The 72,089-nt window shown below is 41.6% G+C and overlaps 2 protein-coding genes across 3 annotated transcripts; one reads left to right on the forward strand and one right to left on the reverse strand.

The window, feature by feature from the left end:
- Positions 1-10,803: 10,803 nt before the first annotated feature.
- On the reverse strand, positions 10,804-41,372 carry kcnk18 (potassium channel, subfamily K, member 18). Of its 2 annotated transcripts, XM_030441748.1 has the most exons (5): positions 41,224-41,372; positions 25,011-25,337; positions 24,637-24,783; positions 14,156-14,215; positions 10,804-11,989 (listed from the first exon to the last, which is right to left on the reverse strand). In XM_030441748.1, the coding sequence occupies exons 2-5, from the start codon at positions 25,234-25,236 to the stop codon at positions 11,154-11,156; spliced, it is 1,269 nt and encodes a 422-aa protein (XP_030297608.1). In that variant the 5' UTR covers positions 25,237-25,337; positions 41,224-41,372; the 3' UTR covers positions 10,804-11,153. The 2 variants fall into 2 exon arrangements, with proteins under 2 accessions (XP_030297608.1, XP_030297609.1); XM_030441749.1 differs by lacking the exons at positions 14,156-14,215; positions 41,224-41,372 and having other exon boundaries at positions 25,011-25,473.
- Positions 41,373-48,120: 6,748 nt separating this feature from the next.
- On the forward strand, positions 48,121-49,350 carry LOC115596777 (uncharacterized). Its single transcript, XM_030442185.1, has 3 exons — positions 48,121-48,413; positions 48,525-48,995; positions 49,330-49,350. The coding sequence occupies exons 1-3, from the start codon at positions 48,168-48,170 to the stop codon at positions 49,348-49,350; spliced, it is 738 nt and encodes a 245-aa protein (XP_030298045.1). The 5' UTR covers positions 48,121-48,167.
- Positions 49,351-72,089: the final 22,739 nt, after the last annotated feature.

Here is a 72,089-nt window from a genome sequence, read left to right on the forward strand (position 1 = left end):
AAACCACACACTACACCACATCAATCCACTGGGGAATCGCTGTTTTTCCTCATGTTTGGTCGTGAGGCAAGGCTCCCCATTGACTTCTCGCTGGGAAGTGTGCAGGATCTTGTTGACAGGACGGTGAATGACTGGCTCTGGGAGCATCAGACCTGGCTACATGTGGCTTTTGAAGGCGTCCGAGACAGGCTGAAGGAGGCAGCCCAACGCCGGAAGGAAAACCATGACCAGTCCGTCCGGTCAGAACTGCTGGTGGTGGGCCAGTCAGTGTTGGAAGGTTGGAAGGGTCATCATACGATCCAGGACAGGTGGAATCCTGTGGTGCATCAAGTGCGTCTGTGACACCCGTTGCCTCGAGAGTCCCATTGCTCCCTGCTCTTTCAGCTCCGTCGGCCTCTCCCTCTTTTGGGAGTAGTGACAACGCTGCACTCTATACAGTACCCTTACCATCAGCACTTCCTGCCCACTCAACGGCACGGCCACCTTCGGTCAGCGCCGCTCCCTTGGCAGTCCTTCCCCCAGGGAATGATAAAGCTCTCAGACAACACACAACCCGATCTACAGTTGGTCAACACTCAAACCTTCATCACTTACCCAGGCCTGCCAATGAAGTGGCTCTGGTGGGGCCTTCATCTGTTGAGTAAAGTGCTGTGTCTGCTGTGGGGGGTGAACTGTGGTGGTATGAGGCACCACTGCCATATTAAACTTAATTTCGCTGCACCACGGCCCCTCTGGCTTATTAGTCATTCATTGCTTCCGTGCTTGTTTTTAATTTTTCACAATTTATTATAGCACACGTAGAGTCACAGTCGTCGAGGGTTGGGACTGAAGATAGCTGGTACTTAGTCCATGAGGTGGAGGGTGAAGTTGAAGAAGCACCCAGAGACACAAGAGAGCTGAGTGGCATGTAGTTGCTCGGAGAAGCGCAGGGCTGGTGGTTGACTGCAGGGGTGTTGAGGCGCTGTGGCATGTGGGGTTGCTCGGAGGAGCGCAGGACAGGTGGTGGGCTGCAGAGGTGCCGGCACACTGGAGCGGAGTCACAGACAGGTCTTTACACAGGAGGTCACTGAAGACAAAGGAAGACGAAGTAAGAGTAAACACTAGAAAACACATAACACTAGAGTAAGTCTTAGCATTCGCTGTTGACTGAGCCATGTACCGCGTGGGGTAAACAAAATCATCCGACAGCAGATAGCGTGAGGAGCCGGGCTTTAAGGCGGCGCTGATAATCAGCTTGCTGCAGGTGGATGTGTGTGAACTCCCTCCTGAGGCTGTAAAACTCCGCCCAGCCCTCCGGTACACCTCTGCAAGTAAACAAAGCACAAGTACAAAAACACTGCCGCCATAGATCGTGACACTTTAAGCTCTGAACCTATATTTAATAAAGTCTTTGTCACTCATTGTTTTATGCAGGACCAAATTACTTCTAGATGTCATTGAACTACATTAATACTACACAGAACCAAAATTTGGTGAAAAGTGGCGACTTGTGGAGATTTGATTTTTTTCATTCTGGTGAAAAAATTACTTTCTGTTATCAATTTGATTACAATTCAGCAACAACTATTGAACTAACAGATGTTACCAAGTTTTTTTTAGGGTCTCTAGGATATTCAGGACAAATTTCAACTATATTCAGTGGAAAATTTCAAAGTTCAGAATACACTGAAATTTAGATCAGAGGGCCAAACTTTAAAATCATAAAAAATATCTAGAGTACAGCTGTAGGACTTTGCACGTTGACATGAACTTAATGGAAGTTCCAACATTTATTCAAGAAAATCCATGACATGCTCTGGGAAAAGTTGTAGATTTTGGGTTGAGGTATGACCCATAATTAAGTTATGGCTGAAAGTAAAATGGCACCCATTTTAAATTTTTTCATATATGAAAATGTTAATTTGAACTATTAATGATGTAGTATGTGGCATCATTGTAATCCTTGACCGTCAAAACACAAGGAGTAGATATCACTTTTTCTACCACGTGAGAAATTACATAGTTGTCCATTCAGCAATCAATGTGCTGTTAAGAGCAGGATCAGGATGTGAGAGGAGGAGGGGAGAATTCCTCTTGATAAGGTGTCAGAAAGTCACAGGCTGGGAAATTCTCTTTACATGAGGGGTTACAGGAAGGTAGAGATGAAATTTACTTTCCTAATAAAACATCAAAGGGTCACTGTCCTGAGAAAAGCATGGTCAACCCAAACCTAAGGGAGTCACTGTTTTGGGAAGAGATGATTTATGACTGTTGTAAATGAAGGTAACCTCCTCTCTGTTTGTATTGAAGTCAGTAACATTTGGAGAGCTGGAGGGAAGTCTCTGGACCTTCCTTCCACGCTGCATTTGTGTTATTAAAGAGACCTGATTCATAGGCTGAAGTCTAAAATTCTTCAGAGACTTAGCAACTCTTAACCTCACTAGGAGAATTTTCGACTACATACATGGCATTTTAAAAAAAGCTCCATCTCTGAAAATAGTCAGGGCCCCAAACTGTACAACTGTACCAAGTTTTCTGTTTCTCGGAAAAAGTGACCAATTCACCTCAAATGTGTAATATATCATCCGGATTAATTCCCTCATTAACGTTATCAGGTTTTCTGTTACAACTGAGATGAAAGCTGACATATTGACAAACAGGTGCTTTTGCTTTTTACTTTGACAACAAATCCTTCATCGTCTTTGTCAGTCAGCTCTCCTTACTCCCTCCACCATAAAAATAAAATGTGACTCCTGTGACTCTGTTGCTGGCCCCGATGCTGCATGTTGTAGAAGCCTCCGGCAGTATTTGTAACATCTATTGGACCATTGATTTTTTTCTAAGTAAAATATCGGTGGGATATGCATTTTTTTGTTACATATGAAGAAAATACAAGCATAAGTGCTGCGAGGTGTCACTTATAGGAAAAAAATATATATATATATATTATTTAACTAAATATATAACTATTAAAAACTACTAATAAAAATGTATACAAATGCCTGTTTGCATCTTTGTATAATTATGTTAATAATGGAAATACTTAACAACAAGAAGATGACGATACCAGCAGTGGCCCCTGTTATGGACCCTCTGACAAAGTGTTTGTGAAGAGGTTGCAACACATTTCAGAGGAGGCTCAGACATCAGATTGATGAACTAGATTTTATTTGGAACAACCAAATAGAGGTAAAACCATACATCAAAAGAAGAGGTTTGAGAACCAAGCAGAAAACAAACAAAAGGGGAATCGCTGGGCCAACCCGCAATGGGCCATCGCACCCAGTTCTTCCCCTCTAAACTAATCCAAAGAAAAGAAAACTAACCTAGTCCTAGACTAGGTGAATCTAAAAACGAAAACCTGATAGCTGCTGGTCTCAAACAGATTGCCCCAAAACAAAAAACAAAAAACCCCTAAAACCATGGATGGGGATGAGAGGTAGTAAGGTGACAAAAAGATGAATATCTCCTCCTCCTGGCATGAGGTTGGACAGTGGCTCCACCAGAGAGCGAGGCCTCAGCTCGATCCTTGTTAGGATTTACACATTTTTATTATGCCCTACCGACCACTTAGTATGTCCCCTATGACCCCGGCCTACTAAATACTGCCTATGACTGCCCGTGACTCCCCTTAACAAACACACTACTCATGAACCTACAAGCACATCATTCATTGCTCATTAAATTATGACGTCTGCCACACTGTGACACATATAGATTGTCTTTTTCCCATCTTTTCCTTTTATCTCACATTATTAAGAGTTGCACATATCCTGTTGACTAATGAGATGGTCAGAAGCGAACAGAACACATTCACTTATCCCTTTCACACATGAAGAGGCCTCCAAGGCCAGCGATATCACCTCCCAAATCCCTTGTGCGTATGCGACAGTGAAGGCGCCATAAACAAAGGCAGATAGCGGGGAACAGGCAGTTGAGGCCAGGAACAATTTGTTTTCTTCAACAGGGTGACGTCTTCAGGAATCATGGTTCGTGTGCCGAGAAACTGGGACCAGTTTGTGCACCATCGATGGGAGGGCTAAAGTCTAAACCACGGTTTCTCCCCACCTTTTTTACTTGATTGTCCAATAATAGTATTCATCCTATCTATATGATTGACCAATGACAATTCAACACATACGTTGTGACAGCAATATATAATGTATTATATGCTGAAATTCTGTCTCTTTTTCTGGGCGACTTGTTGCAGTTAACAGCGTTGCTGCTTAGGGCTCTGCTGCCTGCGATTTTTCAAACAGAGAAAGATCTTGATCAAGCTTTTTGCTTTTGCTTAATGATACAATTCTTCTTATTAAATAGATAACAGTACGTCATAGTCTGTCTTCTCTATTGGTCTGTCTACTTTCACCTCTCAAACAAATGAACACGCCTGACAGCCTCCTTTTATACATCCTCATGTAATTGCAGCACTGCCCAGGTGTGTCTTCCTGATGGAGACAGACAAACAGAAAGGGGGCGCCAGAGAGCCACAGGGAGAAAAAAACATAATCAGTCGGGCACAACAGGTATTCCTAAAGGTAAGCACATAACAGCCCCAAGCTCATTCAAGTTTGAGACTCCTAGTCTGCCATATCATACCAGAGGGAGTCAGCACAACCACAGCAGCTATGCCGTGTTGTCATTTGGAACAATGTCACTCTCCACAGGGCTGCTTTCGTTCATGACTGGTTCCCAGATTTAGCAGTGTCTTGTACAAAATGTTTTTCCCCCACTACCTGGCTAGAACTTATATGGCCAGCGATGTTGACGAGAATCGCTTCCTAGAGGCTAAGAGAGTATAATATGATTTGTCTGTCATTTAATTGTTTTGTCATTGCTTTATATTAGAGTAAATGCATGTAAAAGGTGACTGCATTCAAATTCTTCAACAATTGCATTGTCTTGATTGCTCATTTTCAGGTAGAGTACATTTTAGAATTACAATGTTTTTTTATGGTATGAACTGAATTGATCTCGCCACTAAGTTATGACCATTTTGTAATGTATGTGTCCTTGATTGCTTGTGTATTATGTCTGAAGGCAAAGTTTAGTTTATATGTAAGACTCAGTGTTGTGCCTGAACGCGTTCAATGAACGATCGTTCATGAACTCGTTCATATTTTGGGCGAACGTGAACTGAACGTACTGTATTTCTGCCTGATTAACGTTATTGTGAACACGTTCACTCTGGCATTTGTGAACGGCGCGTTCTTACAGTTTAACTTCGTTCAAGACAGTGCCAGATTTCCATTGAGCCTTCCAGGCGAAAACCGGCTAAAACACACCGTGAACAGTAATATGTTGCAGAAAAACACCCGATCTGGCTGTTGTGTATAAAAAGGACGCTGGACGAGAGGTTTGTGTAAAGCGTTTTACTTTCGATCAAAACAAAACATGCAGTGAGGCATTACCAAACGAACACAGATGAATTCGTCCTGAATGGACAGAACACTGGCTGCACCAGCCACCACAGAGTCGCACCGCGCATGCGTCATCAATGTGCTAAAGCAGGGGTTCTCAACCTTTTGCAAGCTGGGCCCCCCCCAAAGCTGGTTCGTTGCAGTTGCCCCCCCCCCCACCCCCCCCAGAGAACACCCACCCTGCCACAGTACATTCACCTTCCTGCCATCTGCCATAAGACACAGAAGTATGATATGCCAGCAGACTACGGAACAGCTTCATTCCCCAGGCCATGAGACTCCTCAGGACTCGGACCCACACACACACACACAGACGCCGTCAGGGGCCCATGAAGGAAGAAGAAGAAAAAAAAGAAAAAAACCAGCTGTCCAGAATTGCCACAGGCCCTGTTTTTGTGAATGAAATATCTGGGGGCGGGTCAGCAAGGTAACGCTGAGTGGCCTTGATGCCTGTCAGTCATGATGAGTCGCGTCTCGTCACCTCTCTGATGTGTCTGCAGCTGAGCACTGTGATGCGTCTCTCTCCCCGGCCGGGAGAGTTATTATACCGTAAAATGCCAAATAATAGTCGGGGCATTTATTTGTTTCAATCACTTAACAGACCAGGAATTTATTTGGGACAGGCGTTTAATTCATTCCTCACAAAAATACGGGATGAAAATGTCACAAACTTCTCCAGCTTCTCTGTGAATTCTCTGGCATCCTTCTGCAAGTGAAGTTGTTGCAGCGGAGGAAACGATTCAGCCAACCAGCACTCACAGATAACTCCTCATCTCTGCTGTCACTCACGGTGGCGTACATTTGTTTTGCCCTGATCTTTTTGCGGGACACTCTCTCGTGGCGTGCACGTTTGCTGATAACTAATTCCCGCATGTTTATCTCAAGCTCCTCGCTAGCCTTCTTCCTCCCTCCAGCAGGCAGCCTGGTCCTGTTGTTGTCCTCCTCGGACAGACGCTGAAGCTCAGTTTCTCTCACTCTCTTGGGGTCGACAGAGAAACTTCTAGCGGCTGCTTCTCCCGAGTTTTCCTCTGCATATTTTACGACAGAAAGTTTGAATTTCAAGTCGTACTTTTTATTTTTTTGATGCACCGGAGCCATGGTGATCATTAATGTGATGCTGACTGACAGGAAGCAAGCACAATATGTGAAGAAGGCGAAGAAGAAAAACGTGCAGTGTCAGTAGTCACGTCTTCTTCCTTGATTTAAAAAAAATAAATGAATTAGACCCTATTTGGTTATTTATCAAAATATACACCTACACTCTGCATTTAAAGGGACCCTGCGGTTAATTGAAACTCGGCTATTATTTGGTAATATAAGGTACATTTACACCCCGCTCTGTAAGCCTGGTCGGGGACGGCGGCGGCCATGTGCAGCCTGGACGCGGAGTGCTGTGTGTCTCCTCTTGGCTCCGACTGCAGGCTGGACTGCTGCGCGAGGTACTGAGAGACTGACCGCCTGTGAGTGCTTTTGGACGGGGGAGGGACTCACGGCAGCACCCGCTGCTCGTTGAGCACAGTAACTGCAGAGTGATACGTGCTTTCAAGTCAGAGTCTCCAAACACCACAAAAGTCTCCAATAACACCAGTAAAAGATAGATTTGTCGGTAGTCGCTTTTGACAAAAAAATGTGTTTCAATAGTCCAACCACTTGCATTTCTAAATGGGGGGAATTTTCATGATTTTTTTTTTTTTTTTTTCCCTGATTTTTTTTTTTCCTCCCATCCTGTAGCCTACTCGCGCCCCCCCGGGAGAGTGTCCGCGCCCCCCCAGGGGGGCGGGCCCCACCGGTTAAGAACCACTGTGCTAAAGCATGGAGGCAAAAACAAATGAAGGCTTCACATCTGTTTTTTTATTGTGATATATCTAAAAAGTTTTGGAGTGATGTTGAATCTCATTTTTTTAATGCTGCTCTCTGTCCATTCTCTTACCCTTAAACATGTTATTTGCTGTAAACCCAGAAGGTAATGCTCTTGAACACATGATGAACTTTGTTATCCTATGCAAAATGTTTTATTCACAAACAAAAATTTGCAAAATCACTAGCTAAATTGGCTCCTTTTTGTCCTGGAACTGAGCTCTTTGCTTAAATCTCTGATTAAAAAAAAAGTAATACCTTACTGAGTCATTATGAAAAGTTTTTCCCTGAAGCCACTGTCTGAACTATCTATTTATTTATTATTTTATTTTTCCCTTTCTTCTTCTTCTTTTTTAAAAAATATTTATTTATTTACTTATTTATGTATTTTATTTTTAATTTGAACTCTAAAGCACCCGACTAGCATTTCAAGGTATGTGCAAGTGATAAAAAAATCACATGGCAACGGCAAGCCAAAATAGATCCTCTACCACCCAAATTACATAAACGGCATACAGTAGCGTCTCCGCTGTCTTCATCTCCCAGCCACAGCTAGACAACCTGGTTTTGCAGAATATTGTCGAAGAGCTGCAGTTTCAGTGTTAAAACTGATAGAATAATAGCCGTCTGTGGTTCTATATGGGCTGTGGCAATCATTTTGAAAAATAATAGCTCGCATCAACATATTGAAAAAAAAAAAGAACTATGAACTAGTTCATTTTTGGAACAGTGAACTTAGTTCAAAATTTTGAATGATGAACTATGAACTGAACTAGTTCATTTTAAAATTTGTGAACTGAACTTTGAACTAGTTCACGTAGAAAGTGAACTTTCCCAACACTGGTAAGACTACATGGTTTTGAGTGGAGAGTACACACACACATATTTTAATTGGGCAGTCTGCCTAGGTATATTTGCTGACCCATTTCAAAATCCATTTTATCCTCCTGTGAGATCCCTCCCATCACTTCCTCCCCCGGTCTCCAGACTCACTACACACTGCAACCCAATGACTTTACACCTCCCCTCCCCTTCCTGTCACCTATACAATGTGTATCACAGCTGACCATGTTAAGAGTTCTGGCCCCTTTCCTATTAACCCTGTACACTGCAGACTTCTCCCACCAATCACCCCACCATCATCTACAGAAGTTCTCTGACGACTCTGCAAATGAGGCCTCATCAGGGACGGGGACGACATAGCCCACAATAAACTTATTGAGGACTTTGTAGACTGGTGCCAGCAGAACCACCTCCAGCTCAACGCTGGGAAGACCAAAGAGCTGGTGGTGGATTACTGCAGGCACAGACAACTCTGCACACAGGTGAACATTCAGGGAACGGACATTGAGATGGTGACATCCTACAAGTACCTGGGAGTTCACCTGAACAATAAACTGGACTGATCACACTGCAGCAACATACAAGAAAGGTCAGAGCAGACTCCATCTGCTGAGAAAGTTCAGGTCCTTTGGAGTGCAGGGGTACTCCTGACGTCTTTCTATGACTCTGTGGTAACATCAGCCATGTTCTATGGAGTAGTCTGCTGGAGCAGCAGCACCTCAACAACAGGGAGGAAGAGACTGGATAAAATTATCAAGAAGGCCAGCTCCATCCTGGGATGCCCTCTTGACCCAGTGCAGGTGGTGGGAGAGAGCAGGATGATGGACAAGTTGTTGGTGAAGGAGTCCCACCCCCTGCAGGTCACTACCTCAGCACTGGGCAGCCCCTTCAGCGACAGACTGATACACCTCAAGTGTGTGAAGGAGAGGTATCACAGGTCCAAGTGTGTGAAGGAGAGGTATCACAGGTCCAAGTGTGTGAAGGAGAGGTATCGCAGGTCCTTCCTTCCTTCTGTCAGACTGTACAACCAGTACTGCTCCCAGTAGACCTCACCATGAACTGTGCAATACAAACTCTATACATAACTAATTTCTCATTTTGAGGGTAGTGGACGCCGAAGGAGTGAACAGACTGATCTGCAAGGTCAGTGATGTTGTGGAAGCGGAGCTGGACTCTCTGACGGTGGTGTCAGAGAGGAGGATGCTGTCCAATTACATGGTGTCTTAGATAATGGCTCCCATCCACTCCATGCCGTGGTGGTCAGCCACAGGAGTACATTCAGCACTAGACTGATCCCACCAAGATGCACCACAGAGCGACACAGGAAATCATCCCTGCCTGTGGCCATCAAACGGTTCAAGTCCTCGCTCTGAGTGTCAGACACTTTGAGTCAGTAGGAGGACTCCAGATGCTTTGTTTCTCTCTAATGTGCAATAATTAAGACAAACAATATGCAATAATCCATATATTTTCAACTTTAGCATTATTTATTATTATTATATTATATTATATTATATATATTATTATTTATTATTTATTCTGTATATATGGATATATTTGAGTAGAATGTACATTGCTTGTAGTTTGGTTCTGTTTTTGTTGTTCTTGCTCATCATTATCATTATTTTTATTGTAATTATTATTTTCATGCATATTTCTGGAACTTGAATGGGAGCAGCTGTAATGCAAGCAATTTCCCCTCGGGGATCAATAAAGTATTTCTGATTCTGATTCTGATTTGAGCATTTTAATTTTTTTTTAATTCATCTGTGAGAACACCATCTGCTCGATGAACTAGTCAACATCAGCCCTTGCTTTTCCCCTCCCATCAACTCTCTCAAATGATTTGCAGAGAGAGACATGCTTTATCAGCATCACATCCCCCCTGCAAAGTGATTATGATGTAACCTTTTCTGTTTAATGTAGGCCTACTTATGACGTTGTTTTACATAAATTGTGCTCCTGGTTGTTGTTCCCTGCACATTTGTTTTGTTCTGTAACATAATTAATAAGCATCTTGGCTTCATAGTCATCTCTGGCTCTGTAAATGTAAAAGCAGAACTAAGGACTATGATAAGGCATGGACAAAGACCTGTGTCAACATCAGTGGGGCTTTTCAAAGGTGGAGAGACCTCAAAGGATTAAAGGTTATTGTGATTCTCCTTGACTGCTGGGTAGTTTTAGTGTTGCTATGATTCACAGAACCTATAGACCAGTATTGTGTTGTCTGTTGTGATGTTGGCTGCAGTAGCAGGGGTGTTGTGAGTAAAGGTAATGGGAAATAATCCTGTCCTTTTTGCATGTTTATTTTTTGGTCAGGCATTAGCACAGGTGTTGTTGTCATGGGAATGAGCATCCATGAATTTGGAGGACGGAGTTTCTGAATGAGCACTGCTCAGATGTTTGTTTGGCTGCAAATTCAAATATTTGACCGCTGTCAAAGAAAGTGGCCTTTTTGCCTCTGATTCACGTATTTCGTAGCACTCCGCACTCACAAATCTTTGCTCCGCAAGTAGTCATTCAGGACGAATCAGACCCCGACAGGAGGTTCGTCGGGACTTTCCGATAGTGACTGCCATTCTATAATTATCCCTTACATACTCAAGTCTGGAAAATGTAGTATTGTTTTTGCTGAATGTGAGGGTAACCATGTTTATTTAACATCATGCAATGAAGTGAAGTTTAAAACAAAAAAAAGTAAAACTTAATTTAAAAAGCATTTTATTTAATTTTCCTGTAAGGCAGTAAGAAATCCAGAGGTCAAATTAGATGCAACACTATTGTGATGACCCTTTATAGTGCGGTCATGCAGTACAATTGCGAAAGTACCACATAGTATTACAGTACAACTAATCATCATCATTTCTAATCCCACCCTCCTTCACTGGGCAAAAGCTTTTGGCACATGCACACTTCTTAATTTTGCTCATGCTTATAACAGAACAGCCAGTTCAAAGGTCGCACTGGATAAGTCCCAACAGACTCATGTTTTGGGCCTGTGTCAAAACCAGGGTTGTAAACTCTTGGACATGAGGCAGACATTCTCCTGGTGATTTAGTCATTCTCTTCATTTTTAAAATTCTTCACATTACCTTTGCTGATGAACTGAATGAACTGCCGGTATAAGGTTACGATTCTTGCTTGGCCCAGCTTGAAAGCCATGGACATGATGGCCATGCCAACAATGATGAAGAGTGAGGTTAACATGAAATACTTTGGGTGATTGGGTACAATGTCACCAAAACCAATGGTAGTGAGTGTAATAAAACAGAAGTAGTAGGGGTCAAAACCCTTAAATTCAGTTTCCCACAATGGGAGAATCAAACCGCCAAAGAAAATGTAGGCAAACACAATGAAAAGAATCAGTACGAACGGTACATCCAGCATTTCCATTCCATCTCCTATTCCTGTGAAGTCCCATATAACATATCCTTTGGGTGGTGGTGGCAGCTGATCTAGCTCTGGGCAGGAGAGGGTCCTGAGCAGCGGGCCCTTTCTCAGTAAGTTCTCCTTGGCGAGAATTTTCTCGAAGATCTCTTTGTTGTTTTGGAGCTGCACAGACTTGTGTCGTACATCCTCCTGGCTGTGCATCACCTGCCGAATGTCGAGGGGTTCACGGACCACAACATCATGGCTGAAAACAAAGAAACCATCCTCTAAGGCCTGATGGCTGGAGTCCCCTCCCCTCTTTCCAGCCTTCATTGGCGACCAATTGTGGGAGAGGAGTCTTTTGCAGAAGGTGTGAATTCGTACATAGGCTCTGGACATCAGCATAGCAAGGAAGTCTCCCACATCAAGGATGACCAAAAGCATAAGAGGGATGCCCACCATGGCATACAAGACACATATCACCTTACCAAGCAGGGTAACTGGGTAAATCTCCCCATATCCTGCAACAACAAAGGAGAAAATGGACACTTTAGTACTGTAAAGCAAGAGCTCCAGTAGGATTTAAAGACATCTGTGGCTTTGCTCATTATGTGTAGCGTAAAGACAGTCAAGGACAGAAACTCAAACTTGACTTCTAACCATAGCAATCACCCTACAAATAAAATTTAATGGACCTGGAAATACACTGGTTCCCCTGTACACATAACAGCCTCCACACCTCCGCTGCTGAAAAATGGCGACTGCTGCTGATATTCTTTTAATTTTTTCATCATTTTTTCCGTTAGAAGAGGAGAAAAGACAGAACAGGAGGAGAGGGGAAGAGAGAAGAGGAGTGGAGAGGGCTGCATTCTAAGTTATCTGAATGCGTTTCAGTTTACATACCTCTGAGTACAGCATGTAAACGGAGAAGAGGGGACTCCTTTAGAAACTGAAGTTATCTTATGTGGCTTATTAACACACCCGTGAGTAAAGCATCAAGCATGAACGAGTTACTTTGTGCTTACATGATTAAGTCAGCACATTAATTATAACAGCAAGCAGATAAATGTCCACACTGAAGCAGGCATCACACAGAAATGTTACAGCAAACAGTCATTTTATGAAAACACACAAGGAAACATATATAAGATCCTTGTTAATACAAAGATAGGTGATCCACACCAATAGCTTTTGTCATCCTGCAGGCCTTAGTGTGCACGAGGACACTGACAGAGTATGACCCCCAGTCCTGGGAAAAATTACGATTTTCCTCCCAAATGCATCACTGTAAAAATAACTATTAGTGTTTGCAGCAGCAATGCAGGCCTATGTTTGCCTGAGTTGGCAGGGTCCCTAAGGAGAATTATAGCACTACTGTTGGTGTTCCCCTCAGAAAATGCTTGTGAAAAGATTAATGTAATTTTCACCTCCAAAGTTGAAATCAGATTTTTGCCCCTGCAGGTTTGAATTTTCACAGGTTTTAAAGCCTGGCTCATCACACCTCATATACACTTTGAATACTTAGAGCCCCTCTGCTGCTGTCATTGATATTGAAGCTTTTAGATTGTATGCATTTTTTTTTGACACCTCTGTTGCTACAACTTCTTCATAGGGACAACAATGAAATAAAACATCTCGGCCTTAAAGTTTTTTTAATTGGTAAGACACATCTCATGAAATTAATTTTCCAAAACTCTAAACACAATTGCATAATGCACATTCTTCTTCAAAAAATTCAAACTTACATTACAAAACTTCATTCTCCACTCAAAACCATGTCATTTTACATTAAAACAAATTCCGCTTTAAACATCACACAAAAGCCATCAAATAGAAAAACACTACAAATTAACAAAAACAGTGTTGAGATCAACTCCAAACACAACCATAACAACCTGTTACTGCAATTAATGATGGCACTTGTAGTTTTCCCCAGAGCAAGTTGTTGTTCTGAGGGAAAGTGCCATCATTAACACCCATGAACACAAATATTCCTTTTCTTTTTTTATGTACCATTGTAAAATAAACTGACATTGAGTGAAAAGCGAAACGTACTCTAAAAATGGTGATCTGATGCTGATGAATGAAAATTAATTTCAAAGTATTGGCTACAATAGGGGTCTTAAACTCAAATTAGCTTGGGGCCACTATTAGTGTTGCCATCTCATAGGTCCGCTTTAGCATTCAAGTATCTCAAGAAAGCACAATATTTCTGAAGATTTTGATTTTTTTTATTGATTAACACCAAAATGCAGTAGTTTGAATAAATGTTATATATATAATTTTTTAGGTTTTTTTTCCTTTCTGTTAAATAACTTATTGAAACCTTGCACTGAAATAAAAATGATATAAATTTCTACTTGTCCCTTTTGCCAGACACCTGGCAGTACTTATGCTCACATTTAAAAATGCAAACAGAAGTAAAGATCTGTATGAAAATTAGTTTTTACCATTGCAAATCTTTGGGTAGAACTTGTAATGGTTTGGGATGTTTATTTAAATGTTCAGCTAAAGGTCATAAGCAATTGAGAAAAACAATTTGTGTCAACCACAACGAGATATTTGTATTTCATTCATCATGCACTTGCTGGATCAAGGGTCTAAATCAATGAGACATTGAGGGAGGAGGTGCTTATTTTAAAACCTGCTGAAGCCATCCAACACAGCTCCAGTTTAGAGGGAGGTACCTGAAGGAAGGAAAAGGAGAAAGTGATGCCACACACTCACAGAAGGCTCAGCTCGATTACCTGTAAAGATAAACAGTTTTGATAATCCATATCATATTTTGCATACATATATAATAGTCTTTTATAGCCTCAAATAGATACATGACCTCATTACTTTGCATTCTGCAAACAGCTGTGTTTAAAAACTAAAAACAGTATTAACAACAATTATAAAAGATCCGATCGACATGAGGAGATGCTCAACAATCCACAGGGGTCAGAATAAACAAAAGTAAAAGTTCTACACAATATGCATGCAGATATGATACAATCATAAAGTCTGCCCAAGGTTCTCAGATACAGTGTGTGACAGATTTGTCTTGACAGTAGTTTGTAGGGTGTAGCCTGATACCCACTGCAGAACCATAGATCAAACAACACTTAACATGAATACTAGGCTTCTATTGCTCATCCAACTTTTGCCACATTTAACTGTGTATAGATAACCGTCATTAAAATAAATTAAATACAAGCATTGCGCAAAGGCAACGCACGTATTGCAGGTCTTAAAGTAAATGCTGCTTTTTCAAGTAATGTGCAGTCTCAGAGTGATACAATGGCAGACAACAGTGGTTCACAACTTCACAACAAGACAACACAGACTGTGCTTTACTTTATGTGGTTAAGCAAAAAGCATTCTCCTCTGGGAGTGCCCTCTCTTGAGTGAGTGTTGGGCTTCCTGTTGCTGCTGAGCAATTAGCCATTAGCTGGCTTCCTTTAACCACTTATCTGTGTGTATCCGAGAGTAACAGACTTACTAATGGATCTTCACATGGTTCTTACACCACAAATCATGTCAAGAAAAAGAGCAAGCTCATACTACAATTAGAATACTTTGATTAATAAATTATATAAAAGATCAGGGTGAAAAAAACACTAATAAGTGAAAAGACAAGGTACTCGTCATCTTATGGCATATTTTTTGCAAGTGTCTTGCTAATATGCTGAATGGTGACATTTGTGTCTGTACAAAGCTTGATGACAAACCATCAAATAGTGAAGAGATTTCAGTATTAAACGTGACAGCCTGGCCAACCAACCAAAGCTTCCAGAACTTGGCCCTAGAGGAACACCATGGGGACATAGAGAATTCAAAGGGTTGTCCCATCTCATTCAAAATTAAGGACTCGAAATAAATGCATATGCAGTTTTGTATTTTAGACCGTCGTCATGGGAAACAGTGTAATGTAATGTGCTTAAGAACTGATTTGATCATTTTTGTGCAATTTGACATTTGAACATGATACAGTTGAACTACATCACAAACTGTAAACTACATTTCATGGCAATCTACCCTGGACTTGTTGATATGTTGGAGAACAGGTAGAATTTCCACTTCCAGGTGGGGTTATGATTTTACTTTAATCAACCAATGATTCATCGTCCTGCAGTGAAATATGCCCGGTCCTGCCTGAAAGAACTGCAAAGGCACACGTCACTTGACGTAGGTTTCGGTGTGAGGACGTTGTTACAAATAAACCCCCTCTAGCTCACCTGATGTGCCTCTCCTCTGTGACTGAGGGCTACATTGTCCGCTAACATAAAACACTATGGAGCAGAATAAAGGGCAAAATTGTTGGCTATATCCTTGCCCATGCAAGCTACTGATTTGGCCAATGATAAGCTAACTGAGAGGTCGGTGGTGGGAATGAGAAGACAACTATTCATTCGACTATGGTGTTTACTCGTGTGTTGATGATGTTGAAGATGGCGCTGCTGTCAAACGCTGTCGTGACTGCTCTGCTCTGCTCAATTAATTTATTAATTATCATCATATTGATTGTTTTAGCAATTTAATTCATTCATTGTAATTGTCATTGTCATTTAATTTAAGTCATTGGATTAGTATTTAGTTCATTAATAAATATTTTCAGTCCTTTGTATTCCTTTAGAGTGTAGAATGGAGATCAATTTAATCAAGAAGTCACATCTTTGGATGGAATATGGATGTAGGATAATTTAATAAATTATTGATTTGATTAATTTCCTCTTTGGAGGTTGTGTCCACAGAATGGGTGAAAATGAATTTGCAATCCAGTACAATGGCAAGCTTCTAGCTAAAGTAAATTATGTCACTGAACCTGTTACTCTCCTAGCAACCAATTCCCTTGTACTTAATAGATGCTCCTCAGGTTCACATTATCTATATTCATGCTAGTCAAACATAACAGCGTAATTCAATGAGTTAGTAACGCCATTTTGGGTAAGATCACTTTCTGTTTGTCTCAGTGTCTTCAACCTTGCTGCAGAGCCACTGGAGGAGTGTCGAGACCTGATAACTTTGGGTCCTCTTCAACGCAGTCCACCATGGTACACCATTATGTTACTACAGTGAAAGAGAACAGAGAAACCAAACACTGACTTTAGAGAGAGGGATAGATGAGTGGTATTCAGTTGGTTGCAATCTGCAAGCTCACCTCATTATGACACTAAATTCTAAAGAGTGGACATTTAAGACTCTAAATGGTCTCTCACTCCAATATTTCTCTGACATCACTGTGAGTTATAGACAGCAGGACCAGGGACGTGCACATGATTATAGAGGGGCAGTGGCTCAAAGTCAGAAAAGGGCAGTATGTGCACGCCACATTTTTTTTCAGGCCTTAATAACACAATATGTAGTTTAATTAATGTAAAAGTTATAAACAAAGTACTCATAGAAAGCTAACTACTTAGCTGTGTATCTTGTGTAGCTGTGAGTGATATGCAATTGCTATTTCTTTTGTGTCAACAAATTATTGTTAACATGAGTTTTTTTGGTTTGGAAGACATGCAATTCAGCTGCAATTCTTAAAAAGCAATAAAACACTGGTTTATTATTAGGCTATTTATTGGAGGGCAAGTGCAAACTAGAAATACATGCTACCCATCTAAAAATGTGACAAAACCAAGAAATGACTACTGTGACTGTTAGTAGGAACAGCAATGTTTACAACAGAAAAGTCGCAGTAAACTCAATATGTGGAAGAAGTTTAAGATTTGTGGCAGATAAACAGCCGACACAGACAGCTGTCAGATTATTCTTGAATCTCATTAACCAGCAGTTAGCTTAACAAACACAAATGGGCGCTCTTCTGAAATATGACTCATATTTTATGCACGTTGAATAAGTGGAAGGTGACTTGTTGCCCCCACAAGGAAATTATGTTAATGGATTTATAACTCACAAAGGTTCAAGTCGCTCCACTGTCACGTCTCATCTACGTGCGTGGTGGAGTTCTAGATGAGGCAGCAGCTTCTCAGCCTCCCTGTCTCTCTCTCTCTCTCTCACTCTCTCTCTCCTGTTATATGTTATATTATGTTAATATGTTAATATTGAACAACAGAGGAGGTCTATGACGGACCAGCAGCTCCCACTAGACGAGGACACAGCAGACATGACAGACATCTGCCTAACAACACACCCTCCATCCCAAATGTAATGCCAACGAGCTGGACCTGCTATACTTCACTAAAAATGGGTGTCACTTCAGTCAATCAGTCTTATGGCATTCAAGTGTGACATACATTTTATTTTAGCCCTTTCCTAAAGCAAACACTTCAGCATTAATGCTCCCCCCTCCACCCACATCATGAAAAAACCTTACCTTTATCCTGTGAGCATTTTTCTTCATCACCAGATGAATAGGTTTGTTTTGATGCCATGCCACGAATGACTGGTACTAGCAGCCCGTTGCAACTCGCCTCGCCTCCCCTCGCTTAGTAGTACTGGTCGTCAAAGCAACGCAGCACGGTAGAGACCAGATCTGACCAATCAGTGGGCGTACGTAGCACCTTGGCTCACTTGGAACCTCAGCGGAGGTGCTACGAAAAAACGTGCCGGGTACTTTTCACACCTTTTCCCTTGTGTCACTCCTCAGATATTGAGCCCGGACTTGCAACTTGAGGTCGCCCCCTAGTGGTGCAGGGGCCCTATGCACCCGCATAGTCTGCATCTAGCAAGAAACGGCTCTGGTGTGAGTGGTTGTAAAGCTGCCTGGGGATAGAACTCAGTACAGCATTGTTGGTGGGTGATAAGTAATGTCTGAGTCCACCTCCTCTGTTCAAAGAAGGTTGTTCCAGTTTAACATAGATGGATTAATTGACTCCTTTTAGAAACCATCTGTCTTCTTTGGCCAACATGTTTGAGGACAACAAAGTAAACACTGTGGCCCTAATGACTACATAAGGACACTAATGATAATTATATTTTTGGATGATTTCTAGCGATGCCAAGTATGAAAGCTTGCTACACTTTCCCCACTCTCCTCTAATTGTAAAGTAAAAACAAAAGTTCCAACAGTTGTCATGTGTAAATTATAGCATTGTTTTGAGCAAAAAACAGACCCCCTGACATGTATACACAAGGCTTATTTCTTGTTACAGAAGCCAAGCACTTTTACTGCCTGGCAACGTCCATACAAGTGAAGAACACAGTCATTAGCACCAAAGTGCACCAAACCAAAAGTGACACAGACCACAATAAAAAAGACATCTAACAGAGAAGAATGACGAGTCAATAATCACTCAGTGTTGCAGAGGCTTGTTTCAAAAGGCCAACAATATATGTCAGTGCAGTTTGGTCATCTGACCTCCAGGTGTTTCACAAAACGAGACTAGAAAGTTGGTTGAGTTTACTACATTTACACGTCTTTTGAAAAAAACAATATTGACCGGTGCAGCTCCTAGTACTTGCTGATACCATTTTACCTCCATATAGTTATATGTATCATCAGCTCTCCTCCCCTTTGACTAGGGTAACTTGACCAGGAAAGATTGATTATACAGTTTGATCATCTGACCTCAAGGTGTTTTACAAAGCAAGACTAGCAAGATGGCCAAGTTTCTAACATGCAAACAGATTTTTTTGAAAAGGAATCAACATGCATGACTGATTAGTCTATCTGATTCAACTCAGTGGGCCTATTTGCAAGATTGACAATCCCTAACATTTATCTCACTAAAGTCTGAATCCTCTTTTGAGATACACAATCTTCCAGCTTATAGGAGTATTTCTCTTCACCACAGTCTGTAAGATTAAGAGCAACTGACGTCAGTTAATACCAGTGTTGGGCACGTTACTTAAAAAAGTAATTAGTTATAGTTACTAGTTACTTTTTAGTTAGTAACGGAATTACTCCACTATAAAAGTAACTAGTTACCAGAAAAAAGTAACTATTGCATTACTTTTATTATTCCCCCTTTTGAGTTCGGCATTCATTTTAGCGTACTCGGCATCCATGTATTTAGAAAATGTCTTTCTGCATGGTGGACCGGCACCTGATCTCCCTGATATTTTTGCCAGTGAGTGTTCTGAAGGAGTCTGAGTCAGCTGTTGATAACAGGAGCATGTTCTCAACAACACCTGCCTATCATTGCATTCACTTCAGTCTGTGTCAAGTTTTTGTGAAGCTAGAGCTGAAAAATCCAGCTGTAGCTGCTCGGACAGCTCCGTGTCCTTCTTTGTTAGCGGAGCTCACGTTAGCCACACCTGGCCTGCTGTCATCATCAACAGTGTCAACTAGGTGTTTCTGGCCACTAGTTTTGTAGAAACATGTGCCTTTGAGAGATAATTCATTAGATTAGAGTTGCTTACAACGGATGTAGACAAAAGAGATTAAAGTAGTGTCTGTACTTCCACTTAGAAAACTCCAACTTTCCCTCCCGACTCTTGAATGCTGCAGCTCACCTCTGCTAGTTTTTGTGTGCGAGGCTGCTGTGTGCGTGTGTGGTTTGTGTGTAAACTGATTGGCTTACGAACTTTCACTCTACCTTAGAGAGCCAATCACCATCACATATGCGGTTGTCCCACCCCTCCCTCCTCCCTCGCCAAGCTAAAAAAAAAATTATAAAATTAAACAGCTTTGTAGCTCTGGTGGCTGAGAGCTAAGTCAGATGACAACAGCTTCAATGAGCAGCTTCAATTTGTAACGCGCCACATTTATTAGTCGGTAACGGTAACGGCGTTGTAACGATGGAAATAGTAATAAGTTAGATTCAAGGGAGTAGGTTTTATTTTGAGATTGGTGGGGACACAAAAGTGCTCCAAGGCAGCACTCCTGAAAGTTGACGTTTTTTTACATTAGCAATCATAATTTCACGTCATGCAGATGTTATAGGTTAAAGCAACTAATGAAAGACAAGGAGGTAACTTCGAGAGTTTTAAAGCCACATGGGTGAAGCATTGCTATTCAGATCATCATCACACTAACATTTGTCACAGTGCTGAATCTCATGACTAACATATCCATCATAAATTTTAACCTCACCTGTGAATTTCCAGCCTCTCTTTCAGCTTCTCCTCCTCTACCTCCTCCAACTTCTCCTCCTCTATCTCCTCCAGCCTCTCTTCCTCTACCTTCTCTGGCCTCTCCTCCATCTCCTCCAGCCTCTCTTCCTCTACCTTCTCTGGCCTCTCCTCCATCTCCTCCAGCCTCTCTTCCTTCATCTGATCCAGCCTCTCCTTCTCTACCTCCTCCTGCCTCTCTTCCTCTACCTTCTCTGGCCTCTCCTCCTCCATCTCCTCCAGCCTCTCTGCTGTCTGTCACCTTACAAAAATATGTTGATGCATGACATATGAACAGAGACATTAGGGATACAATGATCATAGAGCTTGATGGTACAGTTATTGCCTGAGCAAAAAGGCTTTTACTAAATATTAATATTACTTAATATTAATTAATTATATTTCATAATTATAAAATCACATGATCATCTAGAATGTGAGGTTTTATTGTATTTCCACCAAAAAGTTTCTTCATTTGTGTTTTTAAACCGTTGCTCACTTCTACACAAATATATGAAAATAAGAATTAAAAATCACTTTAAAAAAGTGTATCTCTTTGGCATTAAATATTCTCTTTTATTCAATATCTGTACTGTTGAGCCTCTACCTATACACCCTTGAAGTAACTTACACTTTGACTCCTAAAGAAGTCTCTTATATCCAGTTTTCTTTTCTTTGACATCCTTCAAATCCTATACAGCACACACGCACGCACACACGTACACGCACACAAACATACACAAACACAAATGTAAATGACACCACTGATATTAAAATCTGTCTAGCTGACGTGACCCAGGAAGAACAAATGCCAAACATGTTGACAACTTACACTCGCAGTTGCAGATAACATGCACTGCCTCTCGTCCGGTCCAACTAGCAGGTTGCATGTAGCTTTTACAAGCAGAAGGAGTGACATCGGGGACAGACAATCACATGTAAGTTAGCAAGAAACCGGCAGCCGATCAGGGAGCAATATTTAGGTTAGAGGCGGGAGCTCTAGCAGAGACCAACATGTAACCCTTTGTGTGCCATACTCGTTGACTAAACACTACGGACAGCGGTTGTATTGATAGTGACTACACAGTAGCGGCTGAATATTGGTAGGGACTTGTCCCTAGCGTCCCTACCCAATTCTACGCCCTTGGTTAGATGACCCGTTACTGAAAAAAAGTAACACCGTTAATAACGCCGTTTATTGTAAGGCCGTTATTCCCAACACTGGTTATGACCCTAACTCCACATTCTGAGTATAGTCATGGCTAGTTGGTTTACCCTTTGCATGCCAGTCCAGAACTGCAAAATCTATGCCCACCTGCAGTCTGGTCCCCACACTATCTCACTCACAGTCATGGTCAAAAGTTTGCATCCACTTGTAAAAAACATGTATATCATGGCAGTCTTTAGCTCCAATGATTTCTCCAGCTCTCATTTTTCTGTGACGAATGAGAGGAACACAAACTACTTTGTCACAGAAAACATTCGTGAAGTTTGGTTGAATAATTAATTTATTATTGGTCTTCTGAAAATGTGACCACATCTGCTGGATCAAAAATATACATACAGTAACTTCAATGATTTTGGTGAATATAGAACGTTTTGTGAATCAAATGTTCTTTGGAGCATGGCCTCTTAACTTTCTGATTGATAACAGCTGGTGACTCTTCTGGGCCCATTTTAATTTAATTTTAATTTTGATACACCCACCAGACTCAGCCACAAACACTATAATGGGAAAGTCTAAGGAGCTCAGCATTGACCTGAAAGAGCACATTATTGATTTGAACAAGTCAGGAAAGTCACTTGGAGACTTTTCAAAGCAGTTACAGGTCCCAAGATCAACTGTACAAACAACTGTTAGTGTTTTCTAAGTGTACCATGCACTTACTTCAAACTATCAACTGCTGCTGAGAGAAAACTGGTCAGGACAGTCAAGAGTCAACCAAAAACCATATAAAAAAGCAAGTCTGCAATGAATTAGAAGCTGCTGGAGGAAAGTGACAGTGTCCACAGTCAAGTGTGTTTTACATCAACATGAGCTGAGAGGCTGCTGTGTAAAGAAGAAGCCCTTGATCCGGACAGGGCAGCCTCACGACTGATGTTTGCTGCTGATTACGTGGACAAAAAATTCAAATTCAACATTCTGGAGAAAAACTCTGTGGTCGGATGAAACAAGAATGTAGTTGTTTGGCCACAATAAGCAGCAACAGGTTTGAAGGTGTGAAAGGTGAGGCCTTTAACCCCAAGAACACCAAACCTACTGTCAGACATGGTGCGGGCAGTATTATACTGTGGGGCTGTTTTGCTGCCAGTGGATCTGCGACTCTAAAGAAAGTAAATCGAATAATGAAGAAGGAGGATTATCTCCAAATCTTTCAGGAAAACCTAAAATCATCAGCAGAAGATTGGGTCTTGGGTGCAGTTGCGTGTTCCAACAGAACAATGATCCCAAACACACATTCGAAGTGGTAAAGGAACAGCTGATCAGGTTAGAATTGAGGTTTTGGAATGGCTTTCACAAAGTCCTGACTTGAACCCCACAGAGAACATGTTGACTGTGCTGAAGAAACAAGTCTGAACCAGGAAAACAACAAAATTAGTTGAACTTCATCAATTCTGTGAAGAGGAGTGGTTAAAGATTCAGCCAGAGGACGACCAGAAGCTTGTAGATGCTACCAAAAGTACCTAATAAAGTGAAAATGGCCAAGAGACATTTAACCAAATATTAGAAATATTGTATGTATATTTTCGATCCAGCAGATTTGGCCATATTTTCAGAAGACCTATAATAAATTCATTATTGAACCAAACTTTATGCTCTGCTGCCATGGTGGATCGGAGATGGACCGAAAGGGGGTCTGGTAGAATTTGGGGGTCAACCTGCCCTATAGTGGATGATATTTAAACTAAATCAGCAAAACACCACCAGTGTATTGCATTTACATATTCATGCCCTCAGGCTCTTACTTAGTGGACAATAGTAAGATGCAAATTGAAATTTTAATTTTGTGCAAGTTGACCATTGAATGTCATTGTCAATGTCCCAATTTGATTATTAAATTCATATTCCAAAATGTGGGTTAAGTTTCAAGAAATTTTCTCCAGGTGTTCCTGAGCTATTGTGTCTACTAGAATAAGACAGGCTTTCTTTTTAAATAATCTTAAATCTCAAACCCAATCCAAAATATCCCTGAAGATATCATCAGGATTTTTTTCTAAAGCTGTAAAAAGTACCAAAGATATTATTATATCATAAATGGCATACAGTACTAAATAACTGTTTTCACAGGCTGAGTTTAGCTTCTTGATGAGTTAACTGATCTTTATGTGTATGCCAAATTATACTTAGGCATTGATTTGGAGTCTGGCCTGAAAACTTTACTGGTAAATACTAGTAAGGACTAGATTACGAGCTGAGTTTGGCAGGATATTGAGCATACTTGAGCATACAGGCTATTAAATAATCATGTTTACAGAGAGTGACTATGAGCATATTTTAACTCCTTCCACTCTGGTGTTGTTTGCATTGATCACGTTAGCTAATATTTCATGTGTCAACAGGATGAGCTGTGTCACATTATGCACAAGTGGATCCACTGATATTTGGTGTATGATTCCAAAAAAGACAAGGGACATTGACTTAAAAATTAACAATTATTTTATGTACAATATAGAATAATACTAAAATATTTGAATGAGTGAATACGCGGGTACCCTACTTCCTGCATTAATTCATTTGTTTTTTCCGTAATTGGCAGCACAACAAGCTGTACTCACAACACTGTCACATGATCAACTTACAAAGTTAATATGCCCTTTTTAGCAGTTGTCTACTTCGCAAATCCAGCCGACACAGAGAAAATTATTATTTATTTGGAGTCATGTTTGTGTCCAACTAATGAATCCAAGTCCAATATTGTGTGTCTTTAGTGTCTTGGGCTCTACCAACTCCCAAGAACAATATCTGTCTCTGTGGAAGCCAAATGCTCCCCTGTGTCCACCAGCTTGTGAACAGTGAAAACAGCTGCTCGGCTGCTTGTTGGTGGGAGGTCTGAGACAGCCAAAACTGTAAAGTCACGAGCAATTAGGTCTAAAAGTGCCTGCACAGCTGAACGGGGTAATTCTCTGTGGGCCCCTCACCATAATATAGATAGCTCTAATCATCCTGTTAACTCACCAACTGTTGTGAATACAGTGCAGCAGAAGAACATTGAGCCAAAAAATGTCCATCTGTCTGCTCTCTGGAGCCATATGGACTTGAACTCAAACTGCATCATATTCTCCACCTTCTTCACTATGTCTTGATGTGTGTATGAGGCGTTATCTGAAAATAAAGAGAAACTGTTTAGTGTAGAGCATGAATTAGCACTGGGAGTTATGTCATTTGCATGTGAATAGCCTCGTGTATGCCTAAAAGAAATGACAATTCTTATTCAATAAAAAGAAAACAAAATTCTCCATAAATCTGATCAGTTCATAAATGTCGATAGAAAAATGTTTTCAGTATTGTACATTGGCATGTGATAGCACTGCCTGTTTGTGGTAACTCACCGGTGACGTTCTGTATGGTCCCGACAATCTGACCCAGGAACTCAAGGTAATCCTTCGTAGAGGATGTGTTCCCTCCTTCAATGTGCTGGAACATGAGCGCACCCAGCGCTGCGTACGCCACCAGAGACAGACACAGCAAAAGGTGAGGAAAGAGCCTCCAGAACCGCGCAGCACATTTTCTGGACTCTGCTTTGGCGCTAATCCCTCTCTTCACGGCCACTGACATGATCTTTGGCTCCTTCGTCCGCCGCGGCTCCTACTGTGCCGAGCCTCTGGAGAGCGGCAGTGGGTCTGTCAGCTTGGCTCCAGCAATGCGTGCGGGGGCTGCTGAGGCAGTGAACGCACCACATCATCATACACGCATCACAAACAGTGACTAGACCTCCGGGGACAAACTGAGCTCAATCTGTAGCCTACTCCCTCTCTGACGTCTGGGGAGCATGACAGCGGCTTTGACAGCCTTCACAAACATTAACACCACAGAGGGTGTTCAGTAATACTCACCTGAAAAAAATATGTAGCCAGAAGAGTAAAACTGTAGGTCAACATGGTGATACTAACTGATAATATGTATTTATTTTATGTAGCATCTTAATCGGAAAAGCGAACAGCTGTGTAAAATAGCACAACATTTAAATACTTAATTTAAATACAATTACCTTAAAACTCTATCTTACATTACTATAGTAACTGAGTGAAAATTACTTTGCACCACTTTTGAACACCTCCAACTTCCTGTCCTTGGTAGGAGAGCCACCCCTTGTTGCTGGGAAACCGTAAAAAACATTGATCATGTGACCAAATACTTAGGAGGAAGGCATCATCTCATGGAGTCTGTGACGGTAAGAACCACATTGGTAAAGTGGTTAGACATTTATTTTCAAAAAAACATTTTTCACTCTTGAAAGTAAATTTAGTCTACCATAACTTTCATGAGAATTGTGTTTAGGCCAAAAGATCATTTTAAATTTGTTTTATACATCAATTGTAGTATCTATGTGCTACAGCATGAGGTCATAAACCTAGCATAAAAGTGCACCATTTTAGCTGTGGGGACTAATAAAGTCAAAATGGTAGCTCTGGGGTAAGTTGAGCAATTTGGCCAGGGGTAAGTTGAGTCACCCAGCAGAGGTGGGAGATGGATGGATCCAGGGAGAGATGGGGATAGATGGAATGAGAGGAAGATGGAGGGAGGAGTTTAACGAAGATGGAAAGGAGAGGATAGAAAGAGGAAGGAAGGAAGGAAGGAAGGATGATGAGAGGATGAGAGTTTCAGTTCAGATTGTTCAAATGTGTTACTAGCCCATAAGTGACCTGACTGTCAGCAAGGACACCAAGACCAAGAATTCAGTTCTAGAGGGTCGTTACTTTGCTGAGCAACATTTGTTTGTTCAGCGATGGAGGTACCAGCAAGCCAGCTCGTGTAGTGGAGTGCAGTGCTTGGGCTGGGTCGTGTGGTCTGACCAGTGTTTTAAGGCCGATGGGTGCAGTTCCGTTGACAGCCTTGAAGGCCAACACCATCATCTTGAATTGGATACAGGCTGCGAGAGGAAGCCAGTGGAGGTCACGGAAGAGGGGGGTCACAAGGGAGAATTTGGGTAGATTGAAAACAAGGCACACTGCAGCATACTGGATACACTTCAACGGTTTAGTCGCAGAGGCTGAGAAGCCTCGCTTTATAAGCTGTATAACACTATTTAACAGGTTAACAAGGTTAGAAACTTGGGGGGGGGGGGGGGGGGGGGGGGGGGTCTTTAAATTGGTATGCTCCACTTGTCTCACTGCCTGTTAAAGCAGCTATGCCCCTTAATTTAGATACAAATGGCCTTGTCCTCTTTCAAGCACCAGGGGCAACAGGTGCTGTAGGGATCTATATTTAGTGAATCATGTGATGTCCAATTGTGGGTCAGAGTCTGAGAACAATTGAGGGCCCATTTCTATAAATATCTTGAGATAATTAAACATGAAGGCATTATACATTTGGGACAATACCTCTTTAAAATTGTGAGAAAAAAAAATAATATTAATATTTTTCTTTTTTTAGGTGCAGTACAGGTGACAAATGTGTACACACATATATATATAACATGGCACAAAACGGGACAGAGGAACTAATAACAAAGAAACACAGAAACATACAAAAACTAATTATGATAATAATACGAAGAAAAAAATTACTAACAGCAGAAATAATTGCAGAAGGAACAAAGGGGAAGAAATACAGCAAAAGGGAAAAAGGAAGAAGATTTGTCGGGTATGATAACTGTATGAAGTGGCATAGTATATTATCTAAGTGAGTAAATGAAATACATATATATATATAAATATATATAAATATATATGAAAAATATTTAAAAAAAAACTGTTCGGAGAAATCAGAGAGAAGCAGTCAGAAAGATAATTCATAGTTTCGTTCGTCCTGCTGGAGGACATAACGTTAGCGGCACGACCGGGACACACAACACAGTTGTTTTGGTCGACTGTGATCAGTGATGAGTCTGCTGTCGTGAAGTATGCACATAGATTGAACTGGTACTACAGTGGGTAGAGCAGTTGTCTGCCACACAGATGACTGGGGATCGAATCCCGGAAGGGGTACACATTGGTATTTTTTTTGTCTTGTATGTTAGTCATTTAATAAAATGTTTTTTAAAGAAGTCCTGTAAGTTATTGTTTTATTGCTTAATTTTCATTGAATATAAGAAAGTAGGGATACGTAGTTGACTTGTATAAAATAACATGACACCATGGACTGGTTTTCCTCCTGTCCTCCCCAATTTTTTCAGTCACCAGCCGCCACTGATATATATATATCTATCTATAAATGCATGGAATCTCTGTCTGTCTGAGTGTGTGTGTGTGTGTGTCTGTTGGTCAAATATCTCTGCGGATAAGGATCACACTGACCCGAGACTTTCAACATGGCTGCTGCGTGGTTCAGTGGTGTGCATCTAAGCATTTGTTTGGACTGCAATGATACCGTGAATAAATTATTTCATAAATGCTTTACAAATTTCACAACAAACCTAAATATCCCTGACGTCCCACCTTCAAACACAGCCTCATTTGGCCATCCATGAAAAAGCTCCTTCACCTCCCACTTTTTTATAGGAATACACTTTTGTTACGGGCACTGCACTAGTATATACTAATAATTGTAATAATAATAATCGTAATCATTAAAACTAGTGCAGTGCCCGTAAGAAAAGTGTATTCCTATAAAAAAAAGTGGGAGGTTAAGGAGCTTTTTCATGGATGGCCAAATGAGGCTGTGTTTGAAGGTGGGACGTCAGGGATATTTAGGTTTGTTGTGAAATCCGATATTCCAGGGTATAATTGGCTGTTTTTGACTATTTTTGATTTTGCCATTATATTTCACCTTAAAAACTATTTACTTGGTGTCATTATTTTTAGCACAACCTCACATGTGTGACTGTACAGTTATTTTTTTTATTTTGACAAACTGTATTAACACAATGGACCTAAAATCATAAAAAACCCATAAAATCCGAGTAGAATACTGTGAAAACCACAAATAAACATATTTACAACAAACCATTTTTTTTTACTTATAATGCAAATATAAATTGTTGTTTGCTAAATTTGTGCATACATTTAAAAAATGTATAAAGTTATATGTAACTATTTACATTTAAATGCAGGCAATGCTCAGGTCTGCCTGAGCTCCTTCCAGCTGAATAAATAGCTGGACTGCCTGCTCCACATTCAGCATCTCCTCATTATTCTGACTCATTAAACAAAAAAACGACTCCACTATACACTAAACACACTACACCAAACACAACATAACACACTAACTATACACTCCAAACATGCTAAATGTCACAAATCTCTCAACTCTCAATATCGCTGTCTACACACCGACCGTCGTTGCCTGTAAATCATCCGCCTAGGTCCCTCCCACAACTTCCTGTTCCTCAACAACCAAACTTGCTGCTTGGACACTTTCGTGACAAAAGCCCGTTTTTACCGTTTCTTCCTGCACCAGACACAAAGCAAACGTGACGGCAATGTTCGCGAAAAAGCGTGGCGGACATTATTTACCCTAGGTCCGGTTATGGACATGCCGATGCGTCCGGTCCGTCGCCTCGGGAGGTGGGCTGTGTAGCTAGCGGCTAGCGGATCCACAACAGTCAGTTTAGATGCACAGAACAGAACAGAACAGAACGGACCGAACCGCCGGCAAAATCCCGGTCCAACTCGCGCCGCTTGCAGGTATAAATTTGCTTGTTTCTTCAGGTATGTCGTGGGCTTGAGCTCTGCAGTGATTGGCTCTGGTGCGCACGTGGCCACGGTGTGCAGTGATTGGCTCTGGTGCGCACGTGACTGTGGTTGCTCTGGTGGACAATGCTCAGCGGAATTTGTAAAGCATTTATGAAATAATTTATTCACGGTATCATTGCAGTCCAAACAAATACTTAGATGCACACCACTGAACCACGCAGCAGCCATGTTGAAAGTCTCGGGTCAGTGTGATCCTTATCCATAGAGATATTTGATCAACAGACACACACACACACACACACACACACACACACACAGACAGACAGAGATTCCTTGTATTTATAGATAGATATATATTTATATGGGGCATCTCCGGTTAAAATCGGTTGAATCGTTAAAGCTTGGTGTATTGTGAATAACTCAATTAAGATCAATTAAGGAATGCACTAAAGGAAAGCAGGACATTAGCCCTGACATTAGCAGAACAAAATGTTAAAAGATCCTGTCATAAATGTATCTGAAGAACTAGATTTGCAATCTGCATACTCATGAGAAAACATCACCGGAGATGGACTTTGGTCGGCTCTGGGGCCTCTGACCAAACACCTCGCATGTAGCAATGGTTTCTCCAAGTTAAATTGAAAATCGTAAACTCCACTCTAACTCTCTCTTTGTAAGTTAATCTGTTCTGTTTAGTCATGCATCTCCATCCAATGTCCTTTGTGTTCCTGCTTTTCAAGAGCTTCTATTGTTTGTACTTTATTTAATGTTTTTGTAGTCCTTCATGGTTTTGCCCTGCCTGCTCCTTACACTTTTGTTGCCAGCTTTTGCCCTTGAACTTTGGTTTTCAGCTGTATTTAAAGGTCCCATATCATACTGTTTTGCATCAATTTCACACAGCTGTCAGAGGTCCAATAACGCTGTATTCGATATGCATTGCCCCAAACCAAACCATGGTCGTTAATTTCAGCTGTCTATAAAAGTCGCTCAAGTGAGCTCTACTGAGAGCAGGCTGTTTCTGTACCTGCAACTTTAAATGCTAATGAGCTCCGTCTGTCAACGCCTACTTGAAGAGCCTTGCCTGCTACACGACACTCTCAGGAAGACGATGCCTCTTACACTAGCAGTAGCATACGGTGGATGTATATACAGTGTTTCCTCTACATTCATTTAGGAGCGGCGGCCCGCCACATCGATGTTAATTACTCGCGAGAACGCGGCCTTGAAAGTGACATCACGTCAAGCACCCAGGCACCAGGTCAGAGAGTCAGAGGAGTGTCATCTTGAAAATAGGGCAACGACTTACCGGAGAAAAGGTAGACTTATTAGCTTAAGAAAACTTATAATAGATTTTAGTTTAGTTTAAGTTCAATAACATTCGCAAAATATTGATGGCCAGCTAAGGTTACGTAACATAACGGTAGCTTAATTAATTGGGCCCGGTGCCTACTCAACTCAGTGTCGCTAACGTGAGTAAACTAATTGATAGCATTAAGCAAATATATACACACCATGATGTAACTGCTGACTACATTTTCAGATGAGCTTGTTCAAATATTTCTCAAAACCCAGAAAAAATCATTGTTCTGAGCCTGGGTGCAATCTTTGCCACTGATTCTACAGCCCCATCAAGAAATTATTATTTATTGTTTTATTTTTTTTATTATTTTATTGTTGTATTTTTGTTATTATTTTTTATTTTTACATTCAGCCTTTAAAAGCCCTTTTCCATGCCAGCCATTCAATAAAAAGGGGGATTATGCTGGGCATAAAAGTAAAATCTGCAGTCAAGTGTCTTTTGTTTACGCCGCCACGGCTCCCCGGAGAGCCTGCCCCCGCTGCTGAAAAAAATCCTAGAGGAAACACTGATATATATATATATATATATATATATATATATATATATATATATATATATATATATATATATATATATATATATATATATATATATATATATATATATATATATATATATATATATTTCAGAATGGTTAGTGTGTCTGAATAATGTTAGTTGTGTGTGTTGTTACAGGTACTACCATGTAGCAAATGGCTAACAGCTAGCGAAAGCTGTGTTTGTCTCCAACACAGTCTCCAAAGTCTCTGTATAATACACTACAGTGTTCCTTTAAAGCTATGGTCTACGATCTGAAAGACGATGAGAAAAATTTGAAAAACGCACCCTCCACACACACACACACCCCTCCCCTCTGAGCCTCCTGACACACCCCTGTCAGCAGAGCAGAGCAGAGCAACAAGCCTGCCAGCAGAAACCAAACATGGCGCCAGCTTTGAATGCGGAGTAAAAAGATAACCTGTTCAACATAAACTCCGCTGTATCGGCACCGCCGCTGCAGCCTGAGCAGGGTTGCTCTACACACTGCACACCGCGGCTCAACTAGACCCCATGTCTTCCTGCTTCTCTCCCCCACACAGCTTCCTGTGCCCGGTCGTCCGGTGCGACCAGTCTCCCTCCAGCTCTGCTAGCTAGAGGCGCCGAGGAAAGCTCCAGAGCTGGAGAGAGACTGGTCGCGCCCAGCACAGGGCGCTGTGTGTCGGGGAGATAAGCAGGGAGAGTCGGGGTCTGGAGCTCGGTGGAGCCGCGGTGTGCAGAGTGAACCCACTCAGGTTGCAGCGGCGGCTGTGTGTCGGGAGACTCGACGCGGCACCAGTACCGGTAATAACGGCGGCAACACAATCCTGGTGGGGCTTTCAGTGGCAGACCGGCCGGGTGTGGGGGGAGCAAGCAGGCGCTGAATTCATGGGTTCATGTGTCTGTGGCTGAGCAGCTCAGAGCGGTTACAAACCACTTGTAGTTTCTATGCGGAGGGGGGTGGGGACGAGGCGGTACGTCTCAGGACAACGAGGAGCCGGGGAGTCGAGGGGATTGGATGGAGGGTACGAGAGAGCAATTGACCAATAGGAGCCATCCGGGCTGCATGGCTCCTATTGGTCAATTTCTCTGCATGCCTGCAGCCACCAGAAAGAATGGATTTTTTTTGTTCCTTTTGCTCTTCACATCGTGTAGGTCGTACTATAGGGCCATAACCACCGTCTAAATGACGTTAATAATAATGATCAATCTTTCAAATTGTAGACCCTAGCTTTAAAGCATGCAGCCAATTTCAAAGTTTTCACTTTTAAGCAGTTTTCGACACATAACTAAACTGTAGGAATGTAGGCAAATTTGTTCAAATTATATTGTCATAATAAATATTCTAATAAATGTGGTAAAGAAAGACGCAATTTACTCAGTAGAGTTAACAATAATCCACTCAGAGGAATAATCCACTGCCACCATAGTCCATAATAATATAGCTCATATGTAGCTCAGTGGGTAGAGCTGAGGACTAGTGACCGGAAGGTCGCTGGTTCGAATCCCTGGCTCCCCAGGGCGGGACTGAGTTACAAGCCGAAGCATCCTTGAGCAAGATGCTGAACCCCAACCCCAACACTGCTCCTGATGTGCAGTTGGCACCTTCATGGCAGCCACTGCCATCAGTAAGGGCCCTGCGATGAGCTGGCGACTCATCCAGGGAGTACCCTGGCCTTCGCCCATAGAGTCACTGGATTTGGCCCCAGTACCCCCTCTCCACCTTGAAAAAAGGCGCTATAAAAGCGGTAACATCACCCACGACCCGCATGGATAAAGCGGAAGAAAACGAGACAAGACGAAAAAAAACGAGATGTATTACACACACTAGAGACCTATAAACTGAGGACACACTAGAACTGATTATAAATCATTAAAAGAATTCTAAAGTAATGTTACGTGGCAAATATTGAACAGCAGAGTAGGTCTATGATGGACCAGCAGCTCCCACTGGACGAGGATACAGCAGACATGACAGACATCTGCCTACCAACACACACTCCACCCCAAATGTAATGCCAATGCCATCAGTGTTATGGCATTCGCATGTGACATATACATTTTATTTCAGCCCTTTCCTAAGGCAAACACTTAAGCTAAAATACTGTTATAACATCAACGTGTCACAAAACACAAATTTGTATCATTACTTTTAGTAATTTGAACATTTATAGTTTGAAAGAGACATGATATTACTCCTCCGAAATCACTATATAGACATAATTTACTCATGGAATGTTTCATATACATTTTGGTAAATCTGAACTACATAGGCTGTGAGTTGCTAACAAGCAGCTTCCAGGACATAATGGAAACATAAATATAACCATGAGCTTATTGCTGTAAAGCGCATGTGCAAACACTAAAAGTCAGAATCAGAACTAACAATATGTTTAGCATCTGAGTGCGAGTCTGTGTCTGCTGCTGGCCTGACTCGCTCTTTCGGGCTGAACACACTGCCTGCATGAGCAGTCTTGCTTTACATGCGTCCAGGTTAGCAGCCACATTTGCTGCGTAAGTAGCGCTGCTCACGTGCATGTCAAGCAAGGCTGCAACAGTGTGTCATCTACAGACTCACCTATTTTTACCTGTCTATAACCAAGATGTTTTAACTATGTTCATGATTCTCCTGGATTTGACCTTTTAATCACTGCTGACTTTTCTTACTTGATGAAATATCATACACCTTGCAACCTGCAGTAGTAAGCACAACATTTACACAATTTTAAAATCCTTTTAGCAAGAACTGGCTCACAGATAGTCAACTAAATCAGGGCTCTATCTAGCCGAGACATCAAAATGATGTCTTTTGCTTGCTGGGAGGCCTGCAGCAGTTGCTGGATTTTTTTGTTTTTATTTGACAGAGCATTTAATGATTATTGTCAGAATGTTAGAAGATATGTTCTATAACAAAACATCTCTCTAATTTACGGACCCTAGCTTTGATGTCGGGCTGTCATAAAGACAGTATTATCTCAGTTAACGTGGAGTTGTCATAACAAAGACATTTCGAACAATGTCAACTTTGCATTGAAATTGATAATTGTCCAAATGACAATTGAAGACTAGAGTCAGAAACATTTATAGACTCCTTCATGTTCATGAGAGAGTTCATATCATGCTATGATTGTGTCATGTCACACTTATGCATACCCCTTCAAAAAAGGTGTTACCCAACTTTCTCAATTACAAGCATTTCAATGCCAGTGTTTTCTGTGTTGATTTCAATGACACATTTTAATGTTACTGTTCTTGCTCCATAACTGTGCACCAGTGCTGTACACAGTTATACATACATGTACATATGAAAGGTATTGTAAACTTAATGCATAGGGAGTTAAAAATCTGGGAACTATTCACACTGTTTGTATTTATCCACTACCTGGTAGCAATGGTGCAGTATTTACCCAGTAAGACATTAAGACTTTGATGAAAACCTGTCAACACAGGAATTGTGATTGTGATCTGGGGTAGCAGTTCAGAGAAACACAAATTCCTGCTTGTACAATTGGTTGCCAAGTTTTTTGTCAGGTCAAATGACTTAGTATTCTGTTGATAACCTAAGATCAAGGTTTTCGTGAAATCTTTCAAAAATTAAATGTATGTTATTAGAATGGTGGCCATAATAACTGGATGAAAATGACAAAGGAACTCTGCAACCGTGGTTTGGACTGCATAACATGCCACTGTCAGCAAACATGTCACCCTCATAGTAGTGTAGGAAGTTAAGGGATAAACAAAGACATCACCACATTAGTCGTATCATACGTCACACTGCCAAAAACAGTGATGTTGACTATATATTGAAGGTATTGTAATGAAGAGGTGAACAGGGTCGATGAATGAGATTATCTGATCATTAACATAGAGACATGTCCTATTAATAACTTGGGTTGCAGTCAGAGTTGTTGATAAAATCTGTAGCATATTTTGGGAGGGCAATAATGAATAATGACCATACTTGGTGTACAACAGGCATACTACAGCATAGGAGGTCTAGGGAATGTTGGCTTCTCTCTAAAAAGCACCCCTTAAAAAGCTCTTATGTCTGCTCAGCATCAGTGACATAAACATTTTGGCGGGCATTCTGGTTAAAATAAACACCCATCCAAAAGTCACAGTGCTGGGGCCTCTTCACATTAACAGCAACCCCATACCAAAGCAAACAGTCAGAGAAGAAACACAGTGATGTTGTCCCTGGCCCTGGACATTATGTCTTGGACAAAGATTTAAAAGAAAACCATGTCAGCTGTGTTTGTGTTAATGTAACTTATTTTGGGATGAACTTGGAGGAAACCTTTCTTAGGCTTGCTGAATCACTGTCTGCTGTTTATATTTGAGGTTCACAATATGAAAGTTTCAGCATGACACATGATGACAATAAGATTGTTTGTCATAGCACACTATGGGTGCAGGGGTGGTGGAATTTTTCATATTAAAACACAATGAATAAGTGTTTCTAATCAAAACTCCCGCAGTTTTTGAGTGTAACACCACACAAATCCCAGGTGTGTTAAAGTTTGTCAGACATAATGTAGGTGCTGACGACAACAGAACCCATGACATCATGACATTGTGATGTGTTGAAAACTTGTTGAAGTAAACATGTATGTAACGCTGTGATCCTCCCCTCTCACTGAAGTTACACAGAAGACAAGAAACAGAGACGCGATTCACCCCATTACAAGGCACTGTACCACCAACATGACTCCTACTATTCTAGCCACTATCTATCGACCACCCAAGCCGAAAAATGCCATCCTACAGGAATTCTCTGCCTTCCTAACAACCCTATGCTCTGTGTCCCCAAACTTAATATTGCTAGGTGATTTTAATATCCACTGGGATAGCATCAACAATGTTTTTACAAAGGACCTTACCTCATGCCTTGACAGCTTTGGACGACAGCAACATATTGACACACTTCTGGTGTTGTTCCATCATCACTAAAGACTGCTGCAATTACTCCAATTATCAAGAAACCTGGTGTAGACCCAAATGATTTGAACAACTTTCGTCCTATCTCAAACTTGCCATTTATCTCCAAAATACTCGAAAGAATTGTTGCAGCTCAACTAAACACCCATCTGTCTCATTACAACCTTTTTGAACAATTTCAGTCTGGCTTTCGTGCCCATCATAGCACTAAGACTGCCCTCGTGAAAATCACAAATGACCTTTTGATGGCACCTGACTCTGGTTTACTCTGCATCCTGGTTCTCCTCGGCCTCAGCGCAGCCTTCGACACTGTCTGTCATGACATCCTCCTGGACAGGCTGGCCTTCATTGGAATCACTGACATCCCTCTGGCTTGGCAGAAATCCTATCTCACTGGTCGCACACAATTGTCCAACTCAAGAACCTAAGATCTTCCTCCTCTCCTGTCTCCAGCGGTGTTCCCCAGGGCTCTGTCTTTGGCCCCCTCCTGTTCACTATTTACCTTCTGCCCCTTGGACACATTCTCAGGAAATTCCATATTCAATTCCACTGCTAGCGATACACAGCTTTATATCTCCACCAAGCCTACTTCCACAACCACAGCTCTATCCAACTGCCTACTGGAGATAAATCATGGTTCTCACTCAACTTCCTTAAACTGAACAGTGACAAAACCGAGGTCCTCCTCGCTGGCACCAGATCCACCCTGGCAAAGCACAACCCCTTCTCCATGTCCATCGACATTCCACTGTCCTACTATCACCCCAGGTAAGGAGCCTGGGTGTCATCCTGGACGGCACCTTAACCTTTGAAGCCTACATCAATAATGTTACCCAGTCGGCATACTTCCATCTACGCAGCATCAACCGCCTCCGTCCCTCACTCACACCAGCCTGCACTGCTATTCTAGCAAACACCCTGGTTACATCTTGTCTGGACTACTGTAATTCTCTCCTCCATGGTCTTCCTCAGAAATCACTCCTCCTACTGGTCCAGAACGCCGCTGCTTGTATCATCACCAGAACTCCCTTTGCTGAACACATCACTCCAGCCCTGCAGCAACTCCATTGGCTCCCTATCAAATCCCGCATTGATTTCAAGATTCTACTTTTCACTTTCAAGATCCTTCATAACCTGGCACCATCATACCTCGCTGAACTGATCCATATCCACACACCCTCCCGCACTCTCCAATCCTCCTCTACCATCCAGCTCTTTACCCCATCTGCCAACCTAACCACCATGGGTTCAAGAGCTTTCAGCCGATCTGCCCCCAGCCTCTGGAACTCTCTCCCACTAGACATTTGCACTTCTGACACTGTCTCCACTTTTAAATCTAGCCTGAAAACACACGTATTCCGCGTGGCTTACTCTATATCAGCCTAATCATATAATCACACTCCTGCCTATTCTCTATTCAACTCTATTGCACTATTCTTACCCAGGAAACTCAACTCTGCCTAACTCGGCCTGGTTGACTTCCTGTATGGTGAGGACTGCTGAGTCTAATTCTGTACTGAGCCGGTGCCATGTAATTGCATCCTCTTACTTATCTATTTTTATTTATTGTCCCCTGTTTTCTTGTTGTACTGTTGTTGTTATGTGTGGTGTCCTAGAGTTCTTTGAAAGGCAGTTTCAAATGAAATGCATTATTATTATTATTATTATTATTATTATTATTATTATGACTGAAGCTGGTAGTTTGAGGTAGAAAAGTTACTTCATGTTGCTTTAAAGAATGGTAACATTTTAAAAATTTTCATCAGCAACCTTTTTTCCATGACTTAGGATGCATGATATTTTCCCCCAATCGTACATCTAGTTTGTCTAGACTTTTGTCTAGTTTGTCGGTGCCTGTCCTGTGCAGGGGGTGGTCTCTCACTGCGCTTCACACACACGTCCACAAAGACAAACAAACAGATACCTGCTCCGAGTGGCAATGAAGGAGAAAGCCAAATGTCCAAAAGTGTGGTTATATATTAGCTCATTGCCACAGAGCAACAAGTCTTTTGCATGTAAGGGCGGGAACATGAGCAATCTTTCAAAACATCACATACAGATGGAGACAGGCACAGCTTGACAGCCTAGCTCGTAGTTCCTCTCCCATTTCCCCATCTTCGTCAGATCTGTTATGCTAGCAGGAGTTGATTAACATGTAATAACTTTTCTTTGACTAAAACTGGACTTAAATGTTTTGCGTTGTCTTGGACTTGAACTATGAAGGTAAAAATTATGAAAATGTGACTCAAAGTAATGAGATATTGATGAAGGTTCCCAGTCATCGAGGTCATGGTAATTCTAAGTGCTGTATTGTAGGCAGCTGTACGTGTTATGGAACAACCATGTTTGAACAGAGGAGTTGGCCAAAGACATTATTTATCACGCACCTACAATGCTGTACTGAGTTCTCTCACCATTCACACCTGGGCTCAGCTAGTCTTATGAAGGCCAGTTGGCTCAAAAACCCATACGTCTCCTTAATGACTCTGTGAGGACATTCCCACACAAAGTTTGAACGCATGCAACTCTCCTCCATTTAGTTAGAACTGAAGAAGCCTCTTGAATGAGAAGTGAAACGTCTTCAGGAAACTGAAACACGTCCAGTTGACTATGATACAGCACTTAAAACTATTAAGCATTTTCGATTTGTCACCTGGACAGGCTGCCCAACACTGTGACTGCCATGTTGTTTGACTTCTCCAGTGCTTTAGAAATCATCTGTTTGTCTTTGCTTTGCTCCTTTGCTCTTCAACCTCTACACTGTGGACCAAGGAGCTAACTGGATCTAAGAAGGACCAAGGAGCCAGTGACCATTGTTTCCATACAGGACATGTCTCTATATGTTAAAAAGTCACTAAGTTAACTGTTAAAATATGTTTGTCTTTTATTTCCACAAATGATAGTAGTAGCTTTTGTTTTGACCCCTGCAAATATAGTAGAAACAGGAAGTAGAAACAGTACGATGGTATTTGATGCAAAATATGGAAAGGTAACACTAAAGAATTATTGCTTCTTGATAGAAACTACAATTCGGATTCAATGATAATTTCAGTTGTAATGATGACTTTAAAACTCAATGGTAAACTCTTGATTCATTTCAGTATCATCGTTTTATGATAATTTTGTCATATACCTCAAAATTTAGATCTACTGTATACAGTATGTTATACAATAATGAAATGAGTGGAGCCCAGTAACAGCAGCAAAGTTCACAAAGAAAGTTTACAAGGAAAACATTTAATTATAAGTGTGATGCAACTGCAATGAATGTTATACTCCCTTATTTGTACTTCTTGTCATATCCAGAGTAAGACAGGAAGCAATGCTCAGTTATCATTTCAAGGTTGGCCACATTGCATTCATGAAGCCTAGACAATCAACTGCCATCCCTTTATGTACCATCTTTACGATGGCACCATCTGTTTTATTATATACAAGTTTTTTATGTTCATATCAAATGATATTTAGTTTGAAATATGACCTTTATTTTGCAAATGCAAGCTAACTTGCAGCTTATGGTAGCAAGCATGTTGAATGTATAGCAGATAATTACAGCTAATATTTACCTATAGTACTTCTTCCCTTTTAATAGATGACAAGTATAGTGCTTACCATGGTTGAATAAGATAAGATAAGATAAGATAAGATGTTCCTTCATTGATCCCCCCATTCACAGTAATGTAGATAGCAGTACAAATGGAAATAAGTAACAAAGAATAAAATAAAAATTTGAATAAAAATATAACAAAAACTTCTAAACAAGAATAAACATCCTATATACAGTAACTGTCCTTCTGTGTACGTGACGTGTGCAATATATGATAAATGTGAACTAAATATGACAGTGCAAACGTGCAATGTGCAGGTTTCCTGAGATATTAAATAACTATATATCAGGAAACCCTGTACACTGCACATTTGCACAGTAAAATAAGATTTCCATCAATCCCATTTGGACACAGAGGGCGTTGATAGCATTATGCTTCATATCACATCCTAAAGCCATTAGCACAATCTAATTCCAAGTCATAAGGCGATGGCTTCCCTTCAGTTAGGCAGACACTTTCCAATGATAAAGTTTGGTCTCCGTACCACTCAAAGCCTGGGTTTTGCCTTAGATTATCTAATTTTGATTAAATCTTAGAAACAGATTAACTAGTGTAAAATGTGAAAAGTACACCTAACAAAACTGATGTTGTGAAAATGTGTTAATGTGTAATGTATGTAATTTTATACGGGCAAAAATAATATTTTGACATTGTTGTTGTGTGGTAAATATTTAGGACTGACTGCCATTTTCTCAATGTGAAACTTTTGACAGAAGAAACAGACAGGACATGAACTTTCACACACAACTAAGGTCCTTCATTCATGTCATTGATATACATTTGAAAACAGACATCAGTCTATATTATTCATTATTAAAAATAGAGACATTGTGATGGGATCAAACCAGCTGCAGTGCCCATCAACATATTCCTGTTCTTACCAGTTACCACTTATGACAATATTACATGACCCCACTCATTTTTATCTCAATTACACATCTCTAAAGCACCCTTTCCAGCGTCTTGCACAGTTGTGCTGTTATTGTGGTGACATAATCTGTCCACAGGCAGACAGACAGACAGACAGACAAGGTGAAACAATACCAGCTACACTGGAGTGGATAGAAAAGATTGGAAGTAGTTTACAATTATCTAAAAAGAAAAACATGGGCAAGGAACATAAAGTGGGGGACAGATGGTCAATTTTCTACCTCCTTACTACCCACACCTTTGCTTGGCTTGGACGACACCTGTCTTCGAACAAGGCCTTCATTAGGTTTTCAACAACACAACTGTGACGTTTATGACTGAATCTTGCATGGTTGTCAGGCTATCACATTGACAAAACACACCTGGCAAATACGCACAGTGGCTTCTGTGTTAGTTCCTGTTACAACAGTACCACATTTTACCATGATGACACACAAAGACTGACAAAGTGAAACCATTCTGACAAAGTGAAACCATTACTGCTGCTGGTAATGAAGTCAATATTAATATGAATTAATACTGATCATGTTATAGAGACAGTATACACATGACTAAATCAGAAACCCATGACAAAATGAGTGTTTGTTAAAGTGTCTGTTCAAAGTAATTCACTTACAGTAATTCATACACTGATGGTGGCAGGATGTTGTGGCTTGGTGGCAGCAAGGTTAGATTCCAGAGGTGCAGATCAAACTGCAGGCTGAGCAGAGAGACGCTGGAGGATTTAACTTGATGGACAATCTGGCACTGGAGTGGTAAAGAGACCAGGTTCATGTAGAGGCAGGTTAAGTGTCTGATGCTGAACAGGTGCATCTTTCTGCTTCGGCAGGAACCCGGTAAGCCACTCCCATGAACACAGACACACTGAGGGGAGGAGCAAGTGAGGGAAAAGTAAGGAGGAAATAGGTAGGGAGAAAACAACTAGAATAACAAGAACAAAACAAGCTGCCACTGCACACAATGTGACAATGACCAGCTTTTAGAATGTATTATTTTGACACTGTGCTTCATAAAAGAAATGCTCTTTTGGCTTCCCAGTTGTTAGATTGGTTTACTTCTCTGCTTGATTCTCCATGTGTGTGTTAATGTTTCCCAAGCTATTTACACCAGAGTGGGGTGTGACAATAACAATTTCTGATAATACTATACAGAGCCTGACACCAGCCATTATGTGAAATCTGCGATGTCAGGGCAACAGCCACTGTGGCTATTCTTCTGAGAGGCATCCCAGACCAAAACAGGAATACACCAGTTAATATTCTCTGTAATGTAAGTATTCATTGATTTTATAGCAAGCTAAACATATTAAGAGCATCCCATTTCACCTAAATTGCATTCACGTTTCTCTCACTTGCATCTTTACCTTGCGTCTTACTCCCTCCTTGTGAGGATTCAGGGAGGGATGCAAGGAAACCACGGGAGGAGAGAAGACAGGACATTTGTTTTCAGACAAGTGAGACCTCCTTTCCTCTGCAGCGCCACATGAAGCAACGTCTGTTTTTGATGACGGCTGCAGCTGATCACAGCTGGATCAGCTGTCAAGTAGCTTAAACAGCTGCAGGGACGTCAGATGAGTTGATGACAAAATGCCTTTCTATATATCGTTAATAATAACACAGAAGTAAAAGTTGGCTGCATCTCTGCTAACACAGAGATGCACTTGTATTTTTAAGCTACATGTTTTAGGGAGAACTGGAATGATGTAACATATGAAACACGATGCTCAGGGATGATCAGCCTCACTTGTTTAAAACAGACCATGAAAGGAGAAATGTAGCAGGACATAGGACACAGCACCCACATGCCCTCCTGCTCATTTCTGGGGACTTTCAGCAAGCCTCTCTATCCTCCACTCTGCCTACATCCACCCTGTGTGTCCACACCAGAAACAATAAATACTGGATTTATTATATGCCAACACATGAGAAGATCTGATCACAAACTGCTTCATCATCCTGCCTGTGTACAAGGTAACCAGCTGTTACCCACACAGTGATAAGAACAAGACTGAAGCTGCTCTGAAAGGCTGTTACGTGTAGGAAAAACTTTATGATCTTCATGGAGAGGACACTATTAATATAATAATACAAATAAAATTATAGGTCTCAAAATCATGGAAAAACAAGCACTTCTCTCTGCTGTGAAATGCTGGGGGCGTGTCAGTGAGAGGCACTGGAACCATGCCCACACGCGGGAGGGGAGCCGCCTCGTGTACTTAGTTTCCATACTTCTTTCATACAGTTACTTTTCTGATGGTTACTTTATTACCACAAGCTCCCCAATTACTCTTTCTGCCCAATTTTTATCCATTGTGAGGGATAATACCAGCTTTTGGAGAAGCTTTAGTTATGAAATAACTGAATCATGTATGTTGCATGCGCACAGAAAATGATAACTCACATATTGACTCTGTCTGAGCTAGCTGCTCCCGTCTCTCTCTGTATAAAAGCAACTAACGTCCGTGAAAAAAAAAAAATCATTTCAGGTGTCCCTCGGTCCATGTTTTACATTACACACAAACATAAAACCCCAGTCTACATATAATTCCTTGTCATAGCTATATTGGTGCACATAAAATATTACCTGTGGATTATCATTGTGCTGTCAGATGGACTCCGCTCAGGGAATGAGGCCAAACCATGTCATGATTAAATGCAATAACATTTGCTAACATTACATGGGCATGACAGGATGCACGATGTAACATCACTTTCAGGATTTGCACCTTCAGCAAAATGCATTTCATTGCCCAAATGTACAATATTTGTAACATGGGCACACCTTGCACCCTCTGGCGGGCACACAATGCCGGTGGCCATGATGGTGGCACCCGCTATCGGCGTGGCAGAGACAGTCACAGGCGGGCACATAATGCCGGTGGCCATGATGGTGGCACCCGATATCGGCGTGGCAGAGACAGTCACAGGCGGGCACATAATGCCGGTGGCCATGATGGTGGCACCTGCTGTTGGCAGGACGGGAGGATGCAAGCCGAGGACGGACAGCGGAGCCGCTACTGTACGCCGTTAATGCAATTTGGGTGGTAGAGGATCTGTTTTGGCTCGCTGTTGCCATGTCTTTCATTTTTTATTCACTTGCACATACCTTGAAAGGCTCCCTGGGTGCTTTAGTTCAATGTGCCATTTGACGTTTGCGGTACAACAAAAATAAAATAATAAATAAATAGATAGTTCAGACAGTGGCTTCAGGGAAAAACTTTACATTATGACAAAAAAAGTAATACCTTAGTATTACTTTTTTTGTTATTTAACAAAATCAGAGATTTAAGCAAAGAGCTCAGTTCCAGGAGAAAAGGAGCAAATTCTGCTGCAAACTATGTAAGAGATGCTATCCGAGACTCGAGAGCAAGTGGAAAAACCACCGAACGCGGCCCTGATTTCTGACCCGCCCATAAATCCTGAACACTGAAATTTTGAAACACAGTTTGTGAGCCTAGCTCCAAAATTAAATTCTAAATGGTTGAATGGCTTTTTACATGTTTTAAGAAAATACATTTATGGGTTAGGGTTGGGGTTAGGGTTTAATGTGTTTAGAAGAAAATGGCTGAATTTGCTTTACACAAACTTTAAGCAAATAAAATCAAATCTGATCCTGCTCTTTTTGCTCATTTTGTCTTATCTCTGTGTTTTATATTTCTTTTTTACTGCTCTTTGCGTTGGTATTGTATTTTGTGGCATCAGAGGCCTCACAAAATGGAATACCAATGCAAAGGGCAGATTAATTAGATTAATTAAGATTTTTGCCAAAAAACATTATGCAAATACATGTGGGACTGACTCAGCTGCTCTGATTTTTAGTGAGCTTGTATGCTAACTCCGATGTCTAGCTCTGTCTTTATGGCTACTTGTTAGCAAAAGTGTCTTTCAAGTGACCAGGCAGTTTTAACGTTAGTTTGTGTTCATTACACTCTGAAGTGGTAGAATTGGTTTAGAGAAATAACATTACTCATGCTTCAGAAAGGCAGCATGGCGTTGCACCGGGTAATGATTAGCTGGTAACGCCGTCTACCACTATGTGAGGAATATTGTTTGTTACTCAGGCTATCTACTGTGATCTGTATGAGGCACTTGTCATTGTAATTAAGTTATATTGGTCAGGAAGAGAACAATCAGGGCTTTTTGTTGTTATTTTGAACGAGCTGTCCTGGTTATCTGGCATCCTCTGTTACCGTGGCAACAAACCTGCTTGTGCACGGCAGGCTCCTCTTTGGGGAGGGGCTTTGAAGGCAGGGCTGCAGCAGCAGAGAGGAAGAAGGAGGGACATGGGTGCTGCGCTCATCCAAATTTTCTGACTAAGTCCACTTTTTTCTCAAAACTACAGACTGGAACTTTAACTGAAGAAAACTCAATCATTGATTTGTTCAATGCATCTACTCAGTGTTTGAATGGGATTATAGTTGCCTGGTGATTTGGTTATATACATTTATGTGTCATCTGCATAAACCATGGTAACAAAAGTAGTTGTTTTCTAGAGGGAGCATCTCAATGTCAACTAATAGAGGCCCCAAAATGGAGCCCTGGGATACTCTGCATGTCTGTTCATCCCCTCACATGTGTAATTACCAACAGACACAAAGTAGTCTCCACCATTTAGATTTAAACCAATTTAGTGCTGTACCAGAGAGTCCAACTCAGTTTTCCAGTCGGTCCAGTAGTCTATTATGGTCGCTCAAATGCAGCACTGAGATCCAGTAATACTAACCTGGAATTTCCACTGGATATGTGTCCACTGCCTTACGTCTCCTCCATGCCAGCAGAGCTGATAGGTTTCACTCTAGTCTATGTGTTAATTTCCACCAGGTCCGCTGCACTGCATACATGCTCCGTCCCAGCTCCGGCTTGGTTGGTGGGGTTTTTGACTTATTTTGATTTGCATATACATATATGAACATATAAATGCATATGTAGCCCTGCCTAGATTAAAAGCATTTAAAAAAAAATAATGTTCTGTTCATAAGTTAATTTCATTATAATGCATTTATTTGTGATTAAGATGATTACATAAAAGCCATGTAAGTTCATATTCCATACAAAAGGTTAAAAACAACAATGGTTGATGATATTATATGTGAGAATGACATGTTAATAATTTATTTTGTTTACTACAGTGTATGGGCATCTGATGTACTCATTTTGTCACATATCCTTATTCCACCTGTCAGTCTGCTAGGTTTCCATGGTTATGGGGAACTATCATCCAATCAAACAGGCAAAGGGGGTGGGATATCCGGGACTCACAGGAAACAACAACCGAGAGACGGGACACACACGAGTTGGGAACGATACATGCCATGTAGCTGTGCTATAGTGCCGAGTATTTCCTTCATTTCCAGTGTTAAATGCAGAGTTTATCAGCGGAACAGGGTCATACTAAGGCGTACTGAAGGTAAATGTTGTTTATGTATGTTGTGGTAAATACGAACTGTTTTACTACTGTTTGTGATTATGAATGCTAACAGTGATGAGCGATTAGCTCGTGCTAACATGCTAGCAGTGATTTTACACATGTTTGAATGTAGTAGCCTAACGTTACTCACTGTGTTTAATGTGTGTTACTATGGTAAGCTATGTGAACTGGGAATGAGCTCACGGAAGTGCACAGAGACTATGAATATGAGTGATTTAGAGCCGTGTGTGTATGCTCGCCAGAGATCCAGACCAGAAGGGTATTGCACAAAAGTAGAATAAAGATATCCAGGATAATTGAGCAAGCGCGGCTTGATCTAGTCTGCTCGGCGCATCCTGGCTTAATTGGTTGCACGTTTGCCAAGCCAGGATGAAAAGGCGCGGCTATGTCAAGCCAGGTGTAGATAGTCAGGATAAGTGCGTGTTCACAGCATAAATAGACCTCGCAATCGCTCACAGAATCACCGATGGGAACGTGGATAAGAGTCGCGCTTCATATCTCACGGCTGCTGAACAACAGCTCCTGACGTGGTTCTATGAAGAGGTGAGACATTATAAGAAAAAAAGGCATTACCAGTGCTGTAATTAATGAGAGAAAACCTGGCAGACAATAGCGGACCGGCTTAATGCGTAAGTAGTTCAAAACTCTACAATTAATAAACCGTGCTCCACTGGAACTGTCACAATTAGGCTACAATTAAAGTACTAAAGGAGTTACTTTTAAAGTCCACTAATCAACTGTCGTACACTTTTCATGTTACTCAGGAAATGTAGAGTATGATTAAGTGCAAAAAATTATCCACGTGTGTTGTTTAATCTATTTTTCTCATGTTATGTTTTTATCTATTTTATCTTTCTCTCCTTCATAAAGAACAAACTTGTCTGGCTATAAAATGACCTGGCAGCAAGTTAAAATTAAATACAAGAACATTTTGCAGGCTGGTGACTTTAAAGTAGATAACAGAGAAGAAATGAGGTGAATAGATGTTGTGTCGCTGAATAAGACAACTTTGTATGTCTTTAACTTCACTTTATTTCTTAGTAACAAACGGCGTTGCCGCCACAGGGTAGTTGGAAGACTGTAGCCTATTCTTCTTCTACGCTGGACTCCTCGCCTTCTTCTCTTGTTACTCAAGTTACTACAACTCCTGTACTCATACTGCCACCTAGTGTTCAGGCTGAAACATTGAAACGTCACAATAGATTAGGTGTCTGCTGACATGTTGACTGTCTGTATAACTGCAGCAGTTAAATGGCACAGGGGGCGGCCCACCAAGCCAGGAAACGACCCCAGCGGAGGAGCTGGCACTCCATTTACAGTTTTTATCAATTGCTAAAACACTAAACCCTGTTGTCTGAACCAATTTCTCTGTTGCCTGAACCCACTGATTGAATCAATCACTCTTTTGGCAAAACCATGAGCACTTTTCACCTGTTTAGACACAACTTCCCAACACATTTTCATTGTGATGCACCTGTGCTGCATAATGGTGAGCACAGGTGGCAAAAGTCAAACACAATTAAAGCACGGGTGTCACCACTTGAACACAACAATTCAAAATTGATCACACTTGTGCCTAATGATGTGAGGGAATATATAAAGCCAGTTCAGAGAGCACTGGTTTGTGAGGCACTACAATGGATAGAAATCTAAGAGGAAGAGTTCGTGTGAGAGGAGGTCGAGGTGGTCGAGGTGGTCGAGGTGGTCAGCGAAGACAAAGAACAGTAATATCTGATGAAATCAGAGCTACTGTGATTGACCATGTTCTTGTCCATGGTATGAGCATGAGGGAGGCCGGACAAAGGGTACAACCAAACATCAGTAGATTCACTGTGTCCACCATAATCCGAAGATTTAGAGAAGAGAACAGGTAATTATCTTTTTTGACATTATAGTACAGTATGTAAATGTTGAGAGCAAATTAATGTATGACATATTACAGTATATACTGTACCACAGTATACTGTAAGTAAATATATGTTTCAGTACATCACTGTGCCAATGTACTGTAGTATTGCAATGGAGGGTTAGTCTAACTGTTTGTAGGCCTAGTATTCCATGTATATTTTTTGTAACTGCATGTTCTCTTTTTGTAGAATTGAAAGACTGCCACATGGGGGTGGGAGGACAGGTATGTTCTCCCCACACCAAGAGACCCTAATTGTTGATATGGTCCGTGAGGACAATGCCATTAAACTGCGTGAAATTCAGCAGAAGATCATTGAAGACCATGCAAATTTGGAGGGTATCAACAGTGTCAGCCTCACTACTGTTGGTCGTGTCCTCAAGCGCAACAGACTGCGCATGAAACAGCAGCACAGAGTGCCCTTTGATCGGAACTCAGACAGAGTCAAAGAGCAAAGATTCCAGTATGTACAGGTTGGTATATATCCAGACACATTCTATGTTGATTACTGTAAGTAGTGATTTACTGTAGTGGCCTAAATCACTTTTTCTGTATCACTTACAAAACTATATCTATTTCTACAGAGAGTTTTTCAACTGGATGCAATGGAAAGACCCCATGAATACATCTACATGGATGAAGCTGGGTTCAATCTCACCCAAAGGAGAAGGAGAGGCCGTAATGTGATTGGACATCGGGCAATTGTTGGTGTCCCTGGGCAGCGTGGTGGCAATGTCACATTATGTGCTGCCATCAGCAATCATGGGGTTGTCCACCATCATGCCAACCTGGGGCCCTACAATACTCACCAGCTCCTCATTTTCCTTAACAACATGCGAGATGCTCTGTTGGGGCAGCAGGATGAGCATCCCATGTATGTTGTTGTGTGGGACAATGTGAGCTTTCACAGAGCCCTCCAGGTAAGAGAGTGGTTCAATATGAACCAAGGCTTTATAAATCTTTGCCTCCCACCATACGCCCCTTTCCTGAACCCAATTGAGGAATTCTTCTCCTCATGGCGGTGGAAGGTCTACGACCGGCAACCTTACACCAGGGTAAATCTCCTCCAAGCCATGGAATTAGCCTGTGGTGACATAGGTGTGGAGGCATGCCAAGCCTGGATACAGCATGCCAGGGTTTTTTTCCCCCGTTGCCTGGCCAGGCAAAATGTGGCAAATGCATACGATTTCTGTTTGTTTTGTACAAGTGCTACGTGTACTGTAAATGCACAAGATTTTCGTTTTTTGTACTGTACAAGTGCTACATGTAAATGCACAAGATTTCTGTTTTTTGTCCTATTGTACAAGTGCTAAATGCACAGGTTTTTTGTTTTGCAACATGCATTCATCTTCATGTCCTGAGCATTGTGTTTTCTATTTTTCTATGTAGTGTTTAGTGACTGCTCAGTAGTGTTTTTAATTTTGATTGACTTGGGGCACGATTTGACAACAAAGTTCAGTTTTGGGCACAGACTGAACTGTTTTGAAGTGAAAGTTTGGTTTTGCAAGAAGAGTCTGAGGTTTTGTGAATGTAGCTTGAAAATTGGGGTTTGTGTTCACAGTTTAGGTAAAGGAGAGAAGCTTTCAAGAAATGTGTCTTAGCAATCGAGAAAAACTGTAAATAAAGGGAGGCCAGTGATGGAGGGGGTCCAGGGAGGGACAGTAACCGACTCTGTCCCAGCCACAGAAACTGTCTGCTTCATACAATGTACATGTTGTAATACTACTGCACTTGGAACACAGTCAAATAAATATATTATACTGTCTGACTTTGGATTTCCTTACAGTGTCTGGGAACACAGTTACACTTTTGGAGCCACCAGAAGATGATCTGGTTAGTACATTGTATTCAAATCACAGGGTGGTTATGTCCTGTGAAATCTTAATTCAAGTTCTCTCAATACATGTAGGCCTATGTATATGGCAGGGGGAAGGCACATCTGCAGCTGCAGAATGCACTTCTGCAGATGAGGAGACCATGTCACTGGACTCCAGAAGGCTTGAGATACGTCAATTTTATGGAAATATCCTGCTTATTTAGTCCATAAAGTATGAAGTCAGTGATGTGGTGCTAATAGTAAATATATGTGTAACAGGACCCAGATGCTGCACAGTCTCCTAAACAGCCTGGTAATATTGTGAGTATTGGCTAAAGTAAATCTACATTATGCACAAATTCTGCTGTGCTAATTGATATTTCTTTTACAGACTTCACAAACTGTCAGAATACTGTATGCAAAGCACCTGGAGAAACAGAGAGCTGGCAGACATTAAAATCAAATTGAAGAAGAGAAAGCACCAAGAAATGGAGCTTGAAATGAAACGTGGGACACTCAGGAAACTGGACCTGAAAATCCAGAAACTAGAAAGAGAAGGGAGTATTTCAGTGCACACAGTAACCATAACTGCAATACAGTGTTTTAATCTTTGTTGCTTTTGCTCTTTCTATTCCAGGATCCAAGCAACCAAGAGAAATGACTGCCAAATAAACCCTCAGGTGGTGCAGGCACTGAAACCGAGATTTCAGAAGGCCGAAGGTCATCTCGATTTGAGCCCTTGTCTTGCTGTGTGCATGGTTGTAGGCCTGCTGTGGTGGGGTTTGGGGGTCCGCAAGGGGAGTCAAGAGGAATGACTCGCAGGCATAGCCTTTGTCTCCCAGCAGCACACCAGAGAATTCGCCTGATAATGCAAGATATCATTTAGAAAACTACACGGAAGAGTTAAACACTCATGATGTCCAAGGTGCTTACCAGGGTTGGGAGGGTTACTTTAAAAATGTAGTCCGATACAGTTACTAATTACCTGTTAAAAAATGTAGTCAGTAACGTAATCCAAGTACCACAATATTAAAGTAATGTAACTTGATTACTTTAAGTTACTTTTGGATTACCTCAATACACATGTAAATAAAGACTTCCTCTGAGGAACACATGAAGCACATTAAAAATGTAATTAATTGTAAGGTATGTTAGATTTATTCAGTTTTATTCCTTGCCTTCTTACTATTCAGCTGTATTCAAGAATTACATCACATATTACAATAATAATAATAATAATAATAATAATAATAATAATGGTAATAATAATTATTAGTGTTATTGTAACTACTAGGCCTATTTCTAGTAATAGCAGTAGTAAAACAACCCCACATATAGGATGTGTGTCACTTATTTGTCCCCCAAAATTACCCATACAATTTCCTAATATAATCATATTTTAAATACCTTGTTGTGATCTAACACTGCATGAAAAGTGGGATTTTCGTCAGTATGCGGCACTGTAGATTGACGTGGAATTTAAGGTTTGCGGCAGTTTGCAGGCAACACTGAAAACTGCAGTGAATTGTCAGAAATTGACGTGGGCCTTGTTTGGCAGTTGTCCCCCCATGACCCCCCTCCCCCTGATTCTAGGGGAGGCTTTAACATGTAAATGAAAATGCTGTGAGCTATACAAATGCAAATCAGGGTAGCAGGGGGAGTTTTACCCCAGGTGACCTTTTTCTAAAAGGTGTTAACTTCATTTTAAGAAAATCTCTGGTATAAATAGATCAGGCTCAGTATTGCCTAATTATAGACCCTTATATTTGAGCTTGAATGGATTTATTTAATGAAAGTATGCTAGATTAATTACTGTGTATGTCATTAGCAATGGCCAATGTTATGTAAAAAAGAACGCCAGTTGTTAAGAAGTTAAAATTTGCATGAAATATTTTGAGATAACCAAGATATTAAAATGTAAAAAAAAAAAAAAAAAGTATTTCTATAATTTCATGGGTTCTGAATGTTTTAAAAGCAGTTGAAAAGTCATTCTTATTGCGTGTGAGAGTTCATGACCTGTAAGAGTTTTTACACTTCCGGGTTGACCGGAGCTGAGTGACGAGGAAGAAGGAGCAGAGAGTTAATGGCGTCGAGCCGCTGACAGTGGACTGTGTGTGTCGTCAGTGTCGTGTTTTATCACTAACAGATTGTGAACTGTTGTCGGACGACGTGCTGTGAGTGTGTGAGTTGGACTCTCCATCGCAGTCAAAGTGTTTGTGTTTTATTGGACACGAAGCAAGTTCGGCTAAGCTAGCTAGCAGGAGCTAAGCTAGCGGCCCGGCCATTGTCGAGAGGACGTATGCACGGACGGGAGGAGCTTTGCCGGGTCGCTTCGAAGAATGTCGGCGACGGACGGAGCTTCGCTGCCGCAGAGGGACACGGAGGTTTATAGCTGCAAGCATTTTGTTTTCACAGACTAACCTCGCCTCATAACAAGGCCGCGGCCTCCTGTTAGCTCGGAGCCACGTCTGGAAGTCCAGATTTACACGATGCCGACAATGACGCCATTGTGTGTAAGTAACTGTTACTGTTTTCTCCCTCGTTTAATTTTTCTGTGACTTACGTTTCTTTATTCATACCAGTCTTTCTAATTGTTTTCCAGCTGCCTGTAAGACATTACGAGACAGTACGCAGGACAACAAACAACCAGATCTTGCATCGCAGGCTGAAGCTGTGAGGAGTTCAGCTCAGAGTCGATCGAGGACAAAGAGGGTAAGATTTATTAGAGTAGATCTGTTTTTGGTCAATGTGACTATTATTCTATTAAATAATAGATGTGTTGTATCAATACGCAGTGCATCGCGCAGTACTGATCATCTTTATTGATTGTTTTTACAGCTGCTGGAAGCGAGACAGAGTGCTAGCTGAGGATGAGGTGGACCTTTGGAAGTGCGCCGCCATGGACCTGATGTCTGAGGAGGAAGACGGCACAAGATGGCGGGTGTCTGGATGGATTGTGCGACCTCCGTCCTTTCGCAGCCGGGAGCTCACCGAGCTCTGCGCCACACTGCTATCATATGAGAGGCGATTCCGAAGTACAGGGCAGCGCACCACAGACGTCTGCAAAAACAGACACTTCGCGGTGCTGTAGGATTTTGGGCCTCTTGTGAGCTTCCCGTTTGTTGTGTGGGCAGATTATGTTTGTGCTAATAAAACTCTTTCTTTGAATAAACAACTCCTTCCTGACAAATGTTCCTTTCCTCAGTAAATTCATTCATGTCTTTGATGATATAAATATAAATGAATGAATAAATCATATAAATATAAACATTATATATATATATATATTCCCACCGGGGTTAACATTTATAATGACCCAGGGTGACCAATCACGAGTGATTTTGCTTGTTTATGAGTAGTGGTTTCATCCAATACTGAGTGAGGATATTCAAGCCAGCCCACACATTCTCTGGCAAGGCGTGGTTTCGCTGCTATTCATATGCAAATTAGAGGCGTTCGCACCTACGGGAGCTCCACTGACGTTATGGTTCGTTTCCGACAATTTTCGGCACAGACAAACGCCACGTTCACAGCCTGTAAATTGTCGTTAACTGCCGAAAATTAGGGAGATTTCCGGGCGTTTACGGGGCCGAAAATCCCACTTTTCATGCAGTGTAAGTGTTAGTGACCCATTTCAGTCACTGCAGGTTTTTCAGGCATTTTTATAACATACAAGCCTCACAAGGTGGCAGTAGCTACATCTCAAGTGCCTATGGGGCCCTCGAAAGTCAACGAGTTTTCCACGATGAAGTCCATGCAAATGTTTCACAATAAAAGCTTACTGAGCTATTTATGCTAGAGGACTTTTAATTTGAGACGGACACAGGAAGTGTTGAGTTTGTATTAACAATGTAATGTCTTTATTTTAACAGGGCAAACGGGAGCGAACCAAAACGAGCCTTCAAAACTACCAAAAAACCTAAACACGCACCATCCCGGTCACCAGCAGCACCACCCACAGACCCAGTAGTAGTACCTAGTAGCAGCAGCAGCAGTAGTAGTTGTTACAATGACAGCCCGAGCCTGGTTAGCAGGCTAACTAATGTTAACTTTAGCTAACAGAATTTCTGTGTAGCTAGCTAACGTTCGCAGTTTCGCTTACCATCAAATGTTTCTTTAAATTAGATGTGGAGTCCTTGGACGATGACAGTGTGTGCACAGCTGGGAGGCATAGCTTGCACTGTACAGTGATGTTGTTCCCGCTTACTTCTTAAGAAACAAAGTAATGGCGAAATTTCCACGCAGTGAAAGCATTTTTTTTTCTCTAGCGCTCGAGTCCATAATGAGCCGCCTGGCTTCACTTGAGAGCAGAGCGTCGTTGTGACTGAATTGTAGTGAACTGTAGTAATGTGTGCGCGCGTGCATATGGCATTGCCGCATTGGCAAGTGTTAGATTAATTCATTCACATTTATTAATCATTCATCATCATATATTTTAATTGTAATCCAACTAATAATCCCATTTTTTTCCAGATGTACCTGTAATCTGATTACGTCTTTTTTTTCTGTAACTGTAACGGAATACAGTTACTGCTTTTTTGTATCCTAATTACGTAACGCCGTTACATGTAGTCCGTTACTCCCCAAGCCTGGTGCTTACAGTACAAATGTGTGGCTTACCTTGTGAAAGTCTCTTGTAAATTGGACTAGCCCGAAAGACTCTGGAGTCATGCACTGAGCCTGGCCACTTTCCCTCTAAATTGCTGACAAGGCAGCCAGCATCACATATCATCTGAAATGTGAAGTTGTAACCTATTAAGGTCATTTATTGCACAGAATTAATTTATGTAGGTCATAGTAACCATAAATCACTCTTACCTGAACATTGATGCTGTGGAAGGATTTCCTGTTAATGTTATCTCCCTCATGTTCTCCTGAGGGCGTTTGATTCTGATGTGTGTACAATCCAGCTGTAACAAAAAATAGTGAGTATCCAACTGTGACTGATCAAATTAGAAAGTAATGGTTGCACGTTGAAATTGAGGTTACCTGCAATCTTGTAAAACTCCTTGATGTGGAGGGGTCTTCTGTGGCCAGGGAAGGTGATGAATATGTTGAATGACTTCAGCTCCATACAAACACTTATTGTGCGGCAAATGGTTCCTTTGAGGTTCTCTACATCCCCAACAGAATAAAGGAAGCTCCCACTTGCAAAAAACCGTGTGTGTGTCACAGATTTCATTGGAAACACCTTTGCAACTTCATTAGCCGTGTTTTGTAATCTCAATTACTGCAATAAAACATATTTATGAAATCTCTGATGGCAATTTGGCAACCAGTCTTCATTACATAGCAATTTAACACTCGGCCCAAGTAATAATACTACCACTTGAATAAATATCAAAAGACTGTTGCAATTACAAACAGCCAACAGATTTAAATGAAAGGAAAAATGACAATATATATGTAATATTTTAATGCAGGATAATTAAAGTGATGCAACATACTTAGAAAGACCATGGACATGCTGTAAAACACATTAATTTCCCACAGGATTGACGGTGGAAATCCAGGTGAATCACTAGGATTAATTTTAGCCTGGCTGTTAGCCTGGTCTGGAGCAGGCTAGCTCCACAGAATAAATCTCCATGGTAACTTATACCATAACATATCCTACTGCCCCCTATCCTGCTTTTGTGCAACCGGATCACGGATCAATTGAGCCAGGATAACCAAGATATCCTGGCTTAATCCCTTATCCTAGTTTTGTGCAATACCCCTCTGGACACACATCTTGGACCTTTTTGTGTTTACCCTTGACGGCGAGCGGCGGCTAGTGGCAGAGGTGTGAACATGTGAGCAGTCCCCGGGTTCTCCTTTTCCTCTCTCCCCACATTCATTCCCCACGTTCATTCCCCTCATCCTCATTCCTGACAAGAAGCATACAAACTGACTGAGGACAGACTGTGAGTACAAACAGTTTCAAATACACCGGATTGACTCATTACATTTTATTTGGCTTGTTTAAGTGAAGTGGTCACCAGGTTTGAGACCTCACCGATCACAAGCTACGATTCAGGCCTGCACCGTTTGTTTTTTTCTATATTGGGGTTGTGTGCACACAAATGTTTATGTGGGATTTTGAAACGGGTGTTGCATTCAGGGAATAGTAAGTGACACTGATATTGAGAGTCTTCTTTTTGTGTAAGAAAGAGATTTTCACCATGTACTACATGTGAAAATAACTTGATTTGTGTTGATACTTTATTGATATAAAAAAAAGACAAGTTACACTTGGAGGAATTTGTTTATTCTTAGTAGGCTTTACATTATATTTAATTTTAAGTTCTACATAAGTGGAGGCACCAAATAATTGATTCACTTACCTTATCATCTGAAAAGAAAAAGGGAGTCTTCTCATTAGTTACATTTTATTAGTACAGGTACAGTACAGTAAACCCTAACAGCTACCAACATGAGTCAATCCGCCCAACTTGAGTTAAGTAACTGGTGCAGAGGGGAGGGAATATCTGTAAAACATGCCCTTATGTTGTATGGTGTCTCAGAGCAGGAAGACATTTCGGTCATAGAGAAAGCAATGGAAACTATCAAAATAGTGGGCAAAGTAAGAGTGAGAGGAAAAAGGTTTGACACTAAGACCCAAACTGTCACTGTTTTGTGTGAGTGTAGGGAAGAAATAGATCCGTCCAAGGTCCCACCAGAACTAAACTCACCCACAGAAAGTGTTAGTTGGACAATAGTAATAGCTCAACCTCAAACAGACGAAACAGACAACTTCTCAGAGAAATTAGCTCAGTTTCTCCAAGATGAAGGAAAAACAATGGATGACAACCCAACAGTAAACCCTGGTGGTAGTGAATGGACCAGTAATCCTGAATCCATAATTCGTGCTGTTGGTGAAGTATTGAGGCAAAGCCCCAAGTCCAGTGAGAGTAACAACTATCGTCGTCTCAGAACCTTTTCAGGTATCAGCCCCACTCCACTCGGAGAGGAGAGCTTGGACAGCTGGCTGGATCAGACTGGGATGCACTTGTTGAGCCACATGGAGAGGATCTGGACAGCATGACCGACTGCATCACAGAATACATCAGGTTCTGTGAACACACCACCATGCCAACCCGGACTGTACGCTGCTTCCCTAATAATAAGCCTTGGATCACCAATGACCTGAAAGCCCCTCTTAACAAGAAGAAGAGGGCGTTCAGGTCTGGAGACAGGGAAGAACTGAGGAGAGTGCAGCATTAACTCAGGGATATGCTGAGGGCCTGTAAAGATGCCTACAGGAGGAAGCTGGAGGCCAAACTCCAGCAGAACAATGTGAGGGATGTGTGGACTGGTATGAAGCAGATCACTGGGTGTAAGGTGAGCAGCAGACAGTCATCGGGCAGCCTGGAGAGGGCAAAGGAGCTGAACAGATTCTTCAATAGGTTCAGCTCACAGCCTTCTGTCGTCTCCCTGACACCTCCAGACCCCCACACACCCTCACTGCCCCAAATGCTTCCTCCCCTCCCCCCTCACTCCCCTGCTGTGAGCACCCCTGTGCAGCACCTCTCCACCTCTTCCTCCTCCACCTCCTCCTCCTCTACCTCCTTCACCTCCTCCTCCACCTCCTTGTCCTCCACTGAAGACACCGGCAGCCTCCCCCGCATGACTGTGACTGCAGGCCAGGTTAGGAGACAGCTGGAGAGACTCCACCAGCAGAAGGCTGCAGGCCCTGACGGTATCAGCCCCAGGATCCTGAAGACATGTGCCAGCCAGCTGTCTCCTGTCCTACAACACCTCTACAACCTGAGCCTGGGAGCCAGGAGAGAATACCAGTGCTTTGGAAGACTTCCTGCCTGGTTCCTGTTCCAAAGAAGTCGACACAATCAGACCTCAATGACTATCGACCAGTGGCCCTCACATCTTACGTCATGAAGGTGCTGGAGAGACTGGTTTTGGCCAACCTGAGGCCGCAGGTGAGAGCCCTGCTAGACCCTCTGCAATTTGCTTACCAGCCCCACTTGGGAGTTGATGACGCTGGACTGGACAGAATCACCTGCAGCTGAACATCAGCAAGACCAGAGAGATGGTGATAGATTTCAGGAAGAAAAGGAAGACAGCTACCCAACCACTGTGCATTCTGGGAAGGGATGTGGAGGCAGTGGAGGATTACAAGTACCTGGTTGTTACCATCAACCACAGACTGGACTGGAGATCTAACACTGAAGCTGTGTACAAGAAGGGGATGAGCAGACTTTACTTCCTGAGGAAGCTGAGATCCTTCAATGTGTGCAGCAAGATGTTGGAGATCTTTTATCAGTCTGTGGTGGCCAGTGTACTTTTCTTTGCTGTGGTTTGTTGGGGAAGCAGCATCGGAGCCAGCGACACCAACAGACTCAACAAACTGATCAGGAAGGCTGGCTCTGTGATTGGCTGCAAACAGGACACTCTGGAGGCTGTGGTGGAGAGGAGGACACTGAAAAAACTGTTATCCATCATGGATAATCCTCTCCACCCTCTCCAACTCACACTGGTCAGACAGCGGAGCACCTTCTCCGGAAGGCTGCTTCAGCTTCGCTGTCGTAGCAACAGATACAGGAAATCTTTCCTGCCACAATCCATCACTTTATACAACAACTCTCCCACCTCTGCCTGACAGAGAACTCTGGTCTCTCTACTGTTCTGTTGTATATATTATTATTGTTATAGTATATTTTGCATATTTTGTTTTCTTGTATATATTATTACTGTTTATTGTTTATAGCACAGTGTGCACTGTATATATACACTATGTATATATTGTATTGGATTACATACAGGCTATAGACAATACCTTTGGAAGTACTGAGTCAGGAGAAGACCTTTACTTTTCCTTTAAGTCTCTTTATCAGAAGCCAAATGAAAGATTATCTGAGTTCTTGCTCAGACTAGAAAAATCCAGTAAAGTCATTCGCAGAGGTGGTCTGCCAGGTAACGCAGGTAACCGAGCTAGACTTGATCAGCTTATTAAAGGTGCAGTTGAGTCTGATCTCATGTTGATTCAGCTTAATCTGAGAGATAAGAGGGATAACCCACCAACATTTCTAGATCTGCTGAAAGAGATTAGAGAAGCAGAAGATCTTGAAGCTGCTAGGCGTGGTCTCAGGAAGCCTGCACCCCGTCAACATGTACATGTAACACAAGCAGAGAAAGGAACAGAGTTAGATGTGCATCATGAAACTCAACTCAGAGCAGAGATTGCGGAGTTAAAAGCTAAAGTTAAGGAACAAAGAAACATACTGTCTCAGTCAGCCAGTGAGAGTTACACAAAAAGGTCCAAGGAGGAAAGTAACACTAAAAGTCAACCTAACCAAGAAATACAGTCGTTAAGAGCAGAAGTAAACAGTCTTAAAGAACAGTTAAGAGTCATGACAGTGCAGTCTACTCACTTCTCAAAGGGAAAACGAGAGTATGACAGGAACAAAGTGCCCTTGAACCCAAAAGCTGCTCCTTTTAAAGTTCAGTCTAAAGAAGAGTTTACTGGGTTTTTCTGTTACAAATGTGGAGAAGATGGGCATGTAGCAACTAAATGCACCGCTCCAGAGAACTCCTCAAAAGTGATTAGAAAGCTCATACGCCAAGTCCGGGGAAGCCCTACAGAGCCAAAAGAGAGCCATAAAAGCCCAGACAATGGCATTGCCAGAGTGAACACAATGGAAGTTCCTAAAACAGACTCTGACCTACCTGAAGGACTCGTTGGCCCATCATCTGTCTGTACCATAGAAGTCAATGATCTTACCTGTGATGCTCTTATGGATTCTGGATCAAATGTAGCCATCATTTTTTGAGGATGGTATGACAAGCATCTGTCACATGTTCCCATACAGTCAATCTCCTGACTAGCCATCTGGGGTCTTGCTGATTCCGAATACCCCTACAGAGGATATGTTGTGACAGAGATGGAGTTTCCAGAAGAAATGTCATGAGTTAAAGGCCCTGTCACAGTCCTTGCCCTTGTATGTCCAGAGCCTCAGCATGGACAGCAGGCACCTGTCATAGTAGGTACAAATGCTTTTCTGTTTCACAGATTGTGGGACATTGCAAAAGAAACAGGCAGCCAACACAAAGTACATTCAATGAGACTTCAGTCCGTGTATGAACAGATAAAGTCTCAGACAAACTTACCTCAGAGAACAGCGGAGGAAGAAACCATCGGACAAGTGAAATGGCAAGGTCCAGGTCCACTCCTCATAGCTCCTGGAGAGAAAGTGTACGCTATCAGTAAAGTGGAGAAACAGTCAGTGTCAGGTAATAACATCATTCTTATTGACAATCCAGTTAATCAACAACTTCCTGCTCGAGTTATGATACAACCAGGAGTACTCCCTGACACCAGCATTGATGCAAACCACTTTACAGTACTGCTACATAACGAGACTCAGAAACCCACCTCCATCCAGGCTGGCACAGTCCTCGCAGAAATGTATGCTGTGGATACTGTTGTTTCGCCACATCCTTCAGATACATTTTCTGATCCTCTTGACCCAGAGCTCTTTGACTTCGGAAACTCACCTGTTCCAGAGAAATGGAAGGAAAGACTCCGCCAGGAGCTGGCGGCAAGACGAGATGTTTTCTCTGTCCACGAATGGGATGTTGGTTTGGCCTCTGGAGTAGAACACCAAATCCGGTTGAGTGATACCACCCCTTTCAGAGAGGGATCCCGTCGCTTAGCTCCCGCTGATGTCGATGATGTAAGACGACACATACAGCAGCTGCTCGCTGCGGGTATTGTGAAAGAATCACGGTCCCCTTATGCCTCGCCCATAGTGGTGGTGCGTAAAAAAAATGGCTCCATCAGAATGTGCGTTGATTATCGCACCCTCAATCGTCGGACGATACCAGACCAATACACGACACCCCGTATTGACGACGCATTGGACTGTTTAACTGGCAGCAAGTGGTTTTCGGTATTGGATCTCCGTAGTGGATACTACCAAATCGCTATGAGCGAACAAGATAAAGAGAAGACCGCATTTATTTGTCCGGTCGGCTTTTACCAATTTGAAAGGATGCCACATAACTGGTGCACCAGCCACCTTTCAACGACTCATGGAGAAGGCAGTCGGTGATATGCATCTCCTTCAGGTCATAGTCTATCTGGATGATATAATTGTCTTCGGGAAAACTCTGGAAGAGCACGAACATCGCCTTCTAAAAGTCCTTGACCGTCTGCAGGAGGTCGGACTCAAAGTGTTGTTGGACAAATGCCAATTCTGTCAACCCAAAGTCAAATATGTAGGGCACATTGTGTGTGAAACAGGGATCGCCACAGACCCAGAAAAGGTCGAAGTGGTGAAACACTGGAAAGAACCAACTGACCTCAAGAGCCTCAGGTCATTCCTCGGTTTCTGTGGCTACTATCGCAGATTCATCGCCAATTACTCCCATATTGTTTGTCCACTTACCAAGCTCACGAAAGGGTATCCCCCTACTCAGAAAGGGAGGAAAACACAAATGACAGATTCAACAAAGACCTACTTAAAGACATCTGAACCATTTGGAGAAAGATCGGATCAGTCGTGCCGAGACGCCTTTAAGAAGGTCATTGACTGTCTCATAAATGCCCCGGTACTGGCTTTTGCCGACCCTGAAAAGCCATACATTTTACATATTGATGCTAGCACAAGCGGGCTAGGTGCAGTATTAAATCAGGAACACCCAGAAGGCCATAGGCCCGTGGCTTTCGCAAGACGGAAACTCAGCCACTCAGAGCAGCGATACCCTACCCACCAGCTAGAATTTTTAGCGTTAAAGTGGTCAGTAGTCGACAAGTTTCATGACTATTTATACGGAGCACAGTTCACAGTGAGGACTGACAATAATCCCCTCACTTATGTACTCACGTCAGCCCGTTTGAACGCTACAGGACATCGCTGGCTAGCAGCTTTAGCAACCTATGACTTCACAATCCAGTACAGGCCAGGATGTCAAAATGTAGATGCTGATCTGTTATCCAGGCAGTACGCCACTGAAATCCAAAAAGATTGGACAATCATTCCACCATCAGGCATCAAAGCTCTCTGTAAATGGGCTCATGTCACCGAAAGCTCAGGCGTACCATCAAGACTAGTAGACCAGCTTGGTGTCTCTCCCGAAGTTATTCCTGAGGTGTACGCTTGCTCAGTCAGACTTAGTGGAAACACCATTGATCAGCTTAGTCCAAGAGAGCTCCAGATTGCTCAGGAGTTAGATCTGGTCATTGGTCCTGTAAAATCAGCCATTGAAGCTGGCACAGTTCCAGTTCATACCAAGAATGACCCCTCTGATGTAGCTTTGATATGTCGACAAGCCCCTAAGTTACAACTTAGAGAAGGTTTATTGTACAGAGTCAGACAAAAAGTCATAGGTAAAGAGACAAACAGCTAGTCTTACCTGAGAGGTTTCGAACCACAGTCCTAAAATCTCGTCATGATGAATGTGGACATCTAGGAGTAGAAAAGACATTAGAACTTATCAAGGTTTTATTGGCCACATATGCCTATTGAAGTTGAACAATATATCAAAACATGCGGAAGATGCATTTCAATTCCATTGGATCTCGTTTGCATAGATTTCCTGCAGATAGAACCTGACAGCAAAGGTATAACCAACGTGTTAGTCATTACCGACCATTTCACACGGTACGCTCAGGCCTTTCCTACTAGAGATCAAAAGTCCATGACCATCGCTAAAGTACTATTGGAGAAGTACTTTGTTCATTATGGCCTCCCAGCACGGATCCATTCGGACCAGGGGAGAGACTTCGAGAGTAAAGTCATAAAACAGCTTCTCTCTAGTCTAGGAATCAGAAAGTCGCGCAACTCTGCTTATTATCCTCAGGGTGATGCCCAACCTGAGCGATTCAACCGCATCCTTTTGTCGATGCTGGGCACCCTGCAGAACGAAAAGAAGCACAAATGGAGTCAACACATTAGTCAGTTAGTACACGCATATAACTGTACTAAAAATGATGCCACCGGATACTCTCCGTATTTTCTTATGTTCGGCAGGGAGGCGCGACTGCCTGTGGATATTTGTTTCAACACCTGTCTCGATGGAGAGCATGAACATGACCATCTTCAGTATGTCAACAAGTTGAAACAAGACTTAAAGAAAGCCTACAAACTCGCCACTGAGGCAGCTGACAAAAGTCACTTGAGGAACAAGTCTCAGTACGATTGGCGTGTTCGAGGTCAGCCATTGGCCGAAGGAGACAGAGTCCTGTTGAGAAATCTTGGTCTTACTGGGAAGCATAAACTTCAAGACAGATGGAAGTCCACTCCCTATGTCATTGTCAGACAGTTACCCAACTTACCTGTTTATGAAGTTAAACCAGAGTGTGGATCCGGAAGTGTCAAAACTCTTCACAGAGACCATCTCCTGCAATCGGTTACCTGGTAAGGATATCAGATCCCTTAGCTGAAGCAACAAAAAACACAGAACCGTCTGTCACAAGGTCACAAAACAAAAGGAGGTGTCAGAAGCACCCACAGCCTGAGTCTGCAGATAGTGATCCTTCTGATTCAGGATCTGTGTTTGATGAGATACCAGGATATCAATCCTTTGCCATTGATGAAGTTGAGAGACATGTCTTGTCTACTCACCGTCAATCAAATCAGATCCCTAAATCCACAGATGAAAACGGGGATGTGACAAGAAGTGGTGAAAGTGACGCAGACTTACCTGAACAAAGTGACACAGACTTACCGGATGAAAAGTCATCTGATGATACAGAACCTGAAAACACAGGAAATTAAACGGAGACAGAACAGGAACTAACCTCATCTAGTAAACGGGATGCTAGAAACAAAGATAACTTGACTACTAGACATTCACAAAGACAAAGTAAGCCAGTCATTCGTTTGACTTATGACCAACCTGGCCATTCCATAGACGAACCAGTAACTATTGTACATCATGGTCATTCAGCTAAATCTCAATCCACAAACTACTGATAGTTCAACAGATAGAGGACCTACACCTGCTAGGAAAGCCCCACTCAGGAAACACAGGATTAGATGAGGACATCTAATGGTTTAGAAGGGGGAGGGCATTTATGTAGCACCCTGCCCTATGAACTAAGGAAGAACTACTTGTTCAGAATCACCATTAATATTAGGGCGGGCTCTGGGTTCTTAAGTTTTTGTGTTTGGTGCCGTGTTAACCTGTACTAATAAAATGTAACTAATGAGAAGACTCCCTTTTTCTTTTCAGATGATAAGGTAAGTGAATCAATTATTTGGTGCCTCCACTTATGTAGAACTTAAAATTAAATATAATGTAAAGCCTACTAAGAATAAACAAATTCCTCCAAGTGTAACTTGTCTTTTTTTATATCAATAAAGTATCAACACAAATCAAGTTATTTTCACATGTAGTACATGGTGAAAATCTCTTTCTTACACAAAAAGAAGACTCTCAATATCAGTGTCACTTACTATTCCCTGAATGCAACACCCGTTTCAAAATCCCACATAAACATCTGTGTGCACACAACCCCAATATAGAAAAAAAACAAACGGTGCAGGCCTGAATCGTAGCTTGTGATCAGTGAGGTCTCAAACCTGGTGACCACTTCACTTAAACAAGCCAAATAAAATGTAATGAGTCAATCCGGTGTATTTGTAACTGTTTGTACTCACAGTCTGTCCTCAGTCAGTTTGTATGCTTCTTGTCAGGAATGAGGATGAGGGGAATGAACGTGGGGAATGAATGTGGGGAGAGAGGAAAAGGAGAACCCGGGGACTGCTCACATGGTCACACCTCTGTCACTAGCCGCCGCTCGCCGTCAAGGGTAAACACAAAAAGGTCCAAGATGTGTGTCCTGGTCTGGATCTCTGGCGAGCATACACACACGGCTCTAAATCACTCATATTCATAGTCTCTGTGCACTTCCGTGAGTTAATTCCGAGTTCACATATCTTACCATAGTAACACACATTAAACACACTGAGTAATGTTAGGCTTCTACATTCAAACATGTGTAAAATCACTGCTAGCATGTTAGCACGAGCAAATCGCTCATCACGGTTAGCATTCATAATCACAAACAGTAGTAAAACAGTCCGTATTTACCACAACATACATAAACAACATTTACCTTCAGTACGCCTTAGTATGACCCTGTTCCGCTGATAAACTCTGCATTTAACACTGGAAATGAAGGAAATACTCGGCACTATAGCACAGCTACATGGCATGTATCGTTCCCAACTCGTGTGTGTCCCGTCTCTCGGTTGTTGTTTCCTGTGAGTCCCGGATATCCCACCCCCTTAGCCTGTTTGATTGGATGATAGTTCCCCATAACCAGGGAAAAATAGCAGACTGACAGGTGGAATAAGGATATGTGACCAAATGAGTACATCAGATGCCCATACACTGTAGTAAACAAAATAAATTATTAACATGTCATTCTCACATATAATATCATCACCCATTGTTGTTTTTAACCTTTTGTATGGAATATGAACTTACATGGCTTTTATGTAATCATCTTAATCACAAATAAATGCATTATAATGAAATTAACTTATGAACAGAACTTTTTTAAATGCTTTTAATCTAGGCAGGGCTACATATAGCTATATAAACGTAAGGTCTCTATAGAGCTCCATGAAGCCATGAAGTGTGAGACTAACATAGATATGCTCAATCCTTATTTTAAGAAATTGTAATTATATACAACAGAACCGAAGGGAGCTTACATTTCTACATTTTCACTGCATTAGACAGAGTGGAATTTGAACCGTCGGTGAGGTCATACAAAATCTGCTCGCACTGGGGTTAATCCATTTGTTCCAAATTTGGTAGAATTCGTCTTTTTGAATCCTTAAAGAGTAAGTCAATTTTTCCATCTCTAAAATAATGCCATACCAATCTTCCACTGTAGTTGGTGTTGTATTTTTTGCCCACCACCAAAAGGGCTTGCAGCAGTTTTGTATCTCTCCTTTGTTTCAGAACCACAACGCGGCCAAAATATAGTGTCTCCATGTTCATGGATATGGCAGTTTTGAATACCGTACATAGTGTTTTGTGGATCCCCTTCCAATATGAGCTAATTTTAGGGCATTCCCAGAATATGTGGGAGTGGTTTGCCTCCGTTGATCCGCACTGTCTCCAACACGTCGGACTTTTAATATGTTTTTCCTGGTGTGGGGTTCTAAAGTATCTTACTATGTTTTTCCAACGGTGCTCCCTCCACTTCATGGAATTATTATCCCAGAGAACTCAGATTCTACTATTGAAATATCAGTAGCTCTGCACTTCTGGTTAAAATAATGCCGTAGTTGGAGGTACCTAAAGAAATCAGACTTCTCTAGTCCATGAGCTTCTTATAAGTATTGAAAACTCTGAATTGTGTTTTCGTGTTTAAATGAAAAGAAAGTTGTAAGTCCTTTCCTTACCCAGGATTCAAACCTTTTGTCTCCCCTGTAGGGAAGAAATTCTGTTTCATAAGCACACCATCTAAAAAGCTTGAGCATGTTATGGATTCCTCACAATTTAATCACCTTTTGCCATATTTTCAACGTAAGGTTCTCTGTAGGTTCTCTCTTCTAATTGAGCTATCAGTCCTTTATCAGCAATAATGGCCTGAAGAGGAAAATTTGGGCTGGTTGCAGATTCTAATTCCTTCCATCTAGCCTTATACTCACTGTTGCACCAATACAGCAACGGAGTAAGCTGTGAGGCAAAAAAGTAATTCCTTAAACAAGGAAGTGCCATTCCTCCTCTTTCTTTTCTCAATTGTAAAATATTGAATCTAATTCTAGGCTTCCTTCCTTGCCAGATAAATCTAGAAATCCATTTACCCCACTCTCTAAATTGGTTATAATTTATTTCCACTGGTAAAGAACAAAAAATGTATAACAATCTAGGGAGGATATTCATTTTAACTGCATTCACCCTTGAACTTAGACTAGACTTAGACTGAGACTTAGCTTTATTGATCCTTTTGGGATGACTCCTGCAAGGAAATTGAATTTCCAGCAGCTTACACGTAGAAAAAAAGAAAGGTATAAAAATACAGTATAAATAGACAATAAACTGTTAGACAGTATAAGATAAAAAATAAAACTCTTAGAATAAACAGTAAACAATAAACTCTTAGAATGAGCAGTAAACAATAAACTCTTAGAATGAACAGTAAACAATAAACTCTAAGCTATATATATAAGAAGACAAAATCAAATAAGATAAATAAATGTAACTGTAGAGAACTGTATAGGGGATAAGTACAGATAAATAGGATAAAATATGGGCCATATGGCATTGTTTTTTACAGTGGTTAAATGACAATAAATTATTGCACTTGAGGGGTGGATCAAGTTATTGCACAAAGAAGAGTGTCCAGGTATGTATGAGTGGATTAATTAATTAATTAATTAATTAATTAATTAATTGCCCAGTGCTACCAGTCCTTCCCTTCTGCCCTCTTTACCCTATTTCCTCCTCCCCCCGAGTGAGGAGTTGTAAAGTATAATGGCATGAGGGACAAAGGAGTTCTTGAGTCTGTTGGTCCTACACTGAACAGGCTCCTCTGGTTGCTGACTAAGAAGATTCCATCGATGAAGGTCAGATTTTATCTTCAAGGGTAGAGAACCATAATTTGCTTGTGATAGATTTGAAAGGTCTTGAGTTAGTATTATCCCTAAATATTTTAATGATTCAGCTCCCCAATCGAGTTCATATTTTTCTTGCAGGCTCTGTGGTGCAGTAAAATTTAAAGGCATAACCTGTGTCTTTTAAATGTTGAGCTTATACCCTGATAGATTCCCAAAGTCAGCCAATAGTGTTATCAAGCCTAAGAAAGATTTTTATGGGTCCTCTAAAATAACTAAAACGTCATCTGCGAAAAGTATTGCCCAATCCCTCCCACCTCAATGCATCTAATAGAGTCACTCTGTCTTAATAATTGGCCCAGGGGTTCGATAAATAAAACAAAGAGATGGGAGGATAGTGGGCAGCCCTGTCTTGTTCCCCTCTCCAAAGTAAAAGTGAGTCGGAAAGGTCCCCGTTAATTTTTATCCGTGCCGTGGGCTTATCATATAAGGTCTGAATTACTCATATAAAACCGTCCTTATACCATTCTGTAGTAAATCCATCAGAGCCTAGGGCCTTCCCGGACTTTAATTTAGCAATGGCTAAGTTGAATTCTCTTGCAGAAATTGGTTGTACAAGATTCTCGCTCTTTGAACTACTGAGTGTGGGAAGTTCTAAGCAGTGGCGTCAATTCAGCCAAAGTTAAGGTATGGCAAGGTTACTAGTCACATGACTTAACTACAGTATCAATCAATATACATGCCCAGCAAATAATCATAACAAAAGTGACAAGTCTGCTATGTAGCTTATCTGTGAGGTTAGGAAAATATTAACATTTTCAAACGCAGTGTCACTCACATCCCGTTAACATAACTATGGACACAAACACTTAACTACGCACGTCAATCAATCAATTAAGTCAAATGCGCCATTACGAATCCGTTTTCAGCACCATGGATAGCAAGCGGCAGGGTTAGAGAGCAGTAATAGCCTTTCTAACAACCACAATTTCACTCATTCTGTTCACTTCATTCACTATGTAATTGCAACAATATCACGTGAACATACCAGGTCAACTTAAAACTGATAAAGTCCAAATGCAAAGAGGAGAGGGAGGGAGGGAGAAGAAAAGAGAAAGAGAAATCATATTTTTTTAAACAGATTAATAAGATGTTCGGGTAATGTATCTTACCTTAAGATGAACTTTAATAAATAATCCATCAGTGGATAACGCTGAGGCCTCAAACCGGCAAAGTCATTGACAAGTTCATCTGGGTCCAGCGTTTTTACGACAGCAGGCTCAACAGCCATTAACATAAGTTGTGGGCTGCTGAGGCAACATTGGACCCATCACCTGCCTTTTTTTGGATAAAAAATGATCCTAAAGTTTTCTGCTTTCTTTTCATTTTAGTTAGTTAGCTTAGCAAAAAAAAAAAAAAAAAAAAAAATGCGATAACAATAATGACCCAGCTCTGACCTCCGTCGTTTCGTTGGGGGGGGGGGGGGGGGGGGGGGCTGGAAGATACCACATTTCAAGATATGGAGGGGGGATACAAGTGTTGGGAAAGACAATATCTAGATAAATCGATTGTGTTGTTCTGATTTTCATTTGTAGTTAATTTATATGTATTAAATAATAGAATAATCAATACAAATTGACACAGAGTAATTCCATAAATTTATTAAAAAAAAACGAACATTTACATTTTCCCCTGGAGCCAAGGTGCGGCAGCTGCCATACCTTGCCATACCCAATTGACGCCCCTCGTTCTAAGGAACTCAGGAAAGTATATGGGTTTTGTCGGTGGCCTGGGGTAGAGAATATAGTTCCCGATAAAATATTTCAAAGCTCTCTTGGATTTTCTCTATTGTATTTTCGACAATTCTTGTTTTTGGGTGCTTTATTTTATAAATTTTATTTTCCATTTGTTGTTTCCGTAGCCTGTATGCCAACAGTTCTGCTGATTTGCCCCCTGCCTCACAATTGTTTCAAGAAGACACACTTTTCTGGGTTTCCAGTGTATATATTTAGTCAATTTCACTCTGTATTTTTCTTATTTCCGGTTTCAAATCCAAGTTTTTTATTACTGTCAGCCAATTGTAGTTTTTTAAGTTTTATCTGTAGATCCGTAACCCTAACCCTCATTACGGCTTTCAGTGTGTCCCATAGAATCGCTGGTGATGCTTCTCCAGAATCATTAAAGGGATATTCCGGTGTAAGTTTAATCCATGGTCTAACACACCGTAAAACTGTGTTAGACTCCCTCTCGAGAGATCAAGTTAGCAGATGTAGAAGGGGAGAGTGTCTGTTTTTATGACCTGTAGCGGGGGGGGGGCCGGCTGACAGTGTCACACCTCCTGTGATCTGAGTTGAGGCTCTCAAAAAGTTAATCTAACTATACTATTGGATTTAATGTTTTGAAATCATGTTTTAACCTTCCCAAAACTTCACCATCTTAAAAGTCGAATTTTTGTCTTCGTGAAAAGATGCAACATGATAATGATCATTTGTCATTCAAAAGAATTATAACCTGATTAAGACATGAAGCACTTAAGTATACAACATATGACAATAAAGTATACAACACACAGTAGAACCAAGGACTTATACATATTCCTTGTATTTCTATCTTTAACAAAACATATCAGACATTTAACTGGTAATTAATACAAGTATTACACAAGGAATGATGATCTTCAAATCTCTCCTCCCTCGACAAAGGGGAGGGGGTTTCTGTTGACCTCAAACTTATTGAGTAATAAACTTCATTTGGGCTTCACAATAACATAAGAAAGATCTGTTGAATGACAGATTTTTCTATTTCGGGATCCGTTAAATTTAAGAAATTGAGATGTAGTTTATTTGTTATTTAAGACTTTTGGGTGAGAACAGAAGACTGAAAGGGGGGACTGGTATGTCAGACCCAGGAACAACAACGGTCGTAAATAACAGTTGTACATGTGAGGAGAAGAACACACAGATTAGGTTTCCCACTAAGCCTTCCCCCACTGGAGAATGTTCCAGAGGAAGAGACACGTAGATTAGAAAAACATCTTAAATCACCACATCTATGTTAGAAACCAGTCCTTCTTCCTTTTGGTGTGACCAAAGAAAACTCTATCGGGCTTGACCTGTTTGACCTGAGGAACAGGGGTTCATCTTCTTTGGAGGATGAGGAACAGACCAGATGTGCTTTAGTCGTTGTAAATTACAAAGAAGATCTCTGGTGATCTGTTTATTGCAAGAAAAACAACATCTTCCCACTCTGTGGAGAGGAGAGGAATTTGCCAGGCCAGGATATGGGGCTTTCAGTCCCAAATGCTGGAAAAAGGAGTTGATTTGGGTTAAAGGTAATCATGGCCAAAATGAGACCACTTTAAGATGCAGAGACAACGGCTTGTGTTCCTACACAGACCACTATTTACGGAGTTTTATCAACCTCAGAAACAACCGCACGACAACAATACACTGCAGTAAATGGATCCAAATATAAACCGCCACCAAAAAGCCACAAATAATGCTCAGAACAGCACCAAACTTCAGCAACAGTACAAATAGGGTCTCAGCACATAGTCCTGGGCATCTAACCTCCGCTAGCTTAGCTGGATTTCTACTGAAAAGCTGACAAAATTTACCTCTCTTCTGCAGCAGCTTCCTGTTGACGGGAAGTCCCGACGACTTGATTACCGAGTGCAGTAGAGTTCCGCGGCTCATGGATGAAAATGTATGATTATGACTCCATGGAAAAGCAATCAAAGTTCATATGTGTCTTACCTGCCAGTTTATAACAGTTATAATCGAGAGCAGAAAGGGGAAAGAACGGAACTGAACTGAGCATTTCTAGTTGAAATCTGTTTTTAGCTTCACAATAGAAATCCAGCTAAGTTATCGGAGGTTAGATGCCTTGGATATCCATCGAGTGTGCACTTAACAGGCGATTGTAAGGCTCATGGCTCATGACAGGCTGTAACATGGACACGTACATTATGAACAGAAACACGAAAATGCTGGAATACGCCAGTGAGGGAGTAAACGCACGCTCGACAGATTGACTAGTTTGGTCTAGCTACCGGAAGACGCCGATGTCAACAAACAGGTATGTGGCTGCTTGCACAAACACACTGTTGTAACTACTTTTTTATTCATTTTGAGTCATACATGCTGCAGTGCTGTGTTGTGTTGTAAGGTGTCTGCTGATGTTGCATAACTTTTGGTGTGAGATGTGGAGCATGTTAAGACGCTTAAAACACAGTGTAAAGTTCTGACCCCATGCTGTTAGCTGTCAATGCTAAATCTTGTTCACGGAGCTCTGTAATGGTTGGACCAAATTTGTTCGCATCTTCGGTACTGGCAAGTCAAGGGTAGCTTGAGCAATGAAGCTGCATGTTTAAATCGACCAAAGTTCTCCTTTAATCTCCTTTGTCTATGTCTGTTGTAAGCAACTCTAATCTAATGAATTATCTCTCAACGGCACACGCTTCTACAAAACTAGTGGCCAAAAACACCATTGTTGACACTGTTGATGATGACAGCAGGCCAGGTGTGCCTAACGTGAGCTCCCCTAACAAAGAAGGACACGGAGCTGTTCAAGAAGCTACAGCTGGATTTTTCTACTCCAGCTTAACAAAAAATTGACACAGACTGAACTGAATGCAATGATAGGCAGGTATGTTGTTGAAAACATGCTCCTGTCATCAACAACTGACTTCTTCAGGGCACTCACTGGCAAATATATTGGGGAGAACAAGTGCCGGTCCACCATGCAGAAAGACATTTTCTAAATACATGGATGCCGAGTATGCTAAAATGGATGCCGAGCTCAAAAGGGGGAAT

This window comes from Sparus aurata, chromosome 15, assembly GCF_900880675.1.
Source record: "Sparus aurata chromosome 15, fSpaAur1.1, whole genome shotgun sequence".
Classification (NCBI taxonomy): domain Eukaryota; kingdom Metazoa; phylum Chordata; class Actinopteri; order Spariformes; family Sparidae; genus Sparus; species Sparus aurata.

What these genes read in the sequence shown, in the direction of transcription:
- LOC115596777 (XM_030442185.1), top strand. Translation starts at nt 48,168, where the DNA reads ATGTTCTCCCCACACCAAGAGACCCTAATTGTTGATATGGTCCGTGAG. An exon ending in AAAGATTCCAGTATGTACAG is followed by an intron (nt 48,414 to 48,524) that starts GTTGGTATATAT and finishes CTATTTCTACAG; the next exon opens with AGAGTTTTTCAACTGGATGC. An exon ending in ACCGGCAACCTTACACCAGG is followed by an intron (nt 48,996 to 49,329) that starts GTAAATCTCCTC and finishes TTTTCTATGTAG; the next exon opens with TGTTTAGTGACTGCTCAGTA.
- kcnk18 (XM_030441748.1), bottom strand. Translation starts at nt 25,236, where the DNA reads ATGTCAGTGGCCGTGAAGAGAGGGATTAGCGCCAAAGCAGAGTCCAGA. An exon ending in CACTGTATTCACAACAGTTG is followed by an intron (nt 14,216 to 24,636) that starts GTGAGTTAACAG and finishes TTATCTTTACAG; the next exon opens with GTAATCGAGCTGAGCCTTCT. An exon ending in TCTCCTTTTCCTTCCTTCAG is followed by an intron (nt 11,990 to 14,155) that starts GTACCTCCCTCT and finishes TTGTTGTTGCAG; the next exon opens with GATATGGGGAGATTTACCCA.